The sequence below is a fragment of the Musa acuminata genome, chromosome BXJ3-1 (genome assembly GCF_036884655.1).
Source record: "Musa acuminata AAA Group cultivar baxijiao chromosome BXJ3-1, Cavendish_Baxijiao_AAA, whole genome shotgun sequence".
Taxonomy (NCBI): Eukaryota; Viridiplantae; Streptophyta; class Magnoliopsida; order Zingiberales; family Musaceae; genus Musa; species Musa acuminata.
In genome coordinates this window covers 12,485,059-12,547,829 of record NC_088349.1, presented here as the reverse complement: position 1 = coordinate 12,547,829, position 62,771 = coordinate 12,485,059, and the positions used below count along the sequence as shown (strand labels likewise).

General features: G+C 37.5%; 7 protein-coding genes across 11 annotated transcripts; 6 read left to right on the top strand and 1 right to left on the bottom strand.

The window, feature by feature from the left end:
• Positions 1 to 12,300: 12,300 nt before the first annotated feature.
• On the top strand, positions 12,301 to 13,983 carry LOC103974650 (acyl transferase 4-like). Its single transcript, XM_065134955.1, has 2 exons — positions 12,301 to 12,769; positions 12,870 to 13,983. Exons 1-2 carry the CDS (start codon positions 12,356 to 12,358, stop codon positions 13,707 to 13,709), a joined length of 1,254 nt encoding a protein of 417 aa, XP_064991027.1. The 5' UTR covers positions 12,301 to 12,355; the 3' UTR covers positions 13,710 to 13,983.
• A 2,062-nt stretch (positions 13,984 to 16,045) lies between these two features.
• On the top strand, positions 16,046 to 20,334 carry LOC135628333 (uncharacterized). 3 transcript variants are annotated; one of them, XR_010492820.1, is made up of 5 exons: positions 16,046 to 16,912; positions 17,215 to 17,451; positions 17,542 to 17,760; positions 19,530 to 19,670; positions 19,936 to 20,332. XR_010492820.1 is itself a non-coding variant. In XM_065134944.1 (4 exons), the coding sequence occupies exons 2-4, from the start codon at positions 17,356 to 17,358 to the stop codon at positions 19,557 to 19,559; spliced, it is 345 nt and encodes a 114-aa protein (XP_064991016.1). In that variant the 5' UTR covers positions 16,046 to 16,912; positions 17,215 to 17,355; the 3' UTR covers positions 19,560 to 20,334. The 3 variants fall into 3 exon arrangements, 2 of the variants coding, with proteins under 2 accessions (XP_064991016.1, XP_064991015.1); XM_065134944.1 differs by having other exon boundaries at positions 19,530 to 20,334; XM_065134943.1 differs by lacking the exons at positions 19,530 to 19,670; positions 19,936 to 20,332 and adding an exon at positions 18,873 to 19,476.
• A 918-nt stretch (positions 20,335 to 21,252) lies between these two features.
• LOC103997118 (acyl transferase 4-like) lies at positions 21,253 to 22,917 on the top strand. The gene is made up of 2 exons (XM_065135798.1): positions 21,253 to 21,804; positions 21,905 to 22,917. The coding sequence occupies exons 1-2, from the start codon at positions 21,268 to 21,270 to the stop codon at positions 22,742 to 22,744; spliced, it is 1,377 nt and encodes a 458-aa protein (XP_064991870.1). The 5' UTR covers positions 21,253 to 21,267; the 3' UTR covers positions 22,745 to 22,917.
• Positions 22,918 to 28,513: 5,596 nt separating this feature from the next.
• On the top strand, positions 28,514 to 37,292 carry LOC103997905 (ABC transporter B family member 11). The gene is made up of 13 exons (XM_065137358.1): positions 28,514 to 28,752; positions 29,000 to 29,325; positions 29,662 to 29,716; positions 29,813 to 29,988; positions 30,110 to 30,331; positions 30,422 to 30,660; positions 31,771 to 32,296; positions 32,536 to 32,809; positions 32,954 to 33,834; positions 34,265 to 34,531; positions 35,161 to 35,424; positions 35,943 to 36,236; positions 36,773 to 37,292. Exons 2-13 carry the CDS (start codon positions 29,029 to 29,031, stop codon positions 37,124 to 37,126), a joined length of 3,849 nt encoding a protein of 1,282 aa, XP_064993430.1. The 5' UTR covers positions 28,514 to 28,752; positions 29,000 to 29,028; the 3' UTR covers positions 37,127 to 37,292.
• Positions 37,293 to 38,247: 955 nt separating this feature from the next.
• Positions 38,248 to 39,350, top strand: LOC135629299 (diacylglycerol O-acyltransferase 3-like). 2 transcript variants are annotated; one of them, XM_065136479.1, is made up of 2 exons: positions 38,248 to 38,679; positions 38,774 to 39,350. In XM_065136479.1, exons 1-2 carry the CDS (start codon positions 38,317 to 38,319, stop codon positions 39,281 to 39,283), a joined length of 873 nt encoding a protein of 290 aa, XP_064992551.1. In that variant the 5' UTR covers positions 38,248 to 38,316; the 3' UTR covers positions 39,284 to 39,350. The 2 variants fall into 2 exon arrangements, 1 of the variants encoding a protein (XP_064992551.1); XR_010493181.1 differs by having other exon boundaries at positions 38,540 to 38,679; positions 38,754 to 38,916.
• Positions 39,351 to 39,874: 524 nt separating this feature from the next.
• LOC135629297 (aspartic proteinase-like) lies at positions 39,875 to 48,456 on the top strand. 2 transcript variants are annotated; one of them, XM_065136478.1, is made up of 15 exons: positions 39,875 to 39,997; positions 40,086 to 40,290; positions 42,606 to 42,974; positions 43,087 to 43,147; positions 43,359 to 43,453; positions 43,560 to 43,672; positions 43,814 to 43,982; positions 44,077 to 44,116; positions 44,200 to 44,264; positions 46,406 to 46,519; positions 46,632 to 46,696; positions 46,874 to 47,027; positions 47,114 to 47,233; positions 47,897 to 47,985; positions 48,106 to 48,456. In XM_065136478.1, the coding sequence occupies exons 3-15, from the start codon at positions 42,627 to 42,629 to the stop codon at positions 48,188 to 48,190; spliced, it is 1,518 nt and encodes a 505-aa protein (XP_064992550.1). In that variant the 5' UTR covers positions 39,875 to 39,997; positions 40,086 to 40,290; positions 42,606 to 42,626; the 3' UTR covers positions 48,191 to 48,456. The 2 variants fall into 2 exon arrangements, with proteins under 2 accessions (XP_064992550.1, XP_064992549.1); XM_065136477.1 differs by lacking the exon at positions 39,875 to 39,997 and having other exon boundaries at positions 40,254 to 40,353.
• A 442-nt stretch (positions 48,457 to 48,898) lies between these two features.
• LOC135629296 (dnaJ protein ERDJ2-like) lies at positions 48,899 to 59,403 on the bottom strand. The gene is made up of 11 exons (XM_065136476.1): positions 59,250 to 59,403; positions 58,125 to 58,352; positions 57,937 to 58,032; positions 56,583 to 56,703; positions 56,375 to 56,481; positions 56,011 to 56,228; positions 54,127 to 54,304; positions 53,725 to 53,844; positions 53,482 to 53,568; positions 52,327 to 52,437; positions 48,899 to 49,825 (listed from the first exon to the last, which is right to left on the bottom strand). Exons 2-11 carry the CDS (start codon positions 58,308 to 58,310, stop codon positions 49,001 to 49,003), a joined length of 2,049 nt encoding a protein of 682 aa, XP_064992548.1. The 5' UTR covers positions 58,311 to 58,352; positions 59,250 to 59,403; the 3' UTR covers positions 48,899 to 49,000.
• Positions 59,404 to 62,771: the final 3,368 nt, after the last annotated feature.

Below are 62,771 nucleotides of genomic sequence, written 5' to 3'. Positions count from 1 at the left end.
CTGAGGGCGTTGTTTTATCGAATATTATAGAGTGAGTTAGTGAAGAGATAGATGAAGAATTTACAGAGGAGATGAGGTGCTGCTAAATAAGAGTAATAAAGAAGTATATATCTAAATGAGAACTACTAATTATTAGTTGATGTAGTGAGAGAAGTCCTTGGTAGGGTTTGAGGTGTACTCGTATGAACCCAATGATAGATAATTATTGTAGTGGCTCGTATTACCAAAGAAGTAAGATTTTGGATGGAAAAAATAGACTCATTACCAATAATTTAACATGATACAAAGAACTTTTGAGTTTGAAGATTATAGCACTGAAAATCATTATGCTCAAGGGAGCATCCAATGAAGATGTAAGACTTGGATCTTAGTATTAATTTGTGTGAAGCATAGGAACGTAGATAGGGATAACATAAATAATCAAGTACTTTAATTTTATGAAGAATTATGATTTTATGAAATAGTTTTTCAAATAGTGACTAATATTATAGGATTGGGACAAGCATATGGTTAATGAAGTAAATATAGTTTGAAAGACTACTGACCAAAAAGTTAGTGATATAAAGTCTTGGTGTAGGAGAGTGAGATTAGTTTGAATTATGTGTTAGTGATTTCGTTCGACAAAGCTAACTAGTTGAGATATGTGTGCCGGTGACTTTAGATATTGTATGACACATTATAAGAGATAGTTATTAGAGCTTGGTATTTACCTCCTCCATCATAGTGGACTATTTTAATGGTGGATTTGTAGAAGTTCTTAACCACTTTTCTAAAATAAATAAAAATTATGATAATTTCATATTTATATTTGAAAGGATATAATCATGTATATTTAGTGAAGTAATTTATAAAAATAATATAAAATCTAAAATTATTAAAGGAAATGATTAGGGCACAATCTTAGATATTAGTGTAAATAATTTCAAGTGGTTTAGAGCGAAGATGTTCCAAAAGATATTCTTTAACTTTTTTCACTAAGGTAAGCATCACAATGAGTTATACTTCTACTTTATTTCAAAGTTGAAAGAAAGTAACAAGAAATTAGTTATTATTGAATGGATGATGACAAATAACTAAGGCGATAATACAAGACATTGATTGGAGCAACAAGGGAAACAAGAGCGATTTAATTATTTTTATTCTAGTCTCAAACCAAAGTTGCCCTCATGCTAGGTTCTTTTACAAAAATGAGTTTGAAAAGAACTTAATAAAGGTGTTATTTTATTTATATAATTGAAAAATAGAAATAAAATTCCTTTTAATATAAAGTCACAAAAAATATCATCAAGTATAAAAGTGTTTATATATGAATTACTAATTATGGAACTATTATGAGTTATAAATATTCTATTATCATCATCAATGATGATATTTTTATTATCTCTATAATCGGTGTAGATGAATAAATTTTGTAAATCAAAAGTGATATAATGGGAAGCACTAGAGTTAATAATATAATTGCTTGGATGAGTAATTAAAGTAGTCATGATGTTTTCTTGAGGCTAGTTAAGTGTAGTAGCAGGCTTGGTTTAAGATCGATAAATCTTTGTTGTGTCCAATTTTGTCATAAAGTTGACAGATGACTTTTTATTAACTATCATTTTCGAGATAATAGAACTACTAATAGTTATAGTTGAAGTTATTTTTTGAGTTGTTTGTGTTGAAGTCATCACCATGATCGGAGAGTTGATAGTGTAACGGAAGATTATAACTTTGTATATTGCCTATGTATTTAAGAGCCATCTTGTTTAATTCTTCATTAAAGTTTTTATTTCTTTGATTGACATTTCTTTTAGATTTTTGATTAAATTGAGCTATAGATAGTCTCGTCTTTCTCTCTTTTTATTTCAAATATGTTTCATAATCAATTAACTGTTATATAATTTTTCGAATAACATTGGTAAGTCATGTGCTTGAATTATTATTACTAGTTTCTTCTATTTATCTCCTAAGTTATTGAGAGCATAAACAATGACTTCTTCATTACTCAAGAGATGACATATTAATCAAATCATGTATAATAATTTTTAGATTTTGTATATAATCAATAATAATATTTTTCTCTTATGTTGTTTTTATTAAAATATATAAAAGGCTTAGTATGCGAGTGCAAGACGATTAACGAGAGAAGTTTATAACTTGAATGATGTTTTTGCTATAATACTATACGAAGAGATTAGTGGTACTTTGGAGCTAGTGATTGAGACTTGAATGGCATATAAAATAAGATGATCTTACCGTAGTCATAAGTTTTTATTAGGATTTGCCATTATGATGAGTTCTCTTAATATTTAGATCTTTTCTAGTGTACAACTAAGAGAGCCATCAATGTAGCTTAATAGATTATATCCAAAAGGAGATTGGTGAATTATGCTCGTCAAAATACATAGTTGCTATCTTTGGGGAGCTTAAAGGGAATTAGAGTTAGTATATTGAAAGATATAAGTCCTATAGGTTAAGATGAACTTTTTTTTCCTAAGGAAACTATAATTAGAACATTAGATGTAGAGGAGGAAGACATGATGAGAAGATGCTATGATCCAATAAGAGAAATCCAAATTAATTTATGATTTAATTTTGATGTACAAATAGTGGAGATCTGATCTATTGGTGGATATGAGAAGTGTATAAGGACGGATATGATCTTAGATGTGCAAAAGAGGGTGATCTCTTCCTCACCTGAGTTCTTCTCTCGATCTTCAGTGCTAATGGCGTGGTTGAGAGGATAGTGAAAGACAATAGACTATCACTGATAGATTGATCGTGAGTCCTTTTAATACCCTACTCCTAGTTTCACCTAAACCCTATATGCATGACTAAAGTAGGACGTCATACTTTAAATTTTCATTATTACTATCATTAGGAGTGCAACAAAAAATAGATAATTTTAAAATTAAAACATACTAACTTACTAAATAAAATGGTAGAGTTTCCTCTATACATGTTATTTTTGATATTTGTATATAATTATAACCTTTAACAAAAATAAATATATAACATGTCCAAAAAAAATATATATATATATATATAATAATAATAATAATAATAATAATAATAATAATAATAATAATAATAATAATACTACTCATAGGTCATCATCCATATCTGTATTAATATGGGCTTACACATGCTCACTTCCCAATCCAATCACTTGGGTACTGTACTAGTATCTTTATTTGTAAAATAGGACATATAGTGAGTAATTACTCATTAACATGAACATATTATATCCCTAAATGGAATAACTCTGTAATACATCACATCTAATACTTTAGATAGTTTGCCTAGTTTCTCCATGCAAGTTAGTAATGTAAAAAAATTATGTGGTGTTGGAATCAATTAATACATATAAGAAAATATCATAAATAAATATCTCACCTAAGATCATTAAGGGACTAGCCTTTGCTTCTATCTTGAACATTAAAGACTGTGCCTAGTACTCTTTACTATTTTGATGAGTTTGTTATATAATTTTTTATTAAATGTTTTGGCTTTTCACATTGAAAATATAGCCCTTTACTTTTAAGACACTATCTCATATGATGTTTTATGCATTTAGGGCAAGTGAGTCTTTATGCATGAGCCAGCTAAAAACACGGGGATATCTAACAAATTTTTGCTTATGTAAAAAGTTTGAGTTGCTCCTATTGTTGTCCTTGACTTGAGTGCCATTTTATTTTACTCCCTAAATTTTATTGTGGGGTTCTGTTTTCAAAAATAACATCTTTCATTAATATATTATGGTTGTGGTGTGTTTGTTGGGCTTAAAAAGTTCTTTGCTCGACCTTCTCTATCTCCAAAGTCTTTTTTGCTATCAAGAATAGGGAATATATGGGACATTTATCATCATCTTAAGATTATAATAAATTTTTGCTCTGAGTCATTGCAAAAATTGATTCACCCTCAAGGCAAAATTACTAATAATATGAGCTATAAATCCTCAAACTTTCTAACGTAATCCATCACCGATTGATCTTCTTACTTAAGGTTAATAAATTCTATCATTTTGGTTGATCGGTAGGTTGGATTGAAATACTTTTGGTAAAAGATCTCCGTGAATCTTTCCCAGGTTATTTGTTTAGTATTTATAGTCCCCCTTCTTGCATCCCACTAATGACGAACATTTTTTCATGGCATATAAGTTATAAAAATAACTTCATATTCATATAGAATCCTTGCATACTCAAAGGTTCTCTCAATGTTTCTTATCCGGTCATTAGTAAATTTGTATCACCATTGGTGGATTATTTTTTCTAAATCTCTTACTTACTAATTACATAATATCATGTTCTCGAGCTTCTACTAGCATCACCTCTTTTCCTCGAGCCAATAACTACTCTAATTATTGAGATTGTCTCTCTACTATCTCTGTTAGCCTCTTAATTATTACATCTCTATAATATTCCTGTGTAAATGCCTCTCTACCATCGGGAGTCTTCTCTCAAATATTATTAAAGCTACAAGTGTGTCCTTTGATTTTTATGATATCTTTCTAAGTAATCCCAAATTGTTCCCTAGTTGTCATATATAAGAGCATCAAATAATAATATGAAAAGTAATGTAACTCAATTATTAAGACTTATAGGATAATTGTATAGTGCATCCCATGCTTCTACATATAGTCTATAATACTCATAACCTAGGCTCTGATACCATAATTAGAATACCTTACTCCTAGTTTCATCCATACCCTACATGTATGACTAAATTAGAATGCTATATTTTAAATTTTTATTACTATTATCATTACAAGTGCAATAAAAAGTAGATAATTTTAAAATTAAAATATGTTAACTTACTAAATAAAATGATATAATTTCCCTTGTACATATTGTTTTTAACACTTGTGCATGTGTTCATTTTTCTATCCAATCACTTGGGTGGGATAATAGTATCCTTATCAGCAAAATAAGATCTATAGTGAGTAATCATTTAATATAAGTCTTGATAGTTTTATTTAAGTGAGCATGCATTATATCATATATGTAAAATTTTAAAATGATTGGCATAAGATATTAAATAGTAAACCCCTCATTGTATGGCTGAAGTCATCGTATGGTCGTGGGTTATTAGGCTGGCAAAGAAGATAATGTCAAAATAAAGTAGAGATGCTTAAGAGGTTACCTTAAGGTTTATGGTTCAATCATATTATGCCTCATTAAATTTTTTTTCTTCTTTTACTAATATAATTTGAATATTCTAGTAATTCAATTGAGTTTAATTTGGTTTGACAAAGATGACATTTTTTGTCTATGCTCATCTTTAAATTTTACTTATTATCATAACTTAATCTCATATTCAAGTCCGTTAGTATATTTCAATTTTTTGTGCTATACTTAACGTAAACATTAATGCTTATACATACTCAACCAATATTTTATAGAATATTGAGAATGATATTTTTGAAAAGTATGTACTTCAATCTTAAAAGCCGAAAATATAATTATATCATTTATCATATTTATGAAGCATAAACATCATAAATTATTTCACTAAATGAGAATAACATGCTAATTGTAGTTCTGTGTGTAAGACTCAAGCACTATAATCCAAGGCGCTAGTGAGTTCGACGGTTGATGAGAAGGCAACAAGAATACGGTGAAGATGTTAGATAATAAGTGTTGGTATAGGAGTAGAAGGAACACTCGCTAAATCAAGTTAAACAGCGATGCATAATCACCGAAGAAGTAGGTCAATCACTAGAGGAGGCTGATTAGATCAATAAAGTGGAGTAGATCTACTACAGAGCAGGTCATGCTAGGAGATCGGTAGAGACGATTCGCGTGTCTTCGTCTTCGGTGCAATGCCTAATCCCAAAGCAGGAAGTAAAAATAAAGAGTTGTAAAGTAGTAATAGAGAGGGTGGGGAAGAGAAATAATAGTCACCAATAGATTAGTGGGCTAGTAAGAAAGAGAGAGTGAGGAAGAGGGAGCCTTGCTTAAAGTGAGAAGGCTTCTTCTTTAAATTTTTTTGTTGTAAAGTATATGTAAGGGTGAACTATGGTAAACTGAACCTTGGTCAAGATGTTGTATTTTCTTAGGTTATCCCTTAGGAGTAAAAGGCTTTAAGGTATGGTGCCCATAGAATCATAAAATTGAAATATATAGGGATATTATTTTTTATGAATAGGTGCTACTATCGAAGGATTAAGAAGAGGTTGCAAAAGATGCAGAACCAACTGAACAAGGAGTTTTGATTCTAAAACCATCCTCCATACTAAGAACTTATCATTGCCTCTACATCTTTTGAAGATGAAAAAAAAAAAGGAGGGACCACAACCAACTGAGGAGGAGCACCCCTACTACATTACCTTCGATCGACCATATTGCACACCATATGAACCCAAAGTATGCGAATATCATCACCTATGCACTTGTTGTTGTTGAGGAATTATATAGTGCAAAAGAGCCAACTTCATACAAGGAGGCTCTTGGTAGTGAAGAATCATACTTGAGAATTAGTGAAGCCTCCACTTAACAATAAGTTGATTGGAGATCATTAAGATCAAGGAAGGGGCGAGTCTTGCTGGCAAAGAGATATAACTAGATAATAGATATTCATGATGAAAATAGTTTTTAAAAAATTATTAAACATTTATTCGAGTCCTGCTAATCGTAGTAATAACATTTGATTTGAAGTTAGAGCAACTAGATGTGAAGATAACTTTTCTTAATGGACACTTAGAAAAAAAATATCTAATTGAAGTAGCCAAAAGACTTTAAGGAAAAAAGAAATAAGAATCTTTGTTGAAAAAGTCTCTCTACTACCTCAAACGGTCTCCAAGACAATAGAAAAAATAATTTGATCAGTTTATACTTAGTTATGGATATAATAAATCATTTTATGATAGTTGCATATATCTGAAAAAAAAAAGTAATTTAATAGTATATTTAATAATATAAATTGATGATATGCTTGTTGCTACAAAAGATAAGTCTGAAATAGACAAACTTAAGAATCTACTGAAGACTTACCAAGAGTTTAAAATGAATGATTTATAGGCAATAGAAAGAATTCTTGATATGAAGATTCATTGCATATATTTACCAAGAAGTTGTACCTATCTCAAGAAACATACATAAAGAAAGTGATGAAATAATTTGGCCTACTACCTTTAAAGATCGTTTGAACTCCACAGGCAAAACACTTTGGATTGTAAGAGTTCTTGTGTCCCAAGATGAGAAAGAAACAGAAAAAAAATGAAAAAGATTCCTTATGCATAATATAATATATGTCATGATATATACACGCAATTGAATCTTGCTTATGCTATCAACATAGTGAGTCGATACATGGCAAACCCAAGAAGGGCTCACTGGAAAGTTGTTAAATGGGTTAAACAATTGAAAGATGCCTTAAAGGAATAATGACTTCATATATAGTTTTTTTTTCTTGATGATGGGAAAATACAATGATGCATACAAATCAACACAAGAATTCATACAAATTAATAATGAGATTATTAACGAAGAAGGATTTAAAAAAATAGAGTTCATGTTAGAGATAAGAAAGCAGTGAGAAAAAGAGCGAGGCAAGGAAGATGTGATAAGAGATCTGCAGCCCAAATTTGACCCAAGTTCCTTATCCTCATCTCCAACGTTGCATCTTCTCCAACGTGACCTCCGGTCACCGATCTCCATCGCCGGCCAGCCATTGTGCTTGTTACAGCAACCTTAGAGAAGAGAGGAAGAGAAGTTGACCGTGACCAACATTGGTCAACTGTTGGTCAACGGGGTAATTTGAAGTATTTGGGTAAATTTTGTCAAAGCTCTATCTACCAATAAGCACAGCGATTAACCTCCCTAAAATAAAAATGAGAGATCTTATCAAGCCTACATAAATATGGAGAACGACTTCGGATACAGTTAATATATCTCTAAGGATGTTCTTCTTCCATTGGTCTCTATCTCAATCAGTCTAAAACCTTCAGATTATCCTACCAATTTGGGAAAGATAAGAACAAGCCCAATTGCCCAATCTACATCTAACATTTAGTGCATGACATATTGACTAATGAATAATTGAAGTGCTATGTGACGTATCTTATGATTTTTTTGATCAAATATGAGACTACAAATGCATTACTTGTTTTATTGTTAGAGCATGCAAATGCATTACGTCGAAATATCAACCTTTTGTGTTTCGTAAAAAAAAAAAGCATGCTCGTAATATATTATTTAACTATCTGTCATTGATTACATAGATATTTTTCACCATTGAGTACTGTATAAAATAATATCCTTACTTAAATCAAGAACAATTTACGGAAAATAATTAATCACCATGCCAACCTTTATTTACCTTGCTGTCTTTTTATTTACATGGATCATGATGGAGGACTAGTGTAATAATCCTTGGAAATGCTTTACGTAATGCAAATTCTATTGCTCAAGTGTACAAAAGAATGATTTATACATTCTTGCAGATGAAGCAAGGAAGTTTTATTCAAGTGGTAATTTGTCATCTCGATTACTGATAGCAAGATCCTGCAGTCAAAGAGGAAAAGATTACTCCAAGTTCTACGGAATAGTTGATGAAGAAGAAGATAATGAATCTATCTTTTGATCATGTTCATGTTTGAAACACTGCAGCATCAAGTTTGAATATGGCTTACAAGCCACTCGAACTGAATAGATTACACAAATCTATAACTCGAATCTGGTAGAGAACTCAATCAAACTGTCACTCTAAAAAGTGTTGCTGATATGTAGTGTGGCTCTTGTTTGAGTTCAGTATGCAGCTATATGTTTTGTTCTTGAAGTTATGATAAATGAGCGAACCAACTTCTGCTAGAAAGCAGATGCAGCAGATGATGCAATACTTATGCCATTCTCTAGAAAAAATAGTCTGAGAACACTCTTAATTATCTACTATCTACTTGGAACTTTTGTTGTACTATGCAAAAGGCATGAGATAAAATTCATCTTACTAGCTACCATAGGACTATTTGGTTGGTACTCTAATTCGTGTAGTTGACACGCAACTACAAGCAATAAATAGCACAAATAGGGGTATCCTGAATGAACTTCTCATACTACTGGATTAGAGAAGCACTTCTCTTCCGCAGATACTGTAAAGCAAAAGAGACTGGTGTGACTTTTCTGCACAAGCATTTAAAATTTGATATGTTTCATTATCTAGATCTCCAGGTAGCTTCAGTATAGTCAAAATTGTGGTTTGTTGTAGATTGAAAGCATTTATAATGCCAAAGAAGTTTCTTTCCTATGTTTCTTTTAGAGCATTAAAACTTGTCCTTTTGGTGAATTTTGTCAAGCCTTATCTACCAGAACAAGATCTGTGATATGAATTTTGTCCTTTTGTAAATGTATTAGTTCACTGGTGCAAACTCTTACAAGTTATTATAATGCTTGTTGATTAGGGGAAGAACTTTTATCCTGAAGATTGTACAAAGCAAAACAAAAATTCATGTAAGGTTTCAGTTGAAGGACAAGAAGGTTTTGATGTGCTGCATCATCCAAACTTAGAAGAAAGTTTCAACATAGTCAAGCCTTGTCCACAAGGAGAAAATTCTACAGTATAATAGGTAGATTAATTCATCTAGTGCTGGTAAGTTTAATGGTGCATGCCATTACTACTACTAGTAGATGATACGGTGAACTGCGAGCTGCATAAGCTGAAGGGAGACGACACAAAAGCTGGAAATAGATAAACTCAAGTTAAGACTTTGACAAACTCTCTCTCTACTAAGAGCTGAAGATATGTGGTGTTCAATTTGTAGTTTTTGGAGAATGCTCAGTTTGATAAATATTGTTCTTAACAGTATAGTAAATGAAGGAACAAGTCATGATAAAATGGAGATGAAGATGCAACAACGTCACCTTAATTTCTTCTATATTGCATGTCACGCAGAAACTCCATAGAAATTCTGATGATTTGTGCCAATTTCTTCGATAGAATTCTTAGGATATTCTTAGTGTCTCATCTCCATTACAGCAATGTTCATTCTGAACCATCGAAGTAAATGGTTGAAGCTAATTACCACTTGAAGCTTGCAAAAGACATGACATGGAAAATTCTGATATGAATGCTAAGTAAAAAGATTGTGTGGGTCACGCATGAACACAACAGTATCATCTCACTATTGAGCATTGGTATCACGTTGTTGTTTTCATTGCTGCAGTTGACACGCAACTACAAGCAATAAATAGCCTGCATGGTCATGATCTTAGAAAAACAGAGTTGTTTTTGTTGTTTTCTCATCAAGTCTTTCACAGGAACATGACGCTGATATTAGATAAATATCTCACTTTGCAGTTTAATATGAGACAATTAGGTATCTCAGAGTATTATTAACAAAAACTTACTGCATGAACAAAAGAAAATGAAACCATGTCCTTCAGTTCATCATATGCCAACAAATTTCTTCATCCACGACCTCTTTCTTTGTCTCCGTATGTTATTTTGTTCTAAGAACTAAGTGTTCACACGTTTACAAATCAAAGTATTGATTTTTCTTCTTGTTTTGATCCAATATAGAAAACACAATTAAGTCAACTGAACTGTTGAGGTTGCACTGATTCTTGAGAAGGATGTAAACATCAGCAGCAGAGACGATCTCTGTATGAAAGAAAAAGGAAGGACGAATCATGATGACAGTATTCTCTCTGAGGATGATCTTGTGAGTGATACGAACAAATTCACAAGTTATGATCGTGAACATGAACTACTTTTTTCCATCAGAGAGAGACTTGATCCCATTTACAATTCCTTCTATCCCTTGTTTACTTAATCATCCTGCCGTGTCTCCTTTTAATGCCTGTTGCATCAAAAGGATGGCAGTATTTCCATTATTCAATCACCTCCTTATTTACATGATTTCTACACACATCTGTATAATCTTCCTTATTGCCTTTGCTAAGGTATTATGTCCATGTATTGAAGTTGTTGATACTTGTGTTCTACGTATCAACAAATGCACTGAAGTCACTTTCAGAGCTGCAAGATGGGACGCTAACAAGCGTCAAGAACATGGTAACATATCTCCAGCACAGATTGGCAGCTGGTTATTCTGCAATGTCATGAAGCTCAATCCAATCATCACCTGTTCTTTTTAATTATCTAGCTTGATCATGAATGATCTTATCATCTAACAAATATTCATCTCCAAACTTGTGCTTATACATTATGTTTCATTGTCTATAATGCATCCCAGCAATGCCACTCTGTTCCAAGTGTTTTGTGCTTGGAAGTTTCAGTACAGAAAGCAGGTGAGTGATTCTTTTATGCCTTGTATTTGTCTGTATGGCACACAGCTTATCCACGCTCATTAATCATACCCAACTTTAGCAAGTGAGGATCAATAATTACTTACCTGCTCACTCTGAGCTTACAGAACAAGAATCATTCTGATTCCTATGTTTTGGACTACCTGATTTCATGAAGTAATTAGCTGTCCACCTACCTACAATTACTGCTCAGGCCATCTTTATGATTTATGGGTTACAATTAGCCATTTATGATTCCAGCATTACAATCACTGTGTATGGCATTCATTGAGATTCATTTACTGGTAAGTACTTTCGACAGCAAATTGTGAGTTCAACAAAGATTTTGTTCTCTTCAAACACTAAATTACATGTCATTTGATGGTTAAGAATCTAATCTTCTCTTAGAACCACATAATCTAGTCCAAGATTCTTTTTGTGATTGTGACCACAAAGACAGTAAAATTTGGACACGGCTTCATTGTCATCTCATTCTTTTCACATGACCTCTGCAGCTGGCAGATTCATCTCAAACCAAGTCTCTTTCTTGTGGCAGAACATCACAATGCGAAACTCAATCTGATAAGCACTCATTTAAGTCTTCGTCTGCTGCATTGTATCACTTCAAGTTGGGTCCAGAAGATACTGAGGTTGGCGAAAGGATATAGCATTAAAAGAGGGAGTGGTGAATGCAGAGAGCATTGTTCTTCACAAGTAAGCATCAAGGTTGATCCTTTGCAAACGTAATTCAATATGCAACATAAATATGCTTAGTTGGAAGTTAGAACAAGTCACATGGATCTCACACAGACATGAGATGCATCATGAGGCACAGACAAGCCTTGGAGAAGAAGATTAGGCACCTTTGACAAGGACTTCAAAACACAACACAAGCTTTCAACTCACCTACAGACTGCTGAACTTGCTCTACAAATTATTGACAAAGTCAATTGTCCTAACGATGCTTACGTATACCTACAACGGATAACGAAACCCATGGAATCTTTAGCGAAGGCAGCATCATGGAGGCCGTCAACTTGCATGCACCAAACCACTATATATGGACCTCACATGTGCTGCAACTACTCAGACGGCACATCGACAAGAGTCCTCTGTCCATAGCTGCAGCTATGAGCTTCGCTGTGACCAGAACAAGCCAGTCCTTCATCGCTCCATGCGAGGCGACGCCGAGAGGCTCGCTCGGCCTCTCCGTCATCGACCGGGTGCCCGGCCTCAGGCATATGGTGCGGTCGCTCCACGTGTTCAGGCACGGCCGGGAGCCGGCCAGGGTCATCGGGGAAGCACTGTCGAAGGCGCTGGTGAAGTACTACCCCTTTGCCGGGCGGTTCGTGGAAGATCCCGACGGCGGCGGCGAGGTTCGTGTCGCTTGCACTGGCGAGGGCGTTTGGTTCGTCGAGGCCAAGACGGACTGCAGCTTGGAGGACGTGAAGTACCTCGACCTCCCGCTCATGATCCCTGAGGACGCGCTCCTGCCCAAGCCCAGCCCGGAACTGAACCCCCTCGACCTCCCTCTCATGATGCAGGTAGCGTGTTAGGTTTGCTGATCAGTGAGTGAAAACGAATGGTTACGCTCATCTGATCGACCTCTTACGACAACAAGACTTCACTCCTCTGCTTTCTCAGGTGACAGAGTTCGGGGGCGGTGGATTTGTGGTCGGCCTCATGTCCGTCCACACCATCGCCGACGGCCTCGGCGCCGCCCAGTTCATCAACGCCGTCGCCGAGATCGCCCGCGGCCTGCCGAATCCCACCGTGGAGCCTGCATGGTCCCGGGAGGTCATACCCAACCCACCTAAGCTGCCCACCGGTGGCCCGCCCGTGTTCCCTTCCTTCAAGCTGCTCCACGCCACCGTCGATCTATCCCCTGACCACATCAATCACGTGAAGTCCCGGCACCTGGAGCTCACTGGCCAGCGCTGCTCCACCTTCGACGTCGCAATCGCCAACCTGTGGCAGTCCCGCACGCGCGCCATCGACCTGGACCCCGGCGTCGACGTGCGCGTGTGCTTCTTCGCCAACACCCGCCACCTGTTGCTCCAGGTCCTGCCCCCCGAGGGTGGCTACTACGGCAACTGCTTCTACCCGGTGACTGCCACCGCCTCAAGCGGCAAGGTCGCCTCGGCCGAGCTCATCGACGTCATCAACATCATCAGGGACGCGAAGGCGAGGCTGCCGGACGAGTTCGCCAAGTGGGCCGCCGGGGACTTCAAAGACGACCCCTACGAGCTCAGCTTCACGTACGACTCGCTGTTCGTGTCGGACTGGACCCGGCTGGGCTTCCTCGACGTAGACTACGGCTGGGGCAAGCCCCTCCACGTTATACCGTTCGCGTACTTGGATATCATGGCGGTCGGCATCATCGGGGCACCGCCGGCGCCGCAAAAGGGGACACGGGTGATGACGCAGTGCGTCGAGAAGGAGCACATGCAGGCGTTCCTGGAAGAGATGAAGGACTTAGCCTGAACCAGCAGCAGTGTAAGTGTAGTTCTTCGTATCCTTCAAAGAGTCCTATAATAATGTCCGAGTCCAAACGTTTCATGCATGCTTGTCATCAGAACAAGAGCGAAGTCTCTGTTCTATCTCTGTAACTTGTTTATTTGTATGTCCATGAACAACAAAAGATGATACTGATCAGGTTGTTCTACAAAGTGTAGATTCGATCTTTGTCTATTGCTGTAACGAAGGCATAAGGACAAACAAATTAATGCAAGCTTTAGAAAGACGATGAAGGGATGAACTCTGATCCAAAAACTTCCTTGCGTGATCTTCCGGTTTCTGTTTCGACTCCATCACCAACAGATGCTTCTCGTTGGCTGCACCTTCCAAGACTATAAGCGCGCCCTTTGTCGGTTCTCAATCGCCTCTAACACAAGTCTCCACTTAGCCACCGGAGCAAAGATGACTCACAGCTGTTGTGCCTTGGCGAGGGTTTTGACGTTGAAGACCAAAAGAAACTCGCGGTGCTCTTTCGTTCCCGCTTCGGAAAGATCAAATCGCACCAGCTCGAAAGAGTCGGCATGCGTTTTCCCACCTTTGAAGTCAACATAAACCTTCGACATTTACGTGGTTGACCTGTGTAGAATAACCCAAAATCCTATCCAAAAATTAGTCAAAGCATGATGGTCACAGATTTAGTTGATGGTATGGAGATGAACATAAAGAATTAGAAACGTATAATTTCGATAGAGCATCGAGTCTGATCTAACAATATTATTAATGTGGGAAGCAAAATGACATCCGATATGAGGATGAGCAGCTACATATCTTAACTATTAAAGAAGAATAAATATTATTCTCAGCCGAAAACAAATCAAAAAACCAAAAAAAGATGTCGACTTAAAATATCATGAATGGATTTATGAGGAAGAATAATGATAGCATTCATTAACTCCTATTTCTCCAACTGCTTGGATTCTACTAGTGGTTATATATATGATTCTATAACATGTTTAATATTTCCATCATCTTCATCTTTCATCCTCTCACCAACCAATATTAACAAGGAGAAAAGTTAGCACCGATGTGGGCACCAACCAACATACTGCGGCTTTAATGTTGGATGAGTCACCGAGCTCCATCAAGAATTATGTTGCATCGGTGGCTTTAGAAAGTGGAACCGATGAATGGCCCAAAAACAATGCTTTGTTCTTCTTCCACTAGGATAACACTCGACAAGCATCAGAAACATTTCTGTCCAAATGATATCTTTTGCTACGATCACAGACATGAAAGCTGAGCATGTGGATCTCTGATTTCATCATGAAGAGAAACTGTTCCTCCTTGTGTTAATCGCTTGACTGCTGGTTTCTTCTGCAACTTCATGCATGCATACATTTCATTTCATAGTGAGACCAGTAGAGAAGGATGAAATGGGGAGCACCTGCGCGATGGAAAGTGAGCCTTGTGCGCTCCAACTCACACACCACCGGACCAAACTGCTTGTTTCTTGGAAGAGCTTGGCAGTGGAGAGCATACGGCTTGAGCTGATATGCGTCAAGTGGATAGATGTATGGGAAAGTTTCTTATGTTATTTGAGAATGATATATATATATATATATATATATATATATATATTCTAAACTTAAATTTACGTAGAAAAATATATGCAAACCACTTTATTTTATGGGTATATATATAGAACCAATCTTTCCTATGGTTATTTATATTTTGACACTTAACATTTCTTTACAATATTATTTTGTGTTTATCATATATCTTCATTACTCATTTTAATAAACCCAGTACTTAATCTTAAATAGGCATTTGAAATGTGATTATTATCCTATAACCATCGAAGAAATTTCTTAAATTAAATATTTTTTATTAAGTATTTTCTCTTATTTCATAAATGGAAAAAATGAATGAATAATTTTGCCAATACTCTTTTGATATCTTTTATCAATAGAGATAAAATTTTGAAAAGATCAATATTTAAAAGGATTATTTTTGAATCAAATCATAATATCTTATGTCGCAAAGAATATATTTGTAACGATGCCTATCCTCTCACCATTTTTTACTGATATATAAATGTTAATAAGATAAGAACATACAAGTATTTAAACCAAAGTATAACAATAAAAATAAATGTAATCGTATTTTATCATCATAAATTTCTCTTTGCTTCAATTTGTCAAGACATTTATAATTTTTTTTAGAATGAAAAATTAGTGGGCAATAAACAAACTATAAAATAAAGAAAATTAGAAACAATCTCAGGATAAAGTGGTCAAGTCATCAGTGGGAGGATTTGGTCAAGTCATCAGTGTGAGCTGCCCAACCAACCAACGAAACGATGAGCCTTTGTGGGGAAGACGTGCGTCCAACGTGAACCGAGGAGTGGGAAACCTACGAAGGCAAGAAACAATCCAACCTGCTAATCGTCATCCCCAAGCACAATCCACCCGAGCAAATCTCCGTCCAATCGCAGTGAATCCTGTCGACCACGAGTTGAAAAGATTCGGCTGTGTTTGGATATCAAGCTTGGATTCCAAAGGCAAATAACATAAGCAGCTTGGCCTGACAAGATTACTCTGACCTTTCTGCTTCGTACTGTGATGAGATTCACGTATTCTAGCTTTTGCTGTAAAGCAGTCATGGGTTTCCTGCTTAGGTTTGTTCAGTATCTGATTGCCTGTGTGTGACTGCTTTACATACATATGGTTGTTCTCCCAGCATCATTCTTTGTCTGGATTTGATTTGCCTCGGTGTTCATCACGCAGCCACCTTTTGAGTCTCTGCTGAGCCAAAGCGTGTTTTTTCTTGCGAAATCTATCAAGTCTTGTACATCATCACCTTTCCCGTAGAACTGCGCTATTGTTTGATTTCATTTAAGAGACTGTTCTCTGTCTTGTCCGGTGGAATAAGAGATGAGTGCATCATCGAGCAACTCTGCGTCACATGAGCCAGTTGCGAGTTCTTCTGATAAGCGGGAGTTGGAAGCCCGTGGGAAGAACAAGAATCAAGATGAGACCAAATTTCCTGTCCCATTCTACCGTCTGTTCTCGTTTGCAGACTCCACGGATGTGATTCTGATGGTCGTGGGATCACTTGGTGCGCTGGGGAATGGGCTTGCTCTGCCACTCATGACCGTTCTGTTCGGGGATTTGATCCAGTCCTTTGGAGGAGCTTCGGACACACACGATGTGCTTCGTAGAGTTTCCACGGTAAGTTCTTCATCATCATACTCTGAGCTTAAGTTAATATTGGTTCTTCAATCATGAACTTGAGAATTGTGACCATATTGGAAGTTCAGAAGAGTACTTTTGATGGTTTATCAGTATTAACTAAAAGTAATCATTGGGATTCTTCCATGATGCCTACTTCTCGTTTGACAAAATGCTTTGCACCTTTTTCCACTTCTTGCTAGATATTTCTTTTCTGTGTTTTTGAACAAAAAAGAGAGTAAACGGTCATGAATTCTACCTCCTTAGAACTGTTAAGTGATTGATGATTTAATCACACTCAGGTAGCCTTGGAATTTGTCTACCTAGTAGTTGGAGCAGGCGTGGTATCTTTGAAGGGTTCGTAGTTGCATTTGTCCAAGGGTGGCTTCTCACCCTTGTCATTGCTGTGCGCCATCCCTCCCTTGGTGGTTGCTGGAGGAGTCATGGCCATTATTGTGGCCAGGATGGCATCATTGGGACAAGCAGCTTATGGAGAAGCTGCAGCGACCGTCGAGCAGACAATTGGGTCAATTAGGACAGTAAGTTTTGCTCTTATCACAGATGTGGAAGCATGAAAGAACAGTATTATGCCTGAAAACGTTACTCTTATCAAGTCTGACCTTATTCAGGTTGCATCTTTTACCGGGGAAAGGCGAGCAGTAAAGAAATATGATAAGTCTTTGGTAAATGCATACATTGCTAAAAGGAATAAGTCTCGGCACAGTCATGCTTTTCATGTTCGCTGGGTATTCATTGTGAATATGGCACGGAGCAGAGTTGATATTGCTAAAAGGTTACAATGGTGGCAAGGTCGTCAATGTGATATTTGCAATCCTCACTGGCTCCTTGTAAGTTGCTTTTATGGTTTATAATTTAATGATGAATAATTAGTGTTCTCATATTTTGGGATATAGTTGGATATATCCTTTTTATTTTTGACTTGGATAGTAGCAAGCTCTCATGGCATGGTGAAATATGGTAATGCTTCTATGCACTAGTCTAAAAATGCCGCCGCCATGAAAGTTTCCTGTTTTTTCTTTGTGTGAACTATGTCTTTCAATATACTAGTTTCTCTGTAGATCCCAATTTATAACCATGCAACACACACAAGAATTTATGAAAACTGCAACACAGTAACATGAAAAAATCATGATAAAAATGAATATTCCTTTCCTGATATATGAAAAAATAGCACAAAATTCTACAAAAAATTATTGATTTCCTAATACAAGTAAATATGCAGATATGAGTATGTCTAGGTAATTCGTAATCTGATTCTAACAATTTACAAATTCTGAGATCTCTTCACGGAAATGTAGACTTCGTGTAATTTAAATAGATATAGCATCTGTCTTTTAGTATGATTAACTGATAACTAATGGTAGACCTGTTTAATTTTATATTTAGTTACAAATTAAATGAAAGATTTTGTAATTTCTGCTACATTGACTGAAATCTTTGTTTTGTTTGTCCGGGAATGAACAAGCAATATAAATATGAGCTTTATCAGATAGAAACAGCAAAAATAATATGCTCTAACATAAATTTCATTATTTTAGGAAAATAGTATCCCTGGAATTGATTCTTGGCCTGTAAATTAACATGAATGGAAATGTGAATATTCTGATACATCTCAGAAATAAGAATGAAGAACTGACATCAGAACTCTGAAGTAGACTCTAATTAAGGGATTTGTATGTAAACATAGTATTCACTTATTCCAGATATCAATAAGATTGTGAAGTTTCTTGAATGAAGAGAAAAAGAAAAAGAAAGGTTTTGAAAATTAATAGAAGTTGCAACTTTGTTCAATTGCTTGATTCACCTTTTCATTCTGCTGCATTTACAAACATCAAGAACTCATTACAAATGTAAGGAACTTTAATACTTTTCCATATTTATATAATCATGGCCTATACTTAACATTTTTAAACTTAATTATCTTGATCCAATTCTCCAGCTCATTAGGCCAAATAGCACCATGCATGAAAGCATTGGCAGCAGGACAAGCTGCTGCATCTAAGATGTTTGAGACAATCAACCGAAAGCGAGAAATTGATGCTTGTGATGCCAATGGAAAGGAACTTGACGATATTCATGGGGAAATTGAATTTGAGTACAAAGAAGCATATGATGCCTCCGGAAAATTTTGATATGAATGCTAAGTACAAAGATTGTGTAGGTCATGCATGAACACAACATTATCATCTCACTATTGAGCATTGGTATCAGGTTGTTGTTTTCATTACTGCGGTTGGCACACAACTACATGCAATAAATAGCATACATGACCATCATCTTAGAAAAATAGAGTTAGTTTTTTGCTTTTCTCATCAAGTCTTTCACAGGTACATGACACTGATCATACATAAATAGCTCTCTTTGCAGCATAATATGAGACAATTAGGTATCTCAGTGTATTATTAACCAAAACTTGCAATATCAACAAGAAAAGAAGAAGAAAGAAATCATGTCTTTCGGTTCATCATATGCCAACAAATTTCTTCATCCACAAGCTCTTTCTTTGTCTCCATATGTTATTTTGTTATAAGAACTAAGTGTTCACATGTTTACAAATCAAAGTATTGATTTTTTTTCTTGTTCTGATCCAATATAGGAAACACAACCAAGTCAACTGAACTGTTGAGGTTGCACTGATTCTTGAGAAGGATGTAAACATCAGCAGCAGAGATGATCTCTGTATGAAAGAAAAGGACGGATGAATGACGATGGCAGTATTCTCTATGAGGATGGTCTTGTGAGTGATACAAACAAATTCACCAGTTATGATCATGAACATGAAGTACTTTTGTTCCATCAGATAGAGAGAAAAGATGATGAGACTTGATCCCATCTACACTTCCTTCTATCCCTTGTTTTCTTAATCATCTTGCCGTGTCTCCTTTTAATGCCGTTTGTATCAAAAGGATGACAGTATTTCCATAATTCAATCACCTCCTTATTTATATGATTTTTACACACATTTGTATAATCTTCCTTATTGCCTTTGCTAACATGTGCAGGATTTTGTGGTGGGTATTATGTCCATGTATTGAATCTGATGAAGACCACTGTAATTTACTGAGAAAAGACGTTGACCACAAAAAGTACTTGTGTTCTCAGTATCAACGAATGCACTGAAGTTACTTTCAGAGCTGCAAGATAGACCGCTAACAGGCATCAAGAACATGATAACATATCTCAAGCTCAATTCAATCATGACCTGTTCTTTTTAATTTTTGCCCGTGTATTATCTAGCTTGATCATGAATGATCTTATCATCAAACAAATATTCCTCTCCAAACTTGTGCGTATACATTATGTTTGATTGTTTATAATGCATCCAAGCAATGCCACTCTGTTCCAAGTGTTCTGAACTTGTAAGCTCACTCTGAGCTTACAGAAACAAGAATCTTTCTGATTCCTATGTTTTGTACTACCTGATTTCATGAAGTAATTAGTTGTCCACCTACCTACAATTACTGCTTAGGCCATCTTTATGATTTATGGGTTACAGTTAGCCATTTATGATTCCAGTATTACAATCATTGTGTAGGGCTTTCATGCCGTAAACAGTCAAGTGAAATCCAATCCATGAAATAATTTGATCTATGGACAGCATCGTCGTAGTGCCAGAGGAATCATTACCGCACGGTATAGAGGGGGAGGTTATAAGTGTCTATATAGTAAAATCGGTTTTTGACGGAATGAAAAAGACATATCTGGTAGAATCGTAACCATAGAATACGACCATAATCGAAAAGATATATTTTACGTCCTAGAGGGTCTAAGATTCATTTACTGGTTAGTACTTTTGACAGCAAATTGTGAGTTCAACAAAGATTTTGTTCTCTTCAAGCACTAAATTACATGACGTTTGATGGTTAGGAATCTATTCTACTCTTAGAACTACTAAATCTAGTCCGAGATTCATTTTGTGATTGTGACCACAAATACAGTAGAATTCGAACACAACTTCATTGTCATCTCATTCTTCTCACATGACCTCCGCGGCTGGCAGACTTTGACCTTGCCAATCTGATAAGCCAAGTCTTTCACTTGTGACAGAACATCACGAGTCTTCATCCGATGCATTGGATCATTTCAATTTGGGTCCAAGGGAAAGAAGATAAATGAGGTTGGAGAAAGAACATGCCTGAGCATTAAAAGAGGGAGTGGCGCACGCATAGCTTTCTTCTTCACTAGAAAGCATCAAGGTTGATCCTCTGCAAACGTAATTCAATGTGCAACATAAATATGCTTAATTGGAAGTTAGAACAAGTCACTGGGATCTCACACAGATAAGCGTCTGATGAGAAGACCAACCTCAATGCCTACCACTGATAACGAAACCCATGGAAGACAGAGCAAAGGCAGCCATCAACTTGCATGCACCAAACCACTATATATGGACCTCACATGTGCTGCAACTACTCATACGGCACATCGACAAGAGTCCTCTGTCCATAGCTGCAGCTATGAGCTTCGCTGTGACCAGAACAAGCCGGTCCTTCGTCGCTCCATGCGAGGCGACGCCGAGGGGCTCGCTCGGCCTCTCCGTCATCGACCGTATGCCCGTCCTCAGGTTTACGGTGCGGTTGCTCCACGTGTTCAGGCACGGCCGGGAGCCGGCCAGGGTCATCAGGGAAGCACTGTCGAAGGCGCTGGTAAAGTACTACCCCTTCGCGGGTCGGTTCGTGGACGATCCCGACGGCGGCGGCGAGGTTCGTGTCGCTTGCACTGGCGAGGGCGTTTGGTTCGTCGAGGCCAAGACGGACTGCAGCTTGGAGGACGTGAAGTACCTCGGACCCCCGCTCGTGATCCCTGAGGACGCGCTTCTGCCCATGCCCAGCCCCGAACTGAACCCCCTCGACGTCCCTCTCATGATGCAGGTAGCGTGTTAGGTTTGTTGATCAGTGAGTGAGAATGAATCATCACGTTCATCTGATCGACCACTTACCAAAACAAGACTGCACTCCTCTGCTCTCTCAGGTGACAGAGTTCGCGGGCGGCGGATTCGTGGTCGGCCTCATCTTCGGCCACGCCATCGCCGACGGCATCGGCTTGGCACAGTTCCTCAACGCCGTCGCCGAGATCGCCCGCGGCCTGCCGAATCCCACCGTGGAGCCTGCATGGTCCCGGGAGGTCATACCCAACCCACCTAAGCTGCCTACCGGTGGCCCGCCCGTGTTCCCCTCCTTCAAGCTGCTCGACGCCACCGTCGACCTGTCCGCTGACCATATAAATCACGTCAAGGCCCGGCACTTGGAGCTCACTGGCCAGCGCTGCTCCACCTTCGACGTCACCATCTCCAACCTGTGGCAGTCCCGAACGCGCGCCATCAACCTGGACCCCGGCGTCGACGTGCACGTGTGCTTCGTCGCCAACACCCGCCACCTGTTGCGCCAGGTCCTGCCCCCCGAGGGAAGCTATTACGGCAACTGCATCTACCCGATGACTGTCACCGCCTCAAGCGGCAGGATCGCTTCGGCCGAGCTCATCGACGTCATCAGCATCATCAGGGACGCCAAGGCGAGGCTGCCGGACGAGTTCGCCAAGTGGTTCGCCGGGGACTTCAAAGACGACCCCTACGAGTTCAGCTTCACGTACAGCTCGCTCTTCGTGACGGACTGGACCCGGCTGGGCCTCCTCGACGTAGACTACGGCTGGGGCAAGCCCCTCCACGTTATACCGTTCGCGTACTTGGATATCATGGCGATCGGCATCATCGGGGCGCCGCCAGCGCCGCAAAAGGGGACTCGGGTGATGACGCATTGCGTCGAGAAGGAGCACATGCAGGCGTTCCTGGAAGAGATGAAGGGCTTCGCCTGAACCAGCAGCAATGTAGTTCTCCGTATCCTTCAAAGAGTCCTATAATAATGTCCCAGTCCAACGTCTCATGCATGCTTGTCATCAGAATAAGAAAGAGGTCGCTGTTCTATCTCTGTACTTGTTTATTTGTATGTTCATGAACAACAAATAATAATACTGATCAGGTTGTTCTACATAGAGTAATTCAAGATTTGTATATTGCTGTAACTTGTTTATTTGCATGTCCATGAACAACAAATAATAATACTGATTAGGTTGTTCTACAATGAGGAGATTCAAATTTTGTCTATTATTCAATCAATAATAATAATTTTTTTTTTGTTTTGTTAAGATAAAAGACTTAATATGTAAATGCAGGATCATGCTTGAACTGTAGTAATACACGAAGAGATTAATAGTGTTATGAAGATAAACTAAGGTTTGAATGACTCATCGAATAAGATGATCTTATTGTAGTTATAATTTACGATAATAATTTATTATTGGGATGAGTTCTTCTAATATTTAGATTTTTTCTATTAGATAACTAAGAGAACCATTGATGAAGTCTAATAGATCATATCCAAGGAGAAGATTAGTAAACGATGATCGCGGTGATTAGAGTTTCTACATTGATATATATAAGTACTGTAGATTGAGATAAATTATATTTTCTGAGAAAATAATAATTGGGAAAAAAATATGCTGACAAGATGCTATGATCTAATAAGAAAAATATAGAGCTAATTAATGATCTGGTTTGAATGATCAATTGGAGGAGATCAAATCTAAGAAGTGCATAAGAGAGGATCCGATTTGATGGAGAAGATTAGATCTGAACAGTACACAAGAGAAAATTTGATCTAAGATTTGCTGAAGAGGGTAATCTCTTTCTTTCTCGCTTGAGTCCTCTTGATTATAAGTGTTGATAGCATAGTCAAGAGGATGAAAGGTAGTGGACTATCGTTAGGAGGTCGACTGTAGATCTAAGACACTAGTGATTTTACTAGTTAACAAGAAGGGGATGAGGATGCGGCTATTGGGTAGTAGGCATTGGTGTAGGAGCAAAGTGAATGCCCATCAAGCAAAACTGCATAGCAATGGAAGATCATCAAAGAAATAGACCGATCATTAGAGAGATCAATAAAGTAAAGTAGATATGCTATAAAGCATATCGCAATAGGAGATCGGGAAGGACTTCTGCATCTTTGTTTTTGATGCAATGTTAGAATATGAAAGCGAGAAACAGAAATCTAGAGTTGTAAAGCAACAATAAGGAGGGCAAGGAAAAGGAATAATAGTCACTAACATATCAACGGGGTAACAAGAAAGAAAAAATAAAGAAGAGGAAGACTTGCTTGAACTAAGAAGGCTATGATAGAATAGTTCATCTAACTTTTTGGTTAGCAATCTTTTTTTAAACTATAGTTTACCTCATTAACTATATGCTTACCTCAATTCTACAACATAATTTACTATTTGAAAAACTATTTTATAAAATCATAAACCTTTAAAAACTTAAAATATTTGATTGTTTATATTATTCGTAGCTATGGCCCTAGGCTTCACATAAGTTAACACCAAGATTTAAGTATTGTATTTTTATTCGATATTCTCTTAAATATAATATTTTTTGGTATTATAATCCTTAAGCTCAAAAAGTTACATCATGTTATCCTATTTTTATCGAGTCTATCATTTCCTTCCAAAATCATGCTTTTTCAATAATGTAAGCCACTATAGCAACCATCTATCATTGGATTTATATAAGTACACCTCAAACCCTCTTAAGCACACCTCTCATCACATTAACTGGTAGTTCTCCTTTAGACCTATACTCTCATATTAGTTCACTTTTTTTGTAACTTCTTCATCTTCCTTACTGTTAATTCACTATACAATGCTCAATGAAACAACACCCTATGCACTTAAATTATATTTTTGTCCTCTTAATCAAGTGATACTCAAGTGCATTAGCATGATTATATACGTATTATTAACTCTTTGCAAATTCTTATACCTTCTATACGACCCAATAATACTATCGAGTCTAGACATCATATGATAACATACTTTAAAAATAACATCTTCAAATAATGTTAAATTATTAATCTCCATACTACTATAAACTCTATTTAAGCCTACTAAACCTACAATCATCACTCAAGCCTAAAAATCTTCACACTAGCATAAAGTCATGTGTAAGGAATATGATACCTTACTCTATAATGCTAATAGACCATTGTATCATCTCATTTCACATAAAATATCATAAGGTATAATTAGATTTTTCAAATTAAATGAAACATAGATGAATCTATTGCTGGACATAAAGTACGTTTAGTGGTCAAAATATTTCACCAATGATTAATTATTGATTTCACATAGATTTTTAGTCTAGTTATTAAACTAATAATAATTTAATTTGTCTTGAGTTTGATTATCATTGACATATATGGTAACTAGATATTAACAATAATTTCTCACAATGGACCTTAACCGAAGGTGACTTTATACGATAACCTTTTGATTTCATTCACCCTCAGTATCTAAATTATATTTGTAAACTATGAAAAGATATTTATATATTTCTCTAAAAGATTGATCGACTTAACTTGACTTATTTTTGACGTATTTTATCAACTCTAAGTTTAGCGTATCTTTATTCTTATGATAATAAAAATTATATACATATATTTACTGGTTTATAAGGATGACATTATTGACCTGTGTTGAAATGACATTATTGACCTGTGTTGAATAGCTGAGAATCCTATCCAAAAATTAAACAAGGCACGATGGTCACATATTCATATAGTAAAATTGATGGTATGGAGATGAATATAAAAGGGTTATCAGAAAGAATTAAAAACATATAATTTCGATAAAGCATCTAACAATATTATTAATATGGGAAGCAACGACAAAGCATCTAAAAATTAACAGGGCTCATTCACCACATCACCACCATATTAAGATGGAAAATCTTTTCTCCCATAAATCTTATAATGATTGAATTGCAGATAATATTGATTCAAAATGGTATCAGGATGTAAAATAGTATGTTAAAATCATTTTCAAGCCATGCACTAAGAACAAGAACAAATCATCAAATCATCTTTTCGTTTGAACATTATGTCTAATTTGAATCACTCACCAACAGCTAGAGATATTTGAGCAAAAGTTGAATTCCTACTTCAAGTGGGTGTAATTGCTATGGGAAAATAAAATGGATATGCAACACAAAGAGATGTTCTAAGTTAAGAGTGCATGGGGTGGGATGCACAAGCCATTAGAGGAGAATGAATCTGCTGTTTACCACTTAAGGAAAGACACATTTTTAAGTAAGTTAAGATTAGATATAATAAACTTGAGTAAAGATTCTAGAAAATTAATGAAATTAGGTAGAGGTAACACATCATGCACTTTTCATAGGAATATAAGCCATAATACTTCAAACACATTAGAGTGGAAGAAGATGAAACTATAGGAGTTATGTGGGTGGGGTGTGCTTGCATAACATTGTTTTGGAGCTCTATAACTTATGAGCATCGATTGTGTAGGAAAACCCAAACTATAAGAAGCATTAGCATCTCCTTAGAAACTTTTGGAGATGATCATGTTAGGATCAAGAGCATTAAGAGGGGGGGGTGAATTAGTGCAGCGAAAAACTTTCGACGATTAAAACTGTATTCGTACGATGAAATCATTTTCGACGTAAAACCGTTGAGGGAGAAGCCACATCTATTGAGGGAGAAGCCAATTTCATGCACTAATTTATTCACTCTTCTATCTTTGATGTGATCAATTGCTAATCTCAACATAATTACCATGATTTTTGACAAAAAAAATTTTTGAATTATTTGTTTGGCATTGGATTTGTGAGAAAATACATTGTAATTTTTATGTATAAACATAGGCCTTAAATCGATCGATCGATTCATCATCCACGATATCTAAAATAATTATGTTCGAGAGAAATATAGATAAAATTGGATCTCACACCGAAATTAATGATGAAAAAGATAAGCTAATCATAAGCACTTGGATTGGGTTTTAGTAATCCCTAAAATCTTAGCTATTAGACTCTTAATATGTCTTCAAAATTAATCTAGTTTGGTGCATGATGATTTGCAACTTCAACCAATAATAACCTAATTTTCAATTATTATTTTTGAATACATATATACATGTCTGAAACCAAAACGAACATGATGATAACTTTTCGTTTGGATGATCATCAAGTCAGTGGTTGTTCCAAAGTTGCAAGCAACGAGAGTTGAAGTGGCCATGGACTTGAGTGAGCACAGAATTCACCAACCCACCATCCGACAAAAGTGGTACTTTAGGTTGGCACACCTTGAAAAGTGAAGCGACTGGACAAATTAGAAGGAGACATAGCAATCGATGAGGGAGAGCGTGCACCAACCTCACTGCATCACATCATCACACCCATTTTGACCTCTGCAATGACAGGCTCAAAACATGTTTTCATCCTCCTCCTCTCATGAATATGGATTTAGGAGGAAGAACAATGATAGCATCAATTAACTCCTATTTCGCGAGTTGCTTGGATTCTACTAGTGGTTATATATATGATTCTAGAACATGTTTAATATTTCCATCATCTTCATCTTTCATCCTCTCACCAACCAATATTAACAAGGAGAAAAGTTAGCACCGATGTGGGCACCAACCAACATTCTGCGCCTTTAAGGTTGGACGAGTCACTGAGCTCCATCAAGAATTATGTTGCACCGGTGGCTTTAGAAAGTGGAACCGATGAATGGCCCAAAAACAATGCTTTGTTCTTCTTCCACTAGGATAACACTCGACAAGCATCAGAAACATTTCTGTCCAAGTGATATCTTTTGCTACGATCACAGACATGAAAGCTAAGCATCGGATCGCTGATTTCATCAAGAAGAGAAACTGTTCTTCCTTGTGTTAATCGCTTGACTGCTGGTTTCTTCTGCAACTTCATGCATGCATACATTTCATTTCATAGTGAGGCCACTAGAGAAGGATGAAATGGGGAGCACCTGCGCGATGGAAAGTGAGCCTTGTGCGCTCCAACTCACACACCACCGGACCAAACTACTTGTTTCTTGGAAGAGTTTGGCAGTGGAGAGCATATGACTTGAGCTGATATGCGTCAAGTGGATAGAGATGTATGGGAAAGTTTCTTATGTTATTTGAGAATGATATATATATTCTAAACTTAAATTTACGTAGAAAAATATGAAAACCACTTATTTTATGGATATATATATAGCAGCAATCTTTCCTATGGTTATTTATATTTTGACACTTAACATTTCTTTACGATATTATTTTGTGTTTATAATATATCTTCATTGCTCATTTTAACAAACCCACTACTTAATCTTAAACAGACATATGAAATGTGATAATTATCTTATAACTATCGAAAAAAATTTTATGAGACTCGCTAACACAAAGTTTGGAAAGGATCAATATACTAACACCTATTATCCATATATAAATGTTAATAAGATAATAACATATAAGTATTTAACACAAAGTATAACAATCAAAATATTCATAATCCTATTTTGTCATCATACATTTTTTAGGCTTCAATTTGTCAAGACATTTATAAGATCTTATTTTACAATGAAAACTTAGTGTGCAATAAACAAACTAAAAAATAAAAAAATAGAAAGAATCTCATGATAAAGTGGTCAAGTAATCAGTGGGAGGATTTGGTCAGACCCCATTACTATCCAAACTAATAATTACACTGTAAAGAGGCTAAGTGTGGTTTACTGTGGGGTGCACAACCAACCAACCGAGGAGTGGGAAACGTACGAAGACAAGAAACAATCCAACGTGCTAATTGTCATCCCCAAGCACAATCCACCCGAGCAAATCTGCGTCCGATTGCAGTGAATCCTGTCGACCCCGAGTTGAAAAGATTCGACTGCGTTTGGATATCAAGCTTGGATTCCAAGGCAAAGAACATATGCTAGCTTTTGCTGTAAAGCAGTGATGGGTTTCCTGCTTAGGTTTGTTGAGTATCTGATTGCCTGTGTGTGACAGCTTTACATACAGATGGTTGTTCTCCCTGCATCATTCTTTGTCTGGATTTGATTTGCCTCGATGTTCATCACGCCGCCACCTTTTGAGTCTCTGCTGAGCCAAAGCGTGTTTTTTCTTGCGAAATCTATCAAGTCTTGTACATCATCACCTTTCCCTTTGAACTGCACTATTGTTTGATTTCATTTTAAGAGACTGTTCGCTGTCTTGTTCCAGGTAAGAAGGGTAGTCCGGTGGAATAAGAGATGAGTGCATCCTCAAGCAATTCTGCGTCACATGAGCCAGTTGCGAGTTCTTCTGATAAGCGGGAGTTGGAAGCCCGTGGGAAGAACAAGAATCAAGATGAGACCAAATTCACTGTCCCATTCTACCGGCTGTTCTCGTTTGCGGACTCCACGGATGTGATTCTGATGGTCGTGGGATCACTTGGTGCGCTGGGGAATGGGCTTGCTCTACCTCTCATGACCGTTCTGTTCGGGGATTTGATCCAGTCCTTTGGAGGAGCTTCGGACATACATGATGTCCTTCGTAGAGTTTCCAAGGTAAGTTCTTCATCATCATACTCAGCTTAAGTTAATATTGGTTCTTCAACCATGAACTTGAGAATTGTGACCACAATGGAAGTTCAGGAGAGCACTTTTGATGGTTTATCATTATTAGCTAAAAGTAATCATTGGGATTCTTCCATGATGCCTACTTCTCATTTGACAAAATGCTTTGCACCTTTTTCCTCTTCCTGCTAGATATTTTTGGAGTTAGTATCTCCGTATCGCTGAATTAATGTTTCTTTTCTGTTTTTTGAACAAAAAAGAGAGTAAACGCTCATGAATTCTACCTCCTTAGAACTATCAAGTGATTGATGATTTAATCACACTCAGGTAGCCTTGGAATTTGTCTACCTTGGAGTTGGAGCAGGCGTGGCATCTTTCCTTCGTAAGAATACTTCATCTATTGGGGCCATATGATTTATAAATTCAGTTCTGTTCTTACAATGTATCAGTGATGGCTGAGATTTCTGATTTCCATCAGAGGTAGCTTGCTGGATGGCTACTGGGGAAAGGCAGTCTGCCCGGATAAGGAACTTGTACCTGAAAACCATTCTAAGGCAAGAAATAGCATTCTTTGACAAGGAAACAAAGACAGGTGAAGTTGTTGAGAGGATGTCTGGAGATACTGTTTTTATTCAGGATGCCATGGGCGAGAAGGTACCTATTCCAAGTTGTTTTTCAGCTATGACATTTGTACATGTCCATTCGGTTGCTTCAAGTTGTTTACCATTGCTATGTTATCCTTTTCCTTCGTAATTTGTTTCCGACAATTTTACAGGTCGGTAAATTCATTCAGCTAACATCGACATTCTTTGGAGGGTTCATAGTCGCATTTGCCCAAGGGTGGCTTCTCACCCTTGTCATGCTGTGCACCATCCCCCCCTTGGTGGTTGCTGGAGGAGTCATGGCCATTATTGTGGCCAGGATGGCATCATTGGGACAAGCAGCTTATGGAGAAGCTGCAGCGACCGTCGAGCAGACAATTGGGTCAATTAGGACAGTAAGTTTTGCTCTTATCACAGATGTGGAAGCATGAAAGAACAGTATTATGCCTGAAAACGTGACTCTTATCAAGTCTGACCTTATTCAGGTTGCATCTTTTACCGGGGAAATACGAGCAGTAAAGAAGTATGAGAAGTCTTTGGTGAATGCATACAATGCCAGTGTTCAAGAGAGTCTGGTTTCTGGAATAAGTCTTGGCACAGTCATGCTTTTCATGTTTGCCGGGTATTCATTGGGAACATGGTATGGAGCAAAGTTGATACTGCAAAAAGGTTACACTGGTGGCAAGGTCATCAATGTGATATTTGCAATCCTCACTGGCTCCTTGTAAGTTGCTTTTATAATTTATACTTTAATGATGAATAATTAGTGTTGTCATATTTTGGGATATAGTTGGATATATCCTTTTTATTTTTGACTTGGATAGTAGCAAGCTCTGATGGCATGGTGAAATATTGTAATGCTTCTATGCACTAGTCTAAAAATGCCGCCACCATGAAAGTTTCCTGTTTTTTCTTTGTGTGAACTATGTCTTTCAATATACTAGTTTCTCTGTAGATCCCAATTTAAAACCATGCAACACACATAAAAATTTATGAAAACTGCAACACAGTAACATGAAGAAATCATGATAATAATGAATATTCCTTTCCTGATATATGAAAAAATGGCACAAAATTCTACCAAAAATTGTTGATTTTCTAATACATGTAAATATGCAGATATGAGTATGTCTAGGTAATTTGTAATCTGATTCTAACAATTTACAAATTCTAAGATCTCTTCATGGAAATGAAGACTTCATGTAATTTAAATAGATATAGCATCTGTCTTTTAGTATGATTGACTGATAACTAATGGTAAACCTGTTTAATTTTATATTTAGTTACAAATTAAATGAAAGATTTTGTAATTTCTACTACATTGACTGAAATCTTTGTTTTGTTTCTCCGGGAATGAACAAGCAATATAAATATGAGCTTTATCAGATAGAAACAGCAAATAAATATGCTCTAAATTAAATTTCATTTTTTTAGGAAAATAATATCCCTGGAATTGATTCTTGGCCTGTAAATTAACATGAATGGAAACATGAATATTCTGATACATCGCAGAAATAAGAATGAAGAACTGACATCAGAACTCTGAAGTAGACTCTAATTAAGGGATTTGAATGTAAACATAGTATCCACTTATTCCAGATATCAATAAGATTGTGAAGTTTCTTGAATGAATAGAAAAGGAAAAAGAAAGGTTTCGAAAATAATAGAAGTTGCAACTTTGTTCAATTGCTTGATTCACCTTTTCATTCTGCTGCATTTACAAACATCAAGAATTCATTATAAAAGTGAGGAACTTTAATCCTTTTCCATATTTATATAATCATGGCCGATACTTAACATTTCTAAACTTAAGTATCTTGATCCAATTCTGCAGCTCATTAGGCCAAATAGCACCATGCATGAAAGCATTTGCAGCAGGACAAGCTGCTGCATATAAGATGTTTGAGACAATCAACCGAAAGCCAGAAATTGATGCTTATGATGCCAATGGAAAGGAACTTGACGATATTCGAGGGGAAATTGAATTTAATGATGTTTATTTTAGTTATCCAGCAAGACCAGATGAACAGATCTTTTCTGGATTTTCTCTTTTTATTCAGCAAGGAACAACTCTTGCATTGGTTGGTGAAAGTGGAAGTGGAAAGTCAACAGTTATAAGTTTGATTGAGAGGTTTTATGATCCACAGGCTGGTGAAGTTCTCATAGATCACATAAACATCAAGGAATTTCAACTCAGGTGGATTAGAGGGAAAATTGGACTTGTGACTCAGGAACCAGTCCTGTTTGCTACTAGTATTAGAGACAACATCGCCTATGGCAAGGATAGTGCATCTGTTGAAGAAATTAGAGCTGCAGCAGAGATTGCAAATGCTGCCAAATTCATAGATAAGTTGCCTAAGGTAAGAATATGTTGATTAAGGGCTTCCATTTTACAACTCAGTTTGATGGATTATGTTGACATCAGTAGTACTATTCTGCACAATATCATCCTCTTTGTCAGTTTGATGGAACTGGGCGAATATTGCATTTCGTAGACACTTCTTAGATGTTAAAGACTGAGGGTCTTTTCTGTTTCTTGTTCTGATATATGAATACTTTTGTTTGAAATGGCTTAACGGATGACACACATCACATTCAGGGTCTTGACACCATGGTTGGAGAGCATGGAACTCAATTATCTGGAGGTCAAAAACAGAGAGTTGCCATTGCTAGGGCAATTCTGAAGGACCCTCGTATTTTGCTTTTGGATGAGGCTACAAGTGCACTCGATGCAGAATCTGAAAGGATAGTACAAGAGGCACTTGATAGAATCATGGCAAATCGTACTACTGTTATAGTGGCACACCGTCTGAGTACCATCAGAAACGCTGACACCATTGCCGTTGTACATCAAGGATCAATCGTTGAAAAAGGTAAATATAGTTCCTTTCTACTGATTGACCATAATTAAGCTGGCATACTTTTCTACTCTTGTTCAAGAGGAAATTTGGCAATATCCAACTTAAAAGAAATTCAGCTTATTTAACTCACATAAATGTTAACATTTCTGCTTCCAGGTTCACATACAGAGCTCTTGAAGAATCCAAATGGAGCTTATAGCCAACTGATACAACTGCAAGAAGTGAACCGGGATGAAGATATTAAAAGTGGACCTCGTTTAGACAAATCTGATGTGTGGAATGGTTCAGCACGGTCCTCAGGCAAAATATTGTCCTTTCATCACTCAATTAGCCATGGATCATCTGGTAGACACAGCGACCGCCACTCGTTCCAATTGCCTGTTGGTTTGCATGTAGGAGTTGATGTCCAAGATAGTACATATGAGAAAGTAGATCCTAAAATTCCTACTGAAGATTCAAAAGAAGTGCCTCTCCGCCGCCTAGCTTATCTTAATAAACCAGAGATCCCAGTGTTGATTCTCGGCTCAGTTGCAGCCATTGCTAATGGGGTCATGTTTCCCATGTTTGCACTGCTCTTATCAAATGTAATTAATGCATTTTACCAGCCACCACAGAAGCTCAAAAGGGATTCTAATTTTTGGTCATTACTGTTCTTGGTATTTGGTGGGGTGGCATTATTTTCCCTTCCAGCTCGATCATACTTCTTTGGCATTGCAGGATCCAAGTTGATAAGGAGGATTAGGCTAATGACGTTTCAGAAGGTGGTTAACATGGAGATAGAATGGTTTGATGATCCTAAGAATTCTAGCGGTGCAATTGGCGCAAGGCTATCAGCAGATGCAGCTACAGTCAGGAGTCTTGTTGGTGATGCACTTGGATTAATTGTTGAGAACATTACAACATTGGTTGCTGGATTGCTGATTGCTTTTATTGCAAATTGGCAACTCTCTCTGATAATCCTAGTTTTGTTACCTCTCTTGGGTCTGAATGGATACATACAAATGAAGTTTCTGAAGGGGTTTGGTAAGGATGCAAAGGTATGGTTCCACAGTTACGCTATCATGCATATCATGAGTTCTTCATAATGCAGATATGCGCCCATTTGCCTATGTATGTTTTTGACTTACGTCTATGTATGCAACTTTGTATATACTACACCGGTTTACCATAATTGACTACATCATATTGCTAATTCAATTTAAAGAAAAAAATCTAAATTATGTAGCTGGAAGAATTATTTTGACATGGAACAGACTTATAAAAGCTGATCAGATGTAATCATTTGTCAAACAAATATGAATATTCCCAATCAAAAAAGAAATGTTTTATCTCTAAACAAAATGTTAGATTTCTGTTTCTGTTCTTAGTGTTTGGTTCACAACTGAAAAAAGAGAGTTTTGCTTTGCTATACCCAGAAATTTGGTAGTCATAATGTCTTCTGATGACTACCACTGTAAATGGCTGTAGATAATGTATGAGGAAGCAAGTCAGGTTGCAAATGATGCAGTAGGAAGTATCAGAACAGTTGCTTCATTTTCAGCTGAAGAGAAAGTGATGGAGATCTACAAGCAGAAATGTGAAGGCCCTACAAGAAAGGGAATTAGGCTAGGGATAATCAGTGGCGCCGGATTTGGTTTTTCCATATTCTTCTTATTTTGTGTTTATGCAGCTGGATTTTATGCTGGAGCACGGTTGGTTGACAGTGGGAAGACTACTTTTGGCAAAGTATTTCGGGTATGCAAATTTTATACATTGAACTTCTGTTACCTTGACTTTTCCCCAAAAGTAGGTGTACAATTTTCTGTCACAAGTTCTATGTCTGAAAGTTTGAAGTTTTTTCTTGTCGTGCTTCTTTAAGATTCAGAACAAGAACCTTAACAAAGATGCTCACAATCTTTTAAACTGGAAATGCTTATTAAAGCAGGTGTTAAATTATATAAGAACACCTACAAATAATATGTTCTCCAATGAAAAGAGATAACAGCTAGCAAGTATATAACATGATACATATGTTGATCACTTTCAGCATTGACATCTGTAATAATGTATCAGTATCAAGATACATTTGTTGAGATTACCTGAAGGTAAGTACTAACAGTATATTTTAAATGATTTTGTATAAAGAAGATGATACATTTATACACTGAGAATTGAGACATCCATTAGTGCTAATTTTGCACATGAACTTTACATTCTCTGGTGAGACCATAGTATTAATGGATTAGTTACATAACTTGATGGCCCCCATCATGGATTCCACAGCTTGTCCTGCATCATTTTTCATGCTGATGAAGCATGCCAAAATTTTGTAATCTCACTGTTTTTTTTGTTCTCGTAGTCATTGCTCTTGCTTTTCCTTGAAGGTCTTCCTTGCTCTTGCAATGGCAGCCATTGGGATTTCTCAGTCAAGCTCCCTGGCACCAGATTCGTCAAAAGCCAGATCTGCTTCGGCCTCAGTATTTGCTATTCTCGACCGCAAATCTAAAATAGATCCCAGCAATGATTCTGGCATGATCTTAGAAACATTGAAGGGCAACATTGAGCTTTGCCATGTCAGCTTCAGGTACCCTATGCGGCCAGATATCCAGATCTTTCAAGACCTTTCTTTGACAGTTCACTCTGGAAAGGTAACTCAATTCTGGTTGTTACACGTTTAAGTTAAAAAAAGGGTGACTCATTGCATAAGGCTCCTGCCGATAGCAGTTCTATGATGATAAAAGAGATTATTACATGTTTGGGTATTGAGCATAAAACAGTTGTGACTTTGACTAAATTACTAAACCAAGCCATAAATGAAAGAAGTGAAGTTACTATGTCCATGTAAAATGGTTGCTAACTTTAAACTGCACTAAATAATTAGTAACCTATTCTTCTCACAGTAGTAGTCTCAACATCTATGAATGAAGCATGCAACAGATTTGATGTCTCGATGAGAAATTTGAAAGCACGGTTAAGACTTAAGATACACATCATTGATTTACTTCATGTACTTAAATCAAATTGTCAGCTAAAAGGATCTCTGTATGAAAGGAAATATTGATGTCATAAAAGTGATGCTCTTTTTCCAGTGAAGATTATTATCTTGAATAATTCTGGGACCTCAGATCAAAAAACAATATAGTAATAAATTATTTGTTTTCCTCAGACAGTTGCACTGGTTGGAGAGAGCGGTAGCGGGAAATCAACTATCATATCGTTGTTACAAAGATTTTACAATCCTGACTCTGGGGTGATATTGCTTGATGGGATTGACATACAAAAGCTGCAATTGAGGTGGTTGAGGCAGAAGATGGGTCCGGTGAGTCAAGAACCAACACTCTTTAACGAGACAATTCGATCCAATATTGCTTATGGAAAGGAGGGAATGGCTACTGAAGCTGAGATCATAGCTGCCGCAGAGTTAGCCAATGCCCACAAGTTCATTAGCGGCTTGCACAAGGTGTGATCCTGTATCCAAAGCTTTTTCTACTTCACAAATTTATTAGCCATATTAATTGATTTTTTTACTAGTTCAATGTTCTCTTTTCTTGACCCCTCAAACTTTTTGTCCACAAGGTCTTTTTTCCTTCAGGATTTATCCTCTAACAGATTTGTACAAACAGATCTGGAATCCAAATTGGTACAAACAAATTTATTAGCCATATTAATTGTCCTTTTTTTTTATAGCAAAGTACAAAAGGATGACTCGATCTGGAATCCAAATTGGTCTCCCAATGATCAAGATTTCTTGATGTCAAACTGATCCATATAGATTGTCTGGTGGCTTAAGGCTTCTTTTTTCCTCTTTGTGTTTTGATAGTTTATATCTACTCATTCTTTGGTATATAAACTCCATTCTTTTCATCTAGACAATGCACTCCTTGTGTTAAGCAAAATGTGGTTATTCCTTTTAATGTTAAGCGATGAGTAATAATGAGCAGCTTTTATCTTTTTTCTTGCTTCTTCATTGTTATCATTAAACATTTGGAATTGCAGGGTTATGACACATTAGTTGGAGAGCGAGGATTGCAGCTATCTGGGGGGCAAAAGCAGCGTATCGCAATCGCACGTGCCATAGTGAAGGATCCCAAGATTTTGCTGCTGGATGAGGCAACCAGTGCACTTGATGCTGAATCCGAGAGAGTAGTACAAGACGCATTAGACCGTGTCATGGTCGACCGAACCACAATCATCGTCGCCCACAGATTGTCGACGATAAGAGGCGCAAATGTTATTGCTGTGGTCAAGAACGGGGTGATCGTAGAGAAAGGAAACCATGAGACACTGATCAGCATCAAGGATGGGGCTTATGCCTCCTTAGTGGCACTTCACTTGAGCTCCGGATCATAGTTTGGCACACACTTTCCTCCTCGTTTCCGTCACAAGTCTTAGGCATCAAACACAACTTCTGATGCCTCCCCCTGTATCATGTTTTTGTAACACGTTTGCATCTGATTACGACTACTATGCTGCTGTATTTTTCAGTCTAAAAACGTCAGCAAATTTCATTCTCTCATTCATGCAGTGGGTGGATTTAGCATTCTTTATTTTGCATATTTAGACTCAATTCCTTGGAAGTATCCTTTAGATTAAGCTTTATAGATTGATAGCTTTAGATCAATCAAAATGTAGCTCAATTTAACATCCTTTGGCACAAACTCAATCTAATGAGTGATAGATATCTCACTATATAAATGGAGGAAATATGAACACAATATTTTCTCAATTATTTCCATATCTTGACATTCTCCTTCATGTAGTGCTATTTTAGAAAGAAATAAAAATACATAGTCTTTCTCTCTGAAAAGTCACTCATGTTCTACATTGATAAGTGTCATGTTCCATCATGAAACATGAAAACAGCAACACTCCCAGTAAATAATTGAATCTGCCTTTCATCATCAAGGATTGCGTCAAGAAATTCTAAACCACCTCAACAAGGAAAGCATGCAGATGTTCCATCAATCATGTTGCCAATTATCACATCCCCAATATCCACAAATGAACGAAGCATATGACCGCACGTATGCCACCACCACCTCTACACGCCTTCCCTACCGCTTTTGCTTGGGAGGAGGATAACGGCTTCCTTCCTTAGCTGTGGAAAGACATCAACCCTTCCATGTTTCGTGCATTCCCCGATTGCTTCCCTTGAAACAGCCGTCTCGGTCTGATGTGGATATGGGTATATTCGTCTTAAAGATTCTCCCAGGCATCGGGCGATGACGCATCGTCCACGTTCATCCAATCTCGACCGTCCAATGCTGTACCTCTCAATCGAACGGCCCGCGTCGAGCGAGCTCGCGTGGCCGGAACGCGATTGCCGATGCCGCGGCGTGCACGGGCGGAGATCGCCACGAGCCTCTTGGCGCGAAGCAACTTCATTAGTCCACTTGTACGACACGTCATATTCCACCAATCAAAATAGGAAACGTGGAAGGCAAACCTCCTTATATAGGGCAAGACGAGGCGCCCCCGGCCGACGTGCAGAACCTTCTCCCCCCGCACCCCGCCTACGAAACGAATCAAGAAGCCGAGCGATGGAGGTCTCCGGCGCCATCCTCCGGCGTTCCCCTTCCGTCTCGGGCGCCCGGGCCCTTCGTGATTCCGGCAGCAGTGCCCCCGCCGGTCCGTCGACCGCGGGATTCGGGAGGAGAACGAGGGTTTCGGATTCGCCTTGTGGGGTCCCAAGCGGCGGAGGGAGGGGAGCGTTTTCCGGCGCGGGACACCTCAAGTACTATGCGTCGCCGGTGCGGTGCGGCGAGGGGAGGAGAAAGGAGGAGAAGAAGAGGGCGAAGCTGGTGAAGGGGTTGTCTAAGGATCTGGCCGCTCTTTGCACGCTGGGGATCGGCGCCGACCCCGGCGAAGGCCTTGCCAGAGAAGTCAAGGGGAAGATGATCTCGGTGAGGCCCAAATTTGCTTCCTTTTGTCTTACTCTTACTAATTTCCAGATCGAACGATGTCCGAGTTGTTTCAGTGTTGGGATTGTAACATCAGGAGTCAGCAGAGCGTTTGCTGGCAGAGCTGAATCAGCTGAGAGCCAGAGAGAAGGAGACGAAGAGAAAGCGAAGAGAAGCGAAGGCCGCCAGGAGGAAGGACTGCGAATCCTGCAACGCCGAGGAGGTCGTCAGAATCAGCAAACCAACATCAATTGCAGCACCCGAGTGCAAACCGCAGACTCCTGTGTCAGAATGTTGCAGCAGGGGCGGAACAGCGGTGGTGGAGAAGCCTATGAACAAGATCGAAGTGTGCATGGGAGGGAAGTGCATAAGATCTGGTGCACCGGCGCTGATGGAGGAGCTCAACAAGAAGATCGGCTTGGAAGGAGCGGTCGTTGGGTGCAAGTGCATGGGCAAGTGCAGGGATGGGCCGAACCTTCGAGTCTTGAATCGCAGCAGCACTAATGCCAGCACGAATCCTTTGTGCATCGGCGTCGGGTTCGATGATGTCGCCACCATCGTGGCCAACTTCTTTGGGAAGAAGGATGAAGGCCTTATGGCCGCGTAGTGTTGACCATGTCACGTATATAGCGTTTGCATCTATTTAGTGAGATAATGCCATCTATTCTTTTTCATCTTCCAATTCAAGAGAGGAATTGAAGATTCAACTCTATGAGTTTAAGGATTTATTTATTAACATTATTAATTTTATAATATTCAGAAAATAAGGATAATTTCCCCCTTATATATATATATATATATATATATATATATATATATATATATTCTTCCAAATTTTAGTTTTTAGTATATATATCCTTCAAGGATTTTATTCTTTTATGTGAGCCCCCTCCCTCTCTCCAACAACTCAAGTTACATATATTAATCATGGTTATCATTAATTTTGTAAAAATACCAAAATCTTAAGTACCTAAAATATCTTTTTATTATATTTACCTCTTATATTTTCAATAATTTGGAAGGAATATTTATGTAATATTAAGTATACAACTTAAAAGTGCAATATACAAAAATAAAAAACTTTAGAGACATATATATATATATATATATATATATATATTATATGTATATATAACTTGATCAATTACAATTTATACTGCATTAACTAAACATCTTCCATCAGATCACAACGACACGTATACTCCTTAATCCCATGGATTACCTGAGTTGGCAAGGACTTCACTCAAACAAGCTACAAGGACTCCATCACTCTTTGGGTTTGGGTCTGGCTTTGGATCACATTAGCCCGGCCCAAAATAAGGTAGCTATCTCAATTCAATTCCAAACCCACCGTGAAAGGTGGTTGACTGGATGAGTGATAAGACCAATTCTTCTCCTACCCGTTTCAGGTACCTTTGTGGAAAGTGACTTGAGAAAGTTACTTGGGTCATGTGGGCCTGCCTGTGTGGAACGCTCTACCGTTCTGGGTACCGACGCGGGTGGTTGTTCTAACCTACACTTCTGCTGCCTCTTTTTATTGAAGCGCTCCCTTCCACCATTCCCTTAACCATCTCAGTTCTTGTCTCCGCTTTCCATAGCTTAGGTACCGACAAGGTATGAGCTCACCATCTCATGATCTCTGGGAACTGTCATAAGGATCAGAATTCTTTGTTTATGGTAGTTCTTTTGGATCGCTTAAGTTCTCAGTAATAAGAATGTTTTAGTTGCTGCTTTCTGAGTGATTTCATCTCTAAGCATCTTTAGATCTTTGATTGAATTCAGAAGACCTAGGGTTTCCTCCCTGGGTTCTCTTTTGGCAATTTTGGTGCCTTTGATCGCATGAGTATGGTGCTATAGATGTTATTTTGTCTTGATGTTGCTTCTTTGTTTTCTGTTGGACTTGTTACTCTTCCTAGGAAAAGAATAAGAATTCTGGTGACTACATAGCTGCAAGGTTCTAAGCAGCAACCCACCATAGCATCGACAGTTACTTTGGTGTTTGATCTCATATTTGACTTTCGCATCAGTGTCAGGTCTGACCTTTTCAGATAAAGAAGAAAGAAACCTATTACCTCTAATGATTCACTTTCTTTTAATTAATAAAAAATACTAAAAGGGTTTTTCTACGTTTTTCCATGTGTTCTTCAATCTTTATGCATGAAAGCAAAGTCTCCTTGTTGAATTTCTTTCTTTTTTTGAAGTTTCATTTTTCAGAAAGTTATTGTCTAGTGAACATATTGATTTCCCTTATTATGATTACATATTCACAGCACATTCATTTTTTAGTCCTTCAGACTATGTCAGGTCCAAAAGAATGTATTTAATGTGTGGTATCTTTTAAATCCTGGTAATGATTAATATTATTACTTGCGATATATTGACTTTGATATTGCCTGACATCTTAAAACTGGAATCCAAGTTCTTATGGTTTCCCTAGAATTGTATCAGTAACTCAGCTTATCACTGCTTCAGATGTTCAAACATCAAACTCTAATCCAATAATCTTTGTATGTTTTACTCAGTTCTACCGCTCTAAAAGTATCTATTAATTCCTCTGTTGACCATGGTTTTTCTTGAACTTATATTTTTTTACTTCTAAATGTTTCTGAAGGTCTATTTGTTTTTGTACGACTCCTAATAAGGAACATTCATCATCCCTGAAGTTGTGTGGGCAATACATGGTGCTAGTGTTATTCCTTCAGTTTGCTAGATTTGGCACTAATTTTATTTTAAAAAATGTTAGGCTTTGTAAATTGCCAAGGTCCTTTATTATCCTAGGCGCTAGGCATTTGTCTAGGCAAAGCAAGGCATTTATCTTACGAAAATTATAAAAATAGAGAAAATTATTAAAACAAGAACTTCAATGAGGACAGAGTTTTATATCAAATTACCAAAACACCATATTACATTCATCTAGCTCCCTTTTAAATAAAACTCTGTCCTAATGGAAGTTCTTGTTTTAATATTTTTCTATTTTTAAATAATAAAATTCAAAGTTAAAAAATTGTTGATGATCTAGCTCCAGCGATCATCAGGGTCCAATACATCATCATCAGCTTAATCCATGTTATCATCTCCCCTATCATTTGATTCATTCTTCACAATCTATTTTTTTGTGTCACAATCAACTTCATCCACAGCAAGTGCCTTAAGTGCTTTATGCCTCAATTGAAGCACTCGCGAAGGCAGCCCCCAGTTGAAGGCACCTCCCTAGAACCCTTGTGATGTTTGAACCTTGCATAGCTTGAGCACTTCTTGACAACATGGTTTTGCACTGAGCATTTACCCTCTTTGGTATCATATAGTTAGGTTTTATTTATATAAATTGAATTGTTTTTCTCTTATGCTCATTTTAGTTGGTACAAAGTAAATAAAATTAACAGCAAGGTATGCAATATCGTATCGTACCAGTGTTTCGAGGTTGGCTCGGTACAGTACGGTACCGGTGTACCGAGCGGTACACAAGGGTATATCAAGCGGTACATCCTGGTGTACCGAATAATTTTATATATTTTCTTTTATTACTGTAGCACTGTAGTACTGCTACAGTGTAATACTGTGGCACTATAGCAGTACCGGGCGGTCCGCGTACCGGTATTGCATACCATGATAGATATTGCATACCGGTGTGGCACTGTAGCAGTACTGTCGGACTGATACGTACCGCCCATACCGGGCGATACCATTCGGTATTGCATACCATGATTAATATCTATCTTCCTCATTGTAGCAGCAGCTGTAAGTATCTTGTGCAATTTATGGGCTGATTTTTCTTGCTTTCATGCTCTTTATCCTGTTGAATCCTAAATTCTTAATATGATGATATGTACTACTTCCTCTTGTTTGTAGCTTTGTCTTTTTCTGGAACATGTTGTCATCTGCCATACTTGCTAATGCAATATTTTTCTCTGCTTTCTGGTTTATTACAGGTTCCAGGTAGTTTATTTAAAATGGACCAGAAATATCTGTTATGGTGTATTTGTTTCTGGTTTTTGACTTGCTCCCTACTCCATGCCTCATCTGATGGTTTACTGAGAGTCAAACTTAAGAAGAGACCCTTGGATCGCAATACTCTGGATGCAGCAAGAATTGTGAGGAAAGAGAACATGCATAGTCAAAATAATGCATTTCATCATAATCTTGAAGATTCTGATATTGACATAGTATCCCTCAAAAACTACATGGATGCCCAATACTTTGGTGAGATTGGTATTGGCTCACCTCTGCAAAACTTTTCTGTCATTTTTGACACTGGAAGCTCCAACTTGTGGGTCCCATCATCAAAATGCTTCTTTTCTGTAAGTCTTTGATACAATCATTCATGATAGATTAATATGTTCATTTCAATTGCTTTTTTCTTTTAATGCAATTGAAAATATAGTTTAAGTCTGTGAATTTAATTATTTACAGGTGCCATGTTATTTTCACCATAAGTACAAGTCAGGTTCATCAAGTACTTACAGAAAGAATGGTATAGTTTTTATTCCTTGTATCTTGACCCAGAAGATATTCAAGCATGTGCTTCTCTGAACATTGTGAATTTTTGGTCTACTACAACTTATCTCCAGTTTCTGTTCGAACTTCGTATTGCATAATTTACAAATTTGAGGCTGAACTGGATTTCTCTTTTATCCTCTATGTTTTATGAAGGAATAATTCAATAATATTTTTTTTCCTATCAGGAAAGTCATGTAAAATAACTTATGGTTCTGGGACAATTTCTGGTTTCTTCAGCCAAGACAATGTACAAGTTGGTGACCTAGTTGTTAAAGATCAGGTGGGTATTCTCTATGTATCAATATCCAAATTTGCATTTTGCATCACCTATTCTTTGCAGGTGTGATTCCCTACTAGATGCAATCATAGGAATTGTCATATTTCAGATTTTCATAGAGGCAACAAAAGAATCAAGCCTGTCATTCTTACTGGCAAAGTTCGATGGCATTCTTGGTCTTGGTTTTCAAGAAATATCTGTTGGCAATTATCCACCCATTTGGTATGGATTTGCATGATCTCAGGAAACTTCTCCTTAAGTCACTACTGAGCAAAAAGAGATTGCAAATATTTTCTGTGCATAAAACAAAGTTTACTCATATTTTTTGTCATATTTTAAGCTTTTATGTTTTCTTTTATGCAGGTATAACATGGCTAAGCAGGGACTTATTGAAAATAAGGTTTTTTCTTTCTGGCTTAACAGAGATACTGATGACATGAATGGTGGTGAAATTGTTTTTGGAGGTGTTGACTCAAAGCATTACAAGGGTGATCATACTTATGTTTCAGTTTCTCATAAAGGATATTGGCAGGTAGAGGAAATTGAAGATTTGTGTAGGCAAATTAGTAGTCACCTCATGTATTCTGGTGATAACTTTGTGCTTAAATACTTTTATCTTTTCTCAGTTTGAGATGGGTGATTTTCTAATTGATGGCCAGTCTACTGGTAAAGCTTTCTTTCATCAAACATCTACTATTTCAGGCAGCATCTTGCTTTTTGATGATTTCAATGGTCCTTTTATTTTCTAGGCTTCTGTTCTGGAGGTTGTTCTGCTATTGTTGATTCTGGGACTTCCTTGCTGACTGGTCCCACAGTATGTGCTTCCAAGCTTTTTTTTTTTGTCAATGTGCTTCCAAGTTTTAGATGCTAGTAAGATGATTTAAGAACCTAATTTGCAGATTTATTCTAGATTCTTTAAGATTTATTCTAGATTTATTCTACCAGTTAAACTTTGTGATACAAATTTGTGACTTATTAATTCGTGTAGCTACAAGGATAAATTGTTTGAGATTGTTGGATGGCAATATGCAGTTCACAATGTGTTCGTGTCTTGCTTAGGACAATTTCATGTTTATATTCTGTCTTGTTTTCCAATGCACCTTCATAGACAACTTTGATGGTCATTTCTTTATGCAGTAATGTTAATTGTTCATCAAAGATATACATGTGAATCAAATACTATATTCTCCTTTTATGCTATGTGGTTATCTTCAGTTTCCTGAGTTGTCCTCTGTAGTGTTAACTGGGCTCTTTTATACGCCCTGTGTTTATCACAATGCATGTGGATGTGCCTCAACACATCAGACCCAATCTGACTTATCTGTACTCAGCTGATCCAAGGCCAAATCTGCAAATTTGGCTAATGCTAGCTGATTTGTTGCTGTCAATGGACAGAGGAAGAGGACTAGTAGTAGTCCATAGAAGTCCCTGTTACCACCCACTGTCAGTACTCTAGCTGGTGAAGGGAAAGATGAAGAGAGGAAAAGGAGAGGAAGGATGCGCCTGCTGTGTTGTTCTTCTTGGTCCATTCTCTCCACTATGCTGTTGCAACTAGTGTTGTGTGTGCATGTGTGCACAAGAGTGATACTTTCTCATGATTTTTTATATTTCTTGATGTTGTGCCTCCATATATTTAAATACAATGTCACAATAGTCATGTAGTGGGAATTGATGGTGTGCTAGATTGGTTACTACTACTAAATTAAATATTTTGGTTCATGGTTAAAAGTCTACTTTTTCCAAGTTATGGGGCTAAAAGGTGAAACAACTCCATGGACACTCCTTATCAGCTAACATTTACTTTGATGGTATGCCTTCAGTTAGCAGTCCAACACCCATAAGTGGATTATGAATTATGTATTGGATCTTGATAAGGATGTCAAGCATTTGAGTGGGAATATTTATGATGCTAGAGTGGTGCCATGGCTAGAGTCGATGATGGATAAATTGTTTAGATCAGGTTTGGTGCTCTTGCTACGATTACTCCATGCTTAAGAATTTTGGACCATTGTTATGGCTTCCACATTTTTGAAAAAAGTTGATTATGGATATTGTACCGGTTGGGTATGAATTGTGTTACCTAGAATATCAGACACTTGAGAATGTTTTTCAAGATCCCTTGAAAAGTTCTACTGGTTAGTAAATGACAAACAAGAAGCAAGCAAATAGCAATGATCTAATTTTCACAGCCTACTAATCAAGAAAGTGGAGGCGGCTACATTGTTTCATAGCCTGGAATATCAGACACTTGTTAACAATGGCTACATTGTTTCATAGCCTGCTGATCAAGAAAGTGGAGATGGCTTCATCTCCTATTTGGTACTCCTTTCTGGGGGTAAGGCCTATGTAGTTTTGGAACAGTCACAGTAGTCTTTGTATGGTCGGCTTCGGTCTTAGAAACAATCTATCTGCACATGAGGGAGGTAAGTCTAATAGAATTTGACCATCCTCGTACCCTCAGTGTTAAGGACTTCATTCAGTTTGCATGATTCATTTGGTGGATAAAATTCTAAATGCAGCTCAACTATGTTCGGATTGCACTTAGTGTTTCAATTAAAAGAGGTATCAAGAAATTGTTGTGTAAAATTTCCTATCAATATCCAAGAAAAGAAATATTTCTGATTACTGGGAACTTGCATGAAGGCAAATATAATTTGCATTCTTTTATGAATAATACAGCATGATATAATTGCACATGCATCGATGTGTATTATGTTAGCTACGGTAGGATAGCAACAATACAGTGAATGAATTGTAATTTCCTTTAGTTTCCAGGATTGTTTGGTGCCATTTACAAGTTAGCCTTTACTTGTGCAACATTCTTTGGTTAAATTTACTAGTGAAGTTTATCTAGGATAGAAGATATTTGAACTGTATGAATTGTTCAGTATTTACATATTATTATTTAGTTTAGGTGGACAACATGTAATTTCTGATCCACTATTTTGGCTTTAGACTATTATAGCCCAAGTCAATCATGCCATTGGTGCTGAAGGAATCGTTAGCATGGAATGTAAAGAAATTGTTAACGAATATGGGGAAATGATACTTGAATTACTGATAGCACAGGTTTGTTCTGATGGTTTTAGTTTTCTGGTCTGTTGCCCTAATAAGTGCAGATATAATTTAGTGCCCTCTGCAATATCTTCATAACTGGTGACATGTTTGACTTTGACTGCAGACACGACCAGCGAAAGTGTGCAGGAAGATTGGCCTGTGTGAATTTGATGGAGCTCAATATGTCAGGTTAGTCAATTGCAATACACCAACAAGCCACAATATCCAAACTATTTGGGGTCAGCAGTCGATTACACATTGCTATATAGAACTTTATCAAATGTTACTATGATTCTTTCAATGTTTCAACTTCTTCATATGCCCCACTATTTCTTTTGTCAAAATTATTGAAATTTTGCCTTGCAGCACTGACATACAATCTGTCCTTGAGAAGCAAAAGGACAAAACATCTGTTAATCAAGATGTTCTATGTACTTTTTGTGAGATGGCTGTTATATGGATTGAAAATCAGCTCCGACAAAATCAAACTAAAGAACACATATTAGCTTATGCAAATGAGGTTGCTTCTCTGTTAATGCATAGTCCAATTTAAATTTGGTAGTATTTTTTTATAGTTCCAAATTGATTCGTATTGACATTTTCCAGATTTGTGAACGCCTGCCAAGCCCCATGGGAGAGTCAGCTGTTGATTGCAATCAGATTGCAAGCATGCCAAATGTTGCATTTACTATTGGGAAAAGAACATTTAGTCTAACTCCAAAAGAGGTACTAGATCCCATCACTTCAGATATTTATGAATGTCTTTTATTGGTCAAATGAAATATGTATTCTTTCTTTGTTCTACTTTCTACTCTCTAGACTTCATCTTGGTTACTTCGAATGGAATTATTAAATATTCCAAATTACCTAGATTTTTATTTTGGGCTTGCGGAATTATGGCCTCTGTACTAATTTGCTAGGAATTGGAAAAAAATGTTGCTGCTGTCATTTTTTATCCCTTGAACCTTGAAGATACTTTGATCAGAGGTTAAAGTTAATTAATTGAGCCAGCATTTCTTTGCATGCATGTGTGCATGTGTGGGGGCGCATGTGCATATGCATGCGTGTGTACTGTGTCTGATTGCACGTGTCTGCACTCGTGTGTACATGTATGTGTGCCTGCATGCATATATGCATGTGACCATGTGCGTGCACATGCACATGTGCCTAACTGGAAGGGAAGCTTGCTCAAATGACTATTGGTTCACCATAAACATAGAAATGCTTTTGCTATTATGTTCATGTAAATGATTGGCTCTCAAGCAAATCTTGGCCTAGTTTTTTTTTGTTTTTATTGCTTACCAGTCACACCATCAGTTACTGTTGAGTCTTTTAGGTCTACCTTGTTCTCGTTGTTGTAATCGCTGCACTTTCTCGTTCCCATTCCAGTATGTTCTCAAAGTCGAGCAAGGAGGCACAGCAGTCTGTTTAAGTGGCTTTACGGCAATCGATATACCTCCTCCTCAGGGACCTCTCTGGTATGTGATACCCATGTTTGTCGATTGCAATAAAGATGGCTATAAACCAAGTTTACCATATAAGAAATACAAATGCATGAAGTACCTTCAACCTGTTCTTATGAGAGGCCTTTGGTGCAGGATTCTTGGAGATGTCTTCATGGGCGCTTATCACACGGTCTTTGATTTTGGCAATAACAGTATAGGGTTTGCCGAGTCTGCTTAAGAGGATTGCAGTGCAACTTAGCTCATATTTACCTGTTTATAGCCTTGTAGATAACAGTGAGCTAAAAGGTGGGTGTTGAAATGTAGACTAATACAAATATAAACCGCTCCGGTACCCATGGTAGGCAAGTTTGTATGTTGCTAAGTATCCAGATATTTTAAGGCCGTCATGTTTGGTCATGCAGTTTATAAATATCAAAATAATGGGGCCATAGACTATGTGGATTCATACTTTATATGTTTGGTTGTACAAGAAATTTCTGTTTATCCTCTTCTTTCAAAGTTTCATAATTGACCATTTCTTTGGTCCAAATGATGATCCGTTGGTGATAAGCGTAAATTCGGACCACAGATATGATTTTTCTCTTGCTTTTAATCTGACCCATCTGTTTGTTTTGATGAGCTACAGTGGGAATGCTGATTAGTTGGATCATCGAGTCTATACGGAGATGTTGTAGTAGAGCTACATAAACTGTGATTGCACTTGGAATTGATATCATTCTTTAGGTATCATTCTGTCATCATAGTTCTGCGGCACTCCTACGATTTGTGTGATAAAGGTGAAACAGTCGGTATTCATCGTTTCATGCAGGAAAAGGCAATTCAACATGCTGCAGTTGAACCTCCACATGGTTTTTGAGAGGTAAAATGCATCATCGTCAGCATTTAGCTTCATCAAGAACAGCAGCAAAAATCGTAAACCAGTGTATATGAAAGTGAATTTTAAAGCATTAATGTTGGCATGATTCGGACAAGAGCCCATAATTTGATCTACAGGATGAATTAATGAAGACTTTGTAAATATAGTTCTTCACTCCTCGTCGCTGCCTGAACCTTCTGGAGTTGACTCTTCTTTCTTATTGGCAATGCCGTTTGCAACTTTACCTTTCTTTTCCTTCTCGTCGTCCTCGTCGTCGCTGTACTCGCTCTCGTAGTCATCGTACTCTTCTTCCTCCTCTTCTTCCTCTTCTTCGATGCCCTCATCTGCTGTCGGCCCTTCCTCCACGATGTGGCCCCTTGTACCTGCTCGGCTTCGCTTCAGAATCTTCAGCTTAAGGTTCGTCTTCCTGTCGCAACCTATCCATGCATCGCACAGGCAGAAGCAGGTCAGATTGTAGTTCCCCTCGGCAGGAGCCTGGAACTTGCCCATCACCACTCTCGACCCACTCTTCACCTTCTCGACAGCTTCTCTCACGGCAGCACTGATTTCTTTCACACTTGCACCCAAACTCTCTTTTGTTTCTTGAATTGCCTTCGATGCGCCCGCAATGGCGGCTGCCTCATCCATAAAACTCACCTTTTGCGATATCCAAACATCATTTGAGACGGGATCAGCAAGCAGCAACCAAAAGTTCTCCTCCTTGGGGAACGGGTAATAGGGGGCATGAGGAAGGGCTCCTATCAAGCCGTTACCACGCCTCAGTGTCACCCAAGCATACATCGTGACGATGTCACCCTCTTGTATGCCTTCTTCCCCTTCAGTCTCACATGTGATGTCTACAGCGATCGAGGGAATCATTTCGAGTACATGCTCGACATCACATACTTCAGTGTCAGAAAGCCCAGCAAACTGAGTCAGCAGCTCCACACGGTCCGCAACAGTCATGTCTCGCAGTTCTTGAAACATTTTCACTTTCTGCAAAACACAATCAAGTTAGACTTAAAGATATTCCAAATGAATGACAGTCACCGGAACATAACCAATGGATTTAGAAAGATTGAGAGCTTCAAATTAGTGCAATAGAGCATTATAAGCACTCGAGAATTTTCTTAACGAACTAAGCTTATATCAGCTACCGAAACAAGAAACTTAGCAATATAAAGGACACAATTGTGCTTCTCATTCCCATTATGTCAAAAACCCACCCAAATGCCTGTGTCTTCACAAAATAAGGTGATAATAACAAATTTTGTATCTATAGCTAATCGAGCAGTCTTAGGAAGGAAAGTCAGCCAATATAAAATGACGGTGACTTCTGAGAAAACTGTGCCATAAATAGGAGGAATATTTGGCACTCTTGTCAAATTATTGACTTATCTATCTCTCTTCAGTTATATTCATTTAAGATCTGTAAACCATCTTACATTTTTTATGATATCCTGAAACATAAAGATGGTATTTTAGAAGGCTATTTAGAAAGAGAAAGAAAGTTGACCCATTTCCCTCAAAAGTAGATCTCACCTATAGATGATCTCACCTATAGAGTAGATGTGAAGGTTCATAATTAATTCCAGAGGTGAACAAGGAAGCAGACTGGTCTGGAAATAAGTTGGCAAAGTTTGTTTTTGACCTGGGCAATAATGCCCTCTTGCGTGCAAGCAACTTACCATTCTATCATAACAAAAAATCCACGTTATGCTAAAATAAGTTGAAAAAAGGATGAAACAATGATCAAGGCTCCCCACCAATGTGGGGTTTGGTGAGGATCAACATATACAGTTTTTTTCTTAACATGCAAACGTCTCCATGACTCGAACCTGGTCACAAATTTGCAAAGAAACGACCTTATTATAATACCAAGGCTTACCCTATTAATAGAAAATAATAATTGGATTCATGGAGCAACCACCTCTAAACTCATAAGATTATGTTTTTTGTATCTGCTTTCTTGATGCTGGCATAAGAGAAATGGTACAATGGGATAGATGCAATAAAGAGTCAACTTAACCAGTTTGAGTTGACAATGAATGTGTACCACAGTGTCTAAAACTAAAACAAACTTGGAGAAAATCATTATTGAAAAAAGAAGTGTTAGTTGTAAGTAATTTACTTCGTCGAATGAACTTAGTGATAATACCCGGATACTAATGACCTTGATGAACAAACGCTTTATCATCGTATCTCTAAATATATCATTTTATGAATAGTATTATGTCATATTCATGTGACGACAGTGATTTAAAAAGCGCTAGGCGCCAAAAGGCACCACAGTCCAAAAACACCCGAGCGAAATGAGACGCTAAAATATAAAAATATATAATATAATTATTTAAAATTTTAAATAAAACTATGCTATTAAATTAAGAAAATCTAATATACAAAATCATAATGTACACGTATACAGTTAACAATAATTTCAAATAAATAAAAATTAATAGTATTAAAATCAAAATAATAATGTTATACTATATACAGTTAACAGTATACTGTATACTATTAACAATATACAGTATAACAGTATATTGTATACATTATATTGTTAACAGTATACTTTCGATTTCGAAAGAGGAGAAGCAAAAGAGAGGAGAAGAGTGTAAGGGAAAACCGAGGGTGTTGAGAAAAGCGGGAGCGGCAACGGTAGTGGCAACGACGAGGGTGTTGAGAAAAGCGGGGCGACAACGACAAGAGACGACAGCGGCAGTGGTAGCAGCGAGCAGCGAGCAGCGGGAGCGACAATAGTGAGCAGTGGCTGCAGGAGCGAGAGCGACGAGCGACGATAGTGGCAGCGATAACAGCAGTGGTAAAAGTGAGCAACGGCAGTGGCAGCGAGAGCAACGAGCAGCAACAGTGGCAGTGAGAGCGGCGAGCGGCAATAGTGGCAGCAGCAGTAGCGAGTAGCGGGAGCAGCGAGTGGCGGCAACGGCAGCGAGCAGGGTTAGGGTTGAGGAAGTCGCGTTGATATCGGTGCTTTAGTTGGTTCGATTGAACCAACTAAAGCACCGGAGATCGAACCAGACATAAACCGCTGGTTCAGTCGCCTGGTTTAACCCAGGCGCTCGCCCGAAGTGCCCGGCGCCTAGGCTCGGGCGAGCGCCTAGGCGCCACCTCTTTGAAGCGCACCGCCTGGAAATGAAGCGAGGCACTCGAGCCTCGCCTCGCCTAGCCCGAGCGCCTAGGCGAGCACCCGAGCGCCTTTTTAAATCACTGTGTGACGATGCTTTACATAGCATCCCCTTGACAAACAAACACTCTGTAGTAAAAGAGAAATAACTATTTTACAAGCATAGCCTTTTCACTAAAAAGTACTTATACTAAAATTGACTATTAAGAACCTCCAGATAGTAGTTTAAGCTATCAAAGATTATAGACAATTGATGCTGGGGAAGCTAATAAAAAATGCTCAAAATTTGCTCTTTTTTTGCCTATATAACATACAAAAGCATATACGCAATGTGCTGTTGACTGAATTTTATTACCTTGCGGGCAATTTTTTTGACAGTAGACTCGGTAAAATGAGGAAGCTGCAAGAAAGGTGCTATGCCTTCAGGGTTTCCACCAGTTGCTTTCCTTGCACTTAGTGGTACTGCCTGTTTAACATATTAATCATAGATTATTAACATAAGGACTTGACTAAATGGAAGAACTGTCAAGTGTTTACATGAAACATACAAAATAAGCAGATTTCCTGACAATAACAAGAATTGACTAAATAACTAGCACAAAAGTCCAAGTATCATAAAAATGATAAAACTGCAGCAAAATAAATAATAAAAAATCTATACTCAGCAAAATCAAGCTAATGAAAGCACATTACAATTTCAACAATGCAATTGTAGTATTCGGATAACATTTTAGTTCATGAACAAAACCCAGATTTTGGTGGCAATGTGGTTTGGCAGGGGTGGCAAATATTTCAACCTACATGTAATAGGGGCAGAGTTAAGATTGGAATCCACCAATGCTCTTAATTAGAGTGCAGTCAACATAGTGAGCTCGAATTAAGTTCCCTTAACAATGTCTTAGTAATGAGTTGAAAGGTTAATTTGAAAGGAAAATAAACAAAAGAAAGATGGTACCATAATGAGAGAAACAGCAACACGATTGGAACTAAAAAAGTCATTCAGAGAATATAACCAAGAACATGTTCTCCAGCAATTTATAATCAAATTATAAATCTTTGACTAACGACAAGCTTTAAAATAACTATTAGATATGTAAATATAATTTAAGAAGTAAATCAGCTGGCACTAATAGCTAGAATCCTACATATCCTCGTGAGAAACTTCAAAATCAATAAAATGAATGGCTTATATCTGCCACTTGATGAGCTCGCAAAGAGTATATATATATATATATGTATATATATATATATATGGATATGTATATATATATGGATATGTATATATATATGGATATGTATATATATATATACATATATATATATATATACATATATATATATATATATACATATATATATATACATATATATATATACATATATATACATATATATACATATATATGTGTGTGTGTGTGCCTTTTTCTTACGTATTCATCTTCAGTACATGAAAAAAAATTGTGAAAGCTGAAGCCAAAAAATTCAGTTGCATAGCATTATGATGTGATACCTGGATGATGCATTGTGAAAGTTCAACTACACCAATCGCTGGCCTCAGCCATCCATGGCCATGGGGACTACGTGGTATTACAGCAATCTGCATGTATAAAAATGCTTAGACTTCTTTGAGAAGTTTCATCTCACAGTGAACTTAAAATCACAATTGAGTTGTTGTTAATAGCTACTTGATAAAAAGAATATTGGAGCTAAATATGCGTATACAACTTTGCCAAGAGAAAAAAAGATTAATCACCTTTACTAGCTCTTCAAGAAGACGAGGTGCAAGTTCTAGCATTCGTCTATAATCATTCAGTAGTGATGAAGATAGCAAAGTTGATTCACGAGTTAAGTGGGCTTGGATCAATAATTCCATCTGCAATTAATAAGAACGAGTCATCAAAATATAAGGCCACATTAAGCACAAAAGAATTAGTCGATGTTGTTGTACATGACAAGTTGATAGCAACAATTTTCTTAATCAAATTCTGCATTTCTAATGGACAGCATAAATGTTGGCTTATCCATATCTAGTCGGCAATAAAGCTCTAGTGATATGTGCCAATGTGGTTGCAAGTTTCCACCAAATAAAGATTGCTGTATGCTAAGTCCTCAATACAAGTTGAAAACATCATAGGTGTATATCATGTAGAACTACCTTAACTAGCGAAGGATGCTGCTTCCAAAACTTTGCTTGCTCTGTCTTGATGTTCTTAAGGTCAAGATTCAGTTCACTTCTAACTGCTACAAACAGTTTCTGAAGGGGTTCATCATCACTTCTGCGAACTGGCATTTCCATATATTCTGCAGCCTTGATGAAGACATCCATAACCTTGCTGTTTAACTAATATTTGTCAGCTTAGAAAAGATGTGTTTGCAAAACAGCTTACAACCACTATTTCTATGAGAAATGTTGGAAGATATATGAGCAACAAACGTCAAGACCAAAGAGGGTAATCTGGATGGGTTTCAAATCAAATATATTTCACATCCCTATCTTCTTAGAGGTTGCATTAAAATAGTAATTCTTCAACATAATTTAAATAGATTCAACTAAATTATGAGATAGAAAATGAGATCCTTAAAGTGAACACCAAACTGATTCGTAATATAGGGGCAAGAATAGTTGTGCAAATTCATTGAGCTGCATCTAAGTTGTTTTCAATTTATATTGATGGATCTGATCAAACAGTTAATAAGATGGTTTGAATCTTCATTAGGCACTATATTCAGACTTGTCTAATGTTTAATTGACCAAATTAAAAGGAAAAATCATTTAAGACAAAATTTGTGGTTGAATGTCCTTATTAACCAGTTAGTAAATTTTTCTTCCATATAAAAGAGTTCATGAAGAAAGAAATCATGTTGATATGATGGAATGTACTCGTTAGTGTAGTATTTGGGTTTGAATATAAGCAAGGCAATGCTTCTTTTTAGATTCAACAGCTAACTAGAAAGGTTTAGTTAGTTTAAATGGGCATGAGATTACTGAATTTTCAAATTGCAACTTGTGTCTTAAAGGTAGAAAGAAAATATAATACCATGTAGCTCAATATATCGGATGCTCATTCAACTATTAAGAATTTGCTATCATGATGATACCAAAAATATCCTTTTAGCCTGACCTCGAAGTGCCAGATTTTTCATTTACTTGACCCTTTATGTTAAACAAGCCTGCATATCCCTGGAACATTATTCATAAAAATTCCACTCTAAACAGCAATCAGCTTCATCACACTAATTTGGCCCACTTTTAAGATAACTTCTTTTATCTCAGACATCAACATGATATGTGAAATCTGAAATATGCTATAAATGTTCATTTCTAATATGCTGCAATGTGTCATAGTAAGTAGAAAGGAGAATCGTACAACATCTACTTTGATATTTTAGTTGATAATGTTCAAGAGTTCAGTATTTGCTTCATGAAGGATCAAATACCAACCAGAACCTTTTAGCTTCATGTTAAAGTTCATTATTTTTTGCCTTTGCTTAACCAGTTTATCCCCAGGAAACCTACAATACCATGTTAATGAATTGTTTATCTTTGATGCAGATGATCCACATTTACCATATTTGTCCACTTCTAAGGAACCATTTTCTCATCTCAAACATCAACCTCTCTTAGTGATAACTTCTTATTTTTCTGGCCTAGCTTATACATATACTGTCTGTAAATAATCCTTGCTTATCATCACAATATTCTCTTAACCATGACCTTCTTTGTTTGAATTTTAAGCTGAGACCAGTCTTAATTTTCTCCAATACTTGGCCAACTAATTGCATGGCAAATACCTCTTAGTGTGTTGGCACTCTTGTGACTTCTGTACAGTATGAAATTGTTGCAAGAAAATAACTTTCTAAACTTTGCTAAGCAAGCTTTATAATAGCGAAGAGCCTTCCCAAGGATAGTGCATGTTTAAGCATGTCGATTAATGAAAAAAAAGAAAAAGCATCCATGTCAAGAGAGTGGAGCAGAAATTTGTAGATCAAAATACGAAAAAATATTAGTTATACACTAGTTTCAAGCATAAAGACATACCTTGGAGCCAAAGATGGTTTCATGAAATAGTAGTATGTGGACAAGGTTTGATGCATAACATAATTTCCAGTATATTTTGATGACCTTGAGAGATATATAACCGCTATCAATAAAGGCAAAAGTATGCAAACTCCAACAATGCCAAGCAATAGTACTCCACCAGATGCCCCATCAAAGTTCAGTAAGAACTGAGGTAAAGCAATCCCCATTTGAAGTCCCTGAAATCAGGTATATATTTTTAGGCAATAATCTGGAATTGAAACCAGACAAGGAAAATCTAAGTTCCATCTCTTATGAGGTAGAGAAATACATGAAGGCATGAAAAAACTGGTGTACATATGTAAAGAGCAACTTATTAAGCTACCTGTCTGCCATCTGGATGGCCATACTTCTCAAAATTTTCACGAGAAATAGGATCAGTCAGTGCTTGATATGCCTTGGATATAAAGTCCACAAAATACTTATGGGCCTCTGAAACAGCAACGTGAGGTTTGAATCAGAATAATTACAAGTTGATCAAGTCTGAATATATAGATCATACAAAACATGACCAAAACTGGAAGATCTGATACCTGGATCAGGATTTTTATCTGGATGATACAGAATCGACAGTCTTCGATATGCCTTTTTTATTTCCGAATCGGAGGCTCCAGGATCTAGTCCTAGGATGCTGAACGGTTCGAATGGTTGAATCTGAAAAGAAGCTTACAGACTATGCATAAAGAATAGCAAAAAGGAAATTCTACTGTTTAGGTAACAGATGGTTTGTAGATAATATAGCTTATTCAAAGATAATGTGTGCAGCAATTCATGAATTCGATAATGTCAGTTTACCCTTTGTGCAGTCATGAACAATTTGATTCTGTTTTGATAACATATACATGAATATATACACTTTCATTCTATACTACCAAAATGATGCAGCTTATTATGCCTGCTCAAGAGCATGCACAAGCAAAAATAGTTTTTATATACGCCAGCATATGCAAGATTCAGGAGATGCAGACGTACTTATAAGGTTTTCATAATGCTGTATATCTCAGTTTTGAGTTTTTTGAGTACCACCCATGCATTTCAACTTTTTGAAAGGCAAAAGCTACTGTGAACATCTTAGAAACATACAGAAATAAAGTAAGCTTCACTGTATTCACAAGAATGGCAGAAATACAGGACACATACAAATACTTAATTAAGATCAAATTATGTCAGTGATTACTAACACAATAAGAAGAGGCCAGTGCTCATATTGAAAACCCAAATAAGACAATCGTAGAGTATATTTATTAATGGAACACATATGTCTTGAAACATATTGATAATCAAATTCTGGAGAAAAAAATAAAAATAGAAAGAAACAAAATAAGCAATACTCATATACCAAGAAAATGCTAAGTAGATACATATCAAAATACAAAAAAAGATTGATGCATGACAATAAAAGAAGCTGAACCATCACATTTAAAGAAACAACAAGTGATGTGAAAAAAAGACTGCTGAAATTTAATATTTAGCAGTTGACACTATGTTAGAGATTTACCATAACAATCACAAGTAACTTTCTCATACATAGGGCAAAAAAATATAAAGTAAATCTTATCTTTATTGTTTCAAGTATGACAACTTGTGAAATTAGTGAGACAGAAATGAGAAATGGCAAATCTTAAACCCAGTAACTAACAGTAAAATAAATGCAAAATGCATAAAGGCTCGAAGATTGACACACATGTTAGAGAATATAACTATGGTGATAAATGAATATGATTCATGACATGAATTGTTAAAAGCAGAATTATATGAGAAAAAAAGTCATAACATGACCTTATAATCATTTCATAACCTGAAACAGATGAAAGCAAAATATATAAAACACATAACATGATGCAATTTTCTTGTCGAACTAGTAAAAGAGTGTGACATTTAATATACCTCACGGCTTATGTGTTTAATATAATAAACCAGGATCCCCATTATGACCCAAAGCAGCAGAAGTGTTAGATTGCTACACGTCGAGAAGTTTGAGATCTGCAACATATCATAAAATTAAACCATGCAGAGCAATAAAGAAATCTAGGCATAAACTGTAAGAGAAGAACCAACAGGGTCCGGTCGCTTACCCGTTTGAAAATGGATTTTCGGTACTTCCCTGATCGTGAACATACATCGCACTGGCAGTGGATGCTCTTTGTTTTCCTTGTAAAAGCACGGGATAACCTGAGGATCGTGTAAGGCACTATAGGTATTGCCATGATCGTAAGTATGAAGATTGGGAACAAAGAGCTGTTTTCCTCTGATGCAGCCATGGATCCCTTATCACAACTGCAAGATATAAGTGATTCCTAGATCTGTAAAAGCAAAAAATTTTAATCAGTTTTCCTATGATGATCCTCTTGCCATAGTATTTAGGAATCTCTTGAGTGAAAAAAAAAAAAGTAGCAATATCCGAAGAAGTGCATTCTAATACACCAAAGATCCTAGTTATGATAAATCTGAGGTCTTTCTTACTGAATTTGCCTAATGAGACAGAAACCCCGTCAGACTTCAGTAAATGATCAGCATGTACTACAAATTACTTTCATCACCATGAAACCTGTGAATTTAATCAGAAAGATTCGTGCATATCGCACGCGACTACCATGCATTGCATACCCACTATCCAGGTTTCCCAGGCCTATCCACAGTCCAGTAACAATTGCTTGGTCAAACCAATCAGTGGCACGAATGTCAGCCTATGAAAAACTAGCACTAAAAGTGAAAAGAAACTTGGTACGCTGAGGAACGAGACAAATCCCCAAGCACCGGCACTACGCGCTCGACAAACCAAGGAACAATCTCAAGCAAGAAAGGTTACAACATCGATCACACTTGATAACAGTTCAAAAATAAGTGTCTCGCGTCTATGTTATCGATTCTGACCCACAAAAGAGAGACAGCGACAGAGCACCCGTCGAGATCGAAAGAAGCCAGTTCCAGAATCTCAAAACCCCCACAATCCAAGAAACAAGAAGAAGGAAATAAATTCTGCCAGATCAGCTCCAGGACTTTCAACTCATGAAACCGCGTCGAGATCCACGCGATCCAGATCGTAGTTCGTCGGCGGACGCCACAATCCGCCCCAAACAGATCAGAATTTCCCAGATCCCGGCTACGGTACCATTCTTGCAGCTAAATCCAAACCCTAACTCATACGCCAAAGTGGAAAAATCCAAAAAGAAAGAAGGATAGAAAGAGGAAAAATTAACCTGGATGAGAGAGAGGCAGATATCGCGGCGCCGGCGGCGAGGAAGCGAGAGGCCAGATCGGGAAGAGTCGTTTATAGAGGCTGGGTTGGGAAACGTGCGGGTGGGCGGCGATGACACCGCCCACAGTCCCATCAACGGCTCGGATCCGGTTCCGGTTAAGGTTTCGGGTTCGGGTTCGGGTTCGGGTTCGGGTTAACAAAGCCAATAGATTTGTGTTAGACCGAAAGCATCAAATGAGTTCTTGTGCTCGGCTAGAGATTGATTAAGGTTGTCTTCGTCTTGACCGGATTGGGCTAGACATAGCACCAGCTCAAGTTAGAACCACTCTTGTAGCCTTCTTGTGCTCCATTAAAACAATATTATCATTGTCACTCTAATACACTATAATAATAGATCACACTAAGGTTCGGTTCCAAATTAAAACCGACCAAGTGAAATCAAATCGGATCAACGATTTCATGATTTTAAATTATTAAGATTAATAAGTATATTAGGATTTTAAGCCCTGTCAATTATTGATGAGGATAATAACGGCGACAAGACTCGGGCTGACGTCAGCTGTCTCAAATGACGTCTCACGCCTCGATCGACCCGACAGCACTTGAGTAAACGGATCAGAACGTCGGTCGAGGTGCATTAACGTCCTGCTCGGGCCCGATCCTTCACGTCATGCTAACACCAGTGTCAGACGCTACCAGGAGTACGAACATGTCCCCTGCAAGCAAGCACATCAGGAAACAATAAACTTCACTATAAAAACCCCAGAAAAAGAGGGGGAGACACACGAAAAAAAGACCTTTTCACTTCATTTGACTTGATCGTCGGAGGGGTCGAGCCGAGCACCCCGACCCGACCTTTGTGCAGGTACGAAGCCGAAGGGCCCCACCGGACGCGCAGGTGAGGAGTTCTTGCTCGGAGGAAACGACGACCCGTCTCGATCGGACCATCGTAATCGACCGCCTCAGTAGTCTCGATACACGTCTCCGGGAGATCCTCCACCATTCAAACCCAAACCAAGCCGCGTCGATCCCGAGGCCACGGCTTAAAGTTAATTACACTAATAATTATAATTTTAATCTTTTAACGATATTTTATGTATCTTTATTTTTTAGTGAGAATAGGAATATGTTATAAATAATTTTGGTATTTTGATATAAGATTATCGTATTTGAATATAGATAATTCAAGAGTTTTATAATTGATCTCATATGGTGAATAATTTAATTTCTATAAATATAAATAGAAACTTATCAAGCCATATTAAATATTATATTAATTTTATATATATTTTTTATTATTAATATATAGATTTTTTTTGTTTTAAATTGATAAAAAATCAAATAACTCTCCAAAATGATAAATGAGTCTCTTCCAATAACTTAATAAATAGCTAACTAGAGAGGTATTTTAAAAAATAAAAAAATAATAATTTTTGTTTGGAATCGGAATTATTAGTTCCAAATTTGATAGATTCGGTGGAGTCTAATACCAAAGTTTCATGGCTCTGTAATAATATTAAAAAATATATTATTATTTTTCTTGAAAATAATGATTCTTTTTGTCCCAAAATTAGATTAACATTACTGACAAACAATAAAAGGTCATTAAACATAAGGCAAATTATTTATTCAAAGCTAAGTTAGGCGAAAACAATGCAATGCGTCTTTTGTTGTGGGAACTTTTTGACTTGATACACGCAAGTACAAGTAAAGATCGTCTTAGAAACAAAGTGAAGACTGAATCTAACCGTAAACAATGATAGATCTCAGTTAAGGGTCCATCAACTTTTGACTTGCTTTTCGAGAACCCTTCTCCGTTGTTAGGTTGACACTTGCAGACGGATTAGGAACCGCAAGAACGATCTGAAACAGCACACGAGAGGGAACACGTTGATTGCTTGCTTGCTTGTATCAGTCTACCGAGTTGGTGTACCAAACAATGCCACAGACCAGGAAGCAGTATCAGCAGGGAAGCTTGCAAGAAGGCCCGTGTTTACCGGGTTGAGAGGAAGAATCTTTGAACACACACCCTTGTGAAGCCAATCACAGCCAAAGATTCCCAAGCTGTAAAGAAGCTGCAAGTTTCTTCTTCCTTCGCCTTGTGACTTCAAGGCTAGTGCACGGTTTCTGCAGAACCATCAACCTCTCGTCCATCTTGATCGCTCGATCGGATGTCATCGACGTCTGTGATTGCCTCGAGTTTGCTTGTTAGCCTTCTGGCCTCTCCCTTCTGCTATAAATTACCAGGCTGCTTCTCCTCTCTGCAAGCAAGTAGTTCTTCTGACACAGTTCATAGGAGATGGGAAGAGGTAGGAAGTCGTTTCTTGCCTTCTTCGGCTTCAAGAAGACGCGCTACCAGGGAGAGGAGGCAGCTGAAGCAGAGCAGCCGAGGCCGAGGAAGAATCGACCAAGCGACGATGAGGAGTATGCAGAGTCTGACATAGACAGGAAGTCCAAAGAATACATTGACAGAGTTCGCAAGGAATTGCGCCTGATGTATTCTTCATCTGGTGAATAAACCTTGCTACTGTACTTTTCCTGTTCTCATCAGAGTTTGTAGCCATGTGTGTTTGCTCGTATTCTCATTACGTTGAAGAAGAAAACATGTTTGTACTTCCATTATGTCTTGCTGAAACAAATATGCTCTTGTAATTGTAAATTAGTTGTTGCCTTTCTGAGTGATCCATATGCGTAAATGGACACTAAATGGAAACATGATCGAGCAATTGTTAGTGGTGTTGAATGGATCGGACAAGCTGCATTCTTCCTCTTTGCTTGACAGCACCAAGTCTTCAGGTATGCAAGGCAATGAGGCAGTGGAATATCAACTGCTTGACTCGTGAATTTGTATGTTCTGATGTGTTAGATCTTCAATAAGAAGAAGAAGATGATAACCAAACGACGTCTCAAGTTTTGATTGAATACTCTGCCAAAACCAGTATCGGAAGAAAAGAACAGATTACGGAAAACAAAATTGGAAAGGAAGATTTTTGCGAAACAATAGAAGAATTTGAAGGAAAAAGAAAAATCTTTGTATCAAGTTGATAGAAGATCAAATACATGCATTTAGAGGTTATAAAGATGATTGCTACATGAGTGAAAGCTTCGAGTACATGCTCCTGGTCACATTCGCCTTCCTTATGCCATGCAACCTCACAGAAAAGCCAATAAAGAGAGGAGAAACAACCAAGCATCTTCCAAGACAAGCACAAGTCTTTCTTGCAACTTCTCGGTTGCAAGTCAGTCTTTTTCCTTGATGATGACCAGCTCACAGTGAGTCAAGAATCATAGCACAGCATTAGAGTTCCCCATGTACAAGTGTTTCTCAAAATGCCACCAGATGTTGGTGGACATTCTTTTTTTGTGAAAACGACAACTTGGTTGAGAGGAAACTAATGAAAAGTAATGCAGTTCATTCTTACACAATCTGATAACAAAGCCAGACAACACCTTCTTGTATTAATCCTCAATCAGTTTTGATGCATCTTTGTTTCTTGAACTCATCAAATTAACTTGTTATAGA

Excerpts from the sequence above, each read along its gene's own strand:
- LOC103974650 (XM_065134955.1), top strand. The coding sequence starts at position 12,356 with ATGAGCTTCGCTGTGACCAGAACAAGCCAGTCCTTCATCGCTCCATGC. Across the intron at positions 12,770-12,869 it reads ACCTCCCTCTCATGATGCAG|GTGACAGAGTTCGGGGGCGG; the intron begins GTAGCGTGTTAG and ends CTGCTTTCTCAG.
- LOC135628333 (XM_065134943.1), top strand. The coding sequence starts at position 17,356 with ATGGCCATTATTGTGGCCAGGATGGCATCATTGGGACAAGCAGCTTAT. Across the intron at positions 17,452-17,541 it reads CAATTGGGTCAATTAGGACA|GTTGCATCTTTTACCGGGGA; the intron begins GTAAGTTTTGCT and ends GACCTTATTCAG. Across the intron at positions 17,761-18,872 it reads GCAATCCTCACTGGCTCCTT|CTCATTAGGCCAAATAGCAC; the intron begins GTAAGTTGCTTT and ends CCAATTCTCCAG.
- LOC103997118 (XM_065135798.1), top strand. The coding sequence starts at position 21,268 with ATGGAAGACAGAGCAAAGGCAGCCATCAACTTGCATGCACCAAACCAC. Across the intron at positions 21,805-21,904 it reads ACGTCCCTCTCATGATGCAG|GTGACAGAGTTCGCGGGCGG; the intron begins GTAGCGTGTTAG and ends CTGCTCTCTCAG.
- LOC103997905 (XM_065137358.1), top strand. The coding sequence starts at position 29,029 with ATGAGTGCATCCTCAAGCAATTCTGCGTCACATGAGCCAGTTGCGAGT. Across the intron at positions 33,835-34,264 it reads GGTTTGGTAAGGATGCAAAG|ATAATGTATGAGGAAGCAAG; the intron begins GTATGGTTCCAC and ends AAATGGCTGTAG. Across the intron at positions 34,532-35,160 it reads CTTTTGGCAAAGTATTTCGG|GTCTTCCTTGCTCTTGCAAT; the intron begins GTATGCAAATTT and ends TTTTCCTTGAAG.
- LOC135629299 (XM_065136479.1), top strand. The coding sequence starts at position 38,317 with ATGGAGGTCTCCGGCGCCATCCTCCGGCGTTCCCCTTCCGTCTCGGGC. Across the intron at positions 38,680-38,773 it reads TCAAGGGGAAGATGATCTCG|GAGTCAGCAGAGCGTTTGCT; the intron begins GTGAGGCCCAAA and ends TTGTAACATCAG.
- LOC135629297 (XM_065136477.1), top strand. The coding sequence starts at position 40,309 with ATGATCTCTGGGAACTGTCATAAGGATCAGAATTCTTTGTTTATG. Across the intron at positions 42,975-43,086 it reads CATCAAAATGCTTCTTTTCT|GTGCCATGTTATTTTCACCA; the intron begins GTAAGTCTTTGA and ends AATTATTTACAG. Across the intron at positions 46,520-46,631 it reads TTGAATTACTGATAGCACAG|ACACGACCAGCGAAAGTGTG; the intron begins GTTTGTTCTGAT and ends CTTTGACTGCAG.
- LOC135629296 (XM_065136476.1), bottom strand. The coding sequence starts at position 58,310 with ATGGCTGCATCAGAGGAAAACAGCTCTTTGTTCCCAATCTTCATACTT. Across the intron at positions 56,704-57,936 it reads TTAAACACATAAGCCGTGAG|ATTCAACCATTCGAACCGTT; the intron begins GTATATTAAATG and ends GCTTCTTTTCAG. Across the intron at positions 56,229-56,374 it reads GCCATCCAGATGGCAGACAG|GGACTTCAAATGGGGATTGC; the intron begins GTAGCTTAATAA and ends ACCTGATTTCAG.